This window comes from Chrysemys picta, chromosome 1 (genome assembly GCF_011386835.1).
Source record: "Chrysemys picta bellii isolate R12L10 chromosome 1, ASM1138683v2, whole genome shotgun sequence".
NCBI classification, from domain to species: domain Eukaryota; kingdom Metazoa; phylum Chordata; order Testudines; family Emydidae; genus Chrysemys; species Chrysemys picta.
Genome location: NC_088791.1, coordinates 139,474,470 through 139,546,558, shown reverse-complemented (window position 1 = coordinate 139,546,558; position 72,089 = coordinate 139,474,470). Strand labels below are relative to the sequence as shown.

Below are 72,089 nucleotides of genomic sequence, written 5' to 3'. Positions count from 1 at the left end.
CAACTTTACGAATGTACCTCATCCCTGTCTCTTGCATAACAGAGATCTCATTTTCATCCAGTTGTCCCGTAGGAATAATAAGATGAGGAAAAATACTAAAAGATATGCAGTGAAGAGGGTAAGGCATGCCAAGGGGAGCGACATGCTCCAACCTAAGGAATGAAACAAATTGGGGTAGTGTGGGGTGGGGTGGAGCAGTGTGTGTGTGTGTGTGTGTGTGTGTGTAGGAGCCCCAGATAAAAAATTGTGCCCACCTGAAGAACCATTTCTCCCATGCTTCTCAGGGGCCATGCAGTTGCATACATCCCCTATGCAGGGCTGTGGCATAACAGCCATGTGACAACCCTGTGCGTGCACAACACATACAACTAGCTCAAACAGAAGGAAACAGCTTCTGCCACTGAGAGGCACTTACAGGTCACTGGTGAGAGGTGTGCCGTCATCCCAGACTCAGGGCTCATTGGCTGTCTTACGGGATAGTCCGATCCAGTGGTAAGTAAGTGTCAGGGATTTGGGAACAAAACCAGATCATTCAACCCCAACCCACCCTATAGGGCCATTTTATCAGTGTCTGGCTATCTGGGAAGGGGATGTGTCTGGGGAGTCCTGGCCTGAGCCAATGTGCTGAGCTTCCTGCCCTGCCCTCAATTGTCCTAGAAGAGTTAGAATATTTTTTTCTGCAAGTTAATTGACCCACAGATTTTATAGAAAATTCAGTGACATTTTTGTTGCAATTTGTGATTCTGGTAGACAAGGTGGCAGCTCACGCCAAAGCCCCAAGCCAATTCACTTGTGCATTAGAATTGATGAAAGTAATTGTTAAATGTATAAGAATGTATTGGGTGTTTAAACTTCATGAAAACTCATAAGATGTAACATGCATTGTTTTCACTTATCTGTATTCTGCATAGGTACTGCTGTCGGGTCTGAGAGCAACAAATACTGCTCAGGCTTTCTTGAGAAACAGCGTTAAATTCAGCCAAGAGATGCTGGGTGTTCACCCCACTACACGGCAACTTTTTTAGGAAGGTGAGAACCATGCTCTCCAAACTGATCTTTGATGATAAGATTGAACAGGGATAAATGTCAAAGGCAGGAAATGCTGACTCCATCTTAGTCTGCAAACAATTTGGTTACATGTGGCTACTCTTTCCTGTTACATGAGACTCTCTGACTATCCTCATAATAAGGGGTCAATAGTAGCCAGCAGACTCACATTTCTAATGAAAAGCCCTGCACCTGACCAGAGAACTCAGAGCATGGAAACTTTTAGAAGTTAATGACAAGTTGGCCAAGAAAAGTAGATTCTAATGTTTCTCTTTCAGATCAACTTATGTTTTCAAAGTTAATTAAATTATTGAACTTGTGTGTGCACGTGCATATGAGAATCTGTGTGTGATTACATGTAGACAGAAGAAATCTTCAAGGGTAAAAAAGACACCTTCAAGATACCTTGCTGTTCCCTTTCAAAAAAGAAATATTAGAATTGGAAAAGGTAAAAAGAAGGACAACAGAAATGGCTAAGCTTAACCAACAGCTTTCATACGAGGAGAGATTAAAAAGACTGGGGGTTTTCATCTTGGAAAAGAGATGACTAATGGGGAATATAAGAGAGATATCTAAAATCATGACTGGTGTGGAGGAAGTGAATAAGGAAGTGTTATTTACTCCTTCACATAACACAAGAACCAGGGGTCACCCAATGAAATTAATAGGTAGCAGGGTTTAAAACAAACAAAAGGAAAAGGACTGGGAATGGCTGAGCCATTACAAACATTGAATCTATCTCCCCTTGTAAGTATTCTCACACTTCTTATCAAACTGTCTGTACTGGGCTATCTTGATTATCACTTCAAAAGTTTTTTTTTCTCTTACTTAATTGGCCTCTCAGAGTTGGTAAGACAACTCCCACCTGTTTATGCTCTCTGTATGTGTGTATATATATCTCCTCAATATTTATTCCACTCTGTATGCATCCGAAGAAGTGGGCTGTAGTCCATGAAAGCTTATGCTCTAATAAATTTGTTAGTCTCTAAGGTGCCACAAGTACTCCTGTTCTTTTTGAGAAAACACACAGTCAACCTGTGGAACTTGTTGCTGAAAAAAATATAACGGGTCCTGGAGGATAGGTCCATCAACGGCTATTAGCTACGGTGGTCAGAGATGTAACCCCATGCTCTGGTTGTCCCCAGCCTCTGCATGCCAGAGGCTGTTCTTTTAATTCTCTTTAAAGCACCGAGCATTGGCCGCAGTTGGAAGACATGATATTGATCTAGATGGGCCATTGGTCTGACCTAGTATGGCCATTCTTATTTTAATATCTTTTATTCTTATGTTCTTATCAAAATCTCTTAGGGTATGTCTACACTACGAAATTAGTTCGAATTTATAGAAGCCGGTTTTATTGAAATCGGTTGTATACAGCCGATTGTGTGTGTCCACACAATAAAATGCTCTAGGTGCTCTAGTCGGCGGACCGCGTCCACAGTACAAGGCTAGCGTCGACTTCCGGAGCATTGCACTATGGGTAGCTATCCCACAGCTATCCCACAGTTCCCGCAGTCTCCGCCGCCCCTTGGAATTCTGGGTTGAGATCCCAATGCCCGGATGATGCAAAACAGTGTCGCGGGCGGTTCTGGGTACATGTCGTCAGGCCTCTCCCTCCCCCGTCACAGCAACGGCAGACAATAGATTCGCGCCTTTTTACCTGGGTTACCTGGGTTACCTGTGCAGACAACATGGAGCCCGCTCAGCTCAGCTGAGCTCACCGTCACCATATGTCCTCTGGGTGCCGGCAGACGTGGGACTGCATTGCTAAACAGCAGCAGCTGCTAACTGCCTTTTGGCGGTAGACGGTGTAGCATGAGTGATAGTCGTGGGGCTGGCAGCCGTAGGGCTGCATTGCACCAGCCCCTTGCCAGGCGATGGTATATTATGACTGGTACCCATCGTCGTCGTACTGGTGTGGCTGTCAATCAGGCCACCTGGGCAGACATGCTACTGTTTCGATGATGATGGTTACCAGTCGTAATATACTATTTCCTGCCAATTGCCCAGTATTGTCTGCTAAGCACCCAGAAGAGGCCGAGGGCGATGCTGGGTGCTGGTGGACGTGGGGCTGGCAGACGTGGGGCTGGCAGACGTGGGGCTGCATTGCTACACAGCAGCAGCCCCTTGCCTTTTGGCAGATGATGGTATATTATGATTGGTATCTGTCGTCATCATACTGGAGAGGCTATCACTCATGCTGCACCGTCGGCTGCCACCTTAAGATGTAAAAAATAGATTTGCTCTGTATTCATTTGCTTCCCCCTCCCTCCGTCAAATCAACGGCCTGCTAAGCCCAGGGTTTTCAGTTTAATCTTTGGGGGGACCATTCTGTGTGACAGTTGTTTGTGTTTCTCCCTGTTCTTGTACCTGTACTCCATGTCGTCACTCGGCCCTCCCTCCCTCCCGCCCTCCCTCCTTCTCCTGGTCCATCAGATACTACTTTCGCGCCTTTTTTCAGACCAGGCGCCATAGCTAGCACTGGGATCATGGAGCCTGATCAGATCACCGTGGCAATTATGAGCACTATGAACACCACGCGCATTATCCTGGAGTATATGCAGAGCCAGGACATGCCAAGGCGAAACCCGGACCAGGCGAGGAGGCGATTGCAGTGCGGCGACGAGAGTGATGAGGAAATTGACATGGACATAGACCTCAAGGCACAGGCCCCAGCAATATGTAAATCATGGTGTCACTGGGGCAGGTTCATGCCGTGGAACGCCGATTCTGGGCCCGGGAAACAAGCACAGACTGGTGGGACCGCATCGTGCTGCAGGTATGGGACGATTCCCAGTGGCTGCGAAACTTTCGCATGCGTAAGGCCACTTTCATGGAACTTTGTGACTTGCTTTCCCCTGCCCTGAAACGCCAGGATACCAAGATGAGAGCAGCCCTCACAGTTGAGAAGCGAGTGGCGATAGCCCTGTGGAAGCTTGCAACGCCAGACACCTACCGGTCAGTCGGGAATCAATTTGGAGTGGGCAAATCTACGGTGGGGGCTGCTGTGATCCAATTTGCCAGGGCAATGAAAGACCTGGTGATAGCAAGGGTAGTGACTCTGGGCAACGTGCAGTCAATAGTGGATGGTTTTGCTGAAATGGGATTCCCAAACTGTGGCGGGGCCATAGACGGAACCCATATCCCTATCTTGTCACCGGAGCACCAAGCCACCGACTACGTAAACCGCAAGGGGTACTTTTCAATGCTGCTGCAAGCCCTGGTGGATCACAAGGGACGTTTCACCAACATCAACGTGGGATGGCCGGGAAAGGTACATGATGCTCGTGTCTTCAGGAACTGTGCTCTGTTTCGAAAGCTGGAGGAAGGGACTTTCTTCCCGGACCAGAAAGTGACCGTTGGGGATGTTGAAATGCCTATCGTGATCCTTGGGGACCCAGCCTACCCCTTAATGCCATGGCTCATGAAGCCGTACACAGGCAGCCTGGACAGTAGTCAGGACCTGTTCAACTACAGGCTGAGCAAGTGCCGAATGGTGGTGGAATGTGCATTTGGACGTTTAAAAGTGTGCTGGCGCAGCTTACTGACTCGCTCAGACCTCAGCAAAAAGAATATCCCCATTGTTATTGCTGCTTGCTGTGCGCTCCACAATATCTGTGAGAGTAAGGGGGGAGACATTTATGGAGGGGTGGGAGGTTGAGGCAACTCGCCTGGCTGCTGATTACGCGCAGCCAGACACCAGGGCGGTTAGAGGAGCACAGCAGGGCGCGGTGCGCATCAGAGAAGCTTTGAAAACGAGTTTTGTGACTGGCCAGGCTACTGTGTGAAACTTCTGTTTGTTTCTCCTTGATGAACCCTCCAACCCCCCCCCCCGACCCAGTTCACTCTACTTCCCTGTAAACCAACCACCCCAACCCACCCTCCCCTCCCGCTTGCAGAGGCAATAAAGTCATTGTTTTTTCACATTCATGCATTCTTTATTATTTCCTCACAGAAGTAGGGGGATAATTGCCAAGGTAGCCTGGGATGGGTGGGGGAGGAGGGATGGAAAAGGACACACTGCATTTTAAAACTTTAACTCTTATTGAAGGCCAGCCTTCTGATGCTTGGGCGATCATCTGGGGTGGAGTGGCTGGGTGGATGGAGGCCCCCCCACCGTGTTCTTGGGCGTCTTGGTGAGGAGGCTATGGAACTTGGGGAGGAGGGCTGTTGGTTACACAGGGGCTGTAGCGGCGGTCTCTGCTCCTGCTGCCTTTCCTGCAACTCAACCATACGCTCGAGCATATCAGTTTGATGCTCCAGCAGACGGAGCATTGCCTCTTGCCGTCTGTCTGCAAGCTGACGCCACCTATAGTCTTCAGCCCGCCACTTGCTCTGTTCATCCCGCGATTCAGCCCGCCACCTCTCCTCTCGTTCATATTGGGCTTTTCTCATCTCCGACATTGACTGCCTCCACGCATTCTGCTGTGCTCTATCAGCGTGGGAGGACATCTGCAGCTCCGTGAACATATCGTCCCTCGTCCTACGTTTTCTCTTTCTAATGTTCACGAGCCTCTGCGAAGGAGAAACATTTGCAGCTGGTGGAGGAGAAGGGAGAGGTGGTTAAAAAAGACACATTTTAGAGAACAATGGGTACACTCTTTCATTACAAGGTCGCATATTTCGGCTTGCAGGCAGCCATGGTAGGCCACAGTGTTTTGGCTTTTTTAACCTTCTTAACATGCGGGAAAGGTTGCAAACAGCAGCGCATTTCCCATATCAAGGATGAATTGGGCTGTCCATTTAAAATGGGGTTTCAATGTAAAAGGAGGGGGCTGCGGTTTCCCGGTTAACATGCGGCACAAACACAAGTAAACCACCCCCCCCCACACACACACACGATTCTCTGGGATGATCACTTCACCCCTCCCCCCACCGCGTGGTTAACAGCGGGGAACATTTCTGGTCAGAAGAGCAGGAACGGGCGCCTCTGAATGTCCCCTTAATAAAATCACCCCATTTCAACCAGGAGAGCTTTCTGGAGATGTCCCTGGAGGATTTCCGCTCCATCCCCATACACTTTAACAGACTTTTCCAGTAGATGTACTGGCCGCGATTGCCAGGGCAAATTAATCATTAAACACGCTTGCTTTTTTTTTGTAATGTTTACAAATAGTTACAAAGTTACACTCACCAGAGGTCTCCTGTGTGCCCTGAGGGTCTTGGATGAGTTCGGGGGTTACTGGTTCCAGGTCCAGGGTCACAAACATATCCTGGCTGTTGGGGAAACCGGTTTCTCCGCTTCCTTGCTGCTGTGAGCTACCTACAGTACCTCCATCGTCATCTTCCTCGTTCCCCGAACCGTCTTCCCTGTGTGTTTCTCCAGTGAGAGAGTCATAGCACACGGTTGGGGTAGTGGTGGCTGCACCCCCTAGGATCGCATGCAGCTCCGCGTAGTAGCGGCAAGTTTGCGGCTCTGCCCCGGACCTTCCGTTTGCTTCTCTGGCTTTGTAGTAAGCTTGCCGTAGCTCCTTAATTTTCACGCAGCACTGCTGTGTGTCCCTGTTATGGCCTCGGTCCTTCATGGCCTTGGAGATCTTTTCTAATACTTTTCCATTTCTTTTACTGCTACGGAGTTCAGCTATCACTGCTTCATCTCCCCATATGGCGAGCAGATCTCGTACCTCCCGTTCGGTCCATGCTGGAGCTCTTTTGCGATCCTGGGACTCCATCACGGTTACCTGTGCTGATGAGCTCTGCGTGGTCACCTGTGCTCTCCACGCTGAGCAAACAGGAAATGAAATTCAAACATTCGCGGGTCTTTTCCTGTCTACCTGGTCAGTGCATCTGAGTTGAGAGTGCTGTCCAGAGCGGTCACAATGAAGCACTGTGGGATAGCTCCCGGAGGCCAATAACGTCGATTTCCGTCCACACTACCCCAATTCCGACCCGCAAAGGCCGGTTTTATCGCTAATCCCCTCGTCGGAGGTGGTGTAAAGAAACCGGTTTAAAGGACCCTTTAAGTCAAAAGAAAGGGCTTCGTTGTGTGGACGTGTCCAGGCTTAATTCGGTTTAACGCTGCTAAAGTCGACCTAAACTCGTAGTGTAGACCAGGCCTTAGTTTCTAGGGCCTTTCTGTAGTGTTTTCTCTAATTCCTTAGATTCTGAGATTTCATATAGAAATACACAGCAAATAAGCACACTAGAAAGCCCCATCTGAAGGGACATGCCCTTACAGTAGTATGGAGGAAACTAACCAGCTCTTTGGGGCCTGTTCCATGCAAACAACATACACCTGCAAGGCTTGTTCAGCCTGGAGGAGGAGGAGCTTACAAGGGGGAATTACCACAGGAAGGGGTGATGAATAGGCAGAAGGCTTCTCCACCCAGGGCTGCTGGTAACAGAGGTAGTCCAGCTGAGGAGGAGACAGTTGCAAGACACACTGCTCCTGTAGCCATCCTGACTGACAGTGAGGCAATACGCTCCAGGAAGAGAAGTAGATGGTAAACCCCTGGAAAAGGCATTTTGGGAGACTAAGCCCTTAGAACTGAATACAGGGGAGAAGACAGGGTAAACAATGGGTAGTGGGACCTGGGGTGATCTAGGGTGCCCCACCACTCACCCTGCTAGAGTAATTTATATTTTCTTCCATGGTGCAGAGCTTTCAAGGTGTTACTGATGCTGCTAACCTGTTTACCTCATCTTGCAGGAAGCTGGCTGTGGTTAAATATCAACAGCTCAGAGTAACAGCTCAGTTATTCACGCACAACATCTCACGACTTCAGGCTGCTCTAACTTGCACCAGGCTGTTTCCATACTAGAGAACTGAACTGTTTCCTATTGAATGGGGAGGCTAGGATTGGTTTAAGTGCATCCATTCTAGCCATACTGATTCATCCGTACACAATAGCATGTGGTAAACCCTTTCAAATACAAAGGTTTCTTGATGCCTTGCCATGTTTCCCACACAACTCCTGAAAGATATGGATTTTTGGAGATTTTTGAAATGTCACCACTGAGGACTGGTTGAACCATTCTAGCTCACACAAACGTGCTTCAGACTCAAATGGGTCAAGAGAATAACACAGCATTAAACACTGCAGAAAGCAATTCTACTTCAACTTGTATTTGTCATGCATTGGAAGTGCTTTTGTGAGTGGACACAAGACAATGAACATACTAGGGGGACCACAGGGTTCTTTCCATGGTACATTTCTCCAGTGTAGACAAGAGTGAGGTGAGTAGATCATGAGAAGAAGAACCACCTTGTGTAGCAAGGACATCTTTGTACCGAGCACAGGGTGCTGGAGTTAGAGTATTGGACAAATGCCTCAAAGTGGATCCTGAAAGCCTCAAAGTGGATCCTGAAAGCTCAGCCTTAGGGCTAGGGGCCTTCCCAGATGCGTGTGTCAGAGATACATGATCTTCAATCCTGGAAAAATGGAATTCTTGCTGGTGGACTGGAACTCCGTATGGTTTTTCTTTTTCTGTCACACCATGTATTGTAGGGGCTCATTCAGACATGAGGTCAAGAATTTTGGCATCACTTTTGACCACGGACATCCTTGCATTAAATATGGTACAAAAGTGGGTTTCCCTCCCCCTTACACACAGTTTTGCAATTTTTACAAGTGAACCCTTAATTATCCTATCATGACAGCAACAATCTCTATCCTTATCAGTACAAGAGCTCACAGTAGGACTTCTTCATAGCTCTCAACTTGTTCTTGATGTATCTGTAGTTCTGCTTATTGGTTTGAGAGGTTGGGATCATATTACATCTTGCATTATATTTTTTGCACTGGCTGCCTATTTTGTAAGAGGCTGTCATAAACTAACCCTACTGAGTTTTGAAGCTCTGCTTCTTTTTCAGAGCTCCTCCTTCAGCCCACCCTGAAGGGTATTTGTACTCCAATGAAACAAGACCTTTAGGAATCCCACCATTGTCATGTCTTAGATGTTAAATAACATGGCAATAGACACCAAAGGAGACAGAGAAAGTATATACAACAGATAATTATGATTTTGCTTTGATGGCCCCTGTGGCATGGAACTTAATTAACTTTGATATCCATTTCAGTTCATCCTACTGAACTTCTAAACAACACTTTAAACTGATTTCCCCAGAAATGTGTTTTTAGTGAGACTACTGGTATCTTTGTATTTGAATGCATTTGTCTGTGCTCTTTTTCCGTGTTTGAATGAAGTATAACAAAGGAAGCAACAAGGAAATAACTAAATTAGGCATTTAAAAAAATATTTGAGTTCTTCTCATCTCTAGAGACTTATTATTATCAGTAGCACAGGTAGGAATTATTTGTAAATTATTTGTACCGGACATTGAACAAATTTCTGCCATGTGAACGCCTGTTCTCACTTTCAGGTGACATTGTAAATAAGAAGCGGGCAGCATTATCTCCTGCAAACTTGTTTGTCTGAGCAATTGGCTGTAAGGTGGATAGAAAGCTGGCTAGATCGTCGGGCTCAAAGGGTAGTGATCAATGGCTCCATGTCTAGTTGGCAGCCGGTTTCAAGTGGAGTGCCCCAAGGGTCTGTCCTGGGGCCAGTTTTGTTCAATATCTTTATTAATGATCTGGAGGATGGTGTGGACTGCACTCTCAGCAAGTTTGCAGATGACACTAAACTAGGAGGCATGGTAGATACACTAGAGGGTAGGGATCGGAAACAGAGGGACCTAGACAAATTAGAGGATTGGGCCAAAAAAAACCTGATGAGGTTCATCGAGGACAAGTGCAGAGTTCTGCACTTAGGACGGAAGAATCCCATGCACTGCTACAGACTAGGGACCGAATGGCTAGGTAGCAGTTCTGCAGAAAAGGACCTAGGGGTCACAGTGGACAAGAAGCTGGATATGAGTCAGCAGTATGCGCTTGTTGCCAAGAAGGCTAACGGCATTTTGGGCTGTATAAGTAGGGGCATTGCCAGCAGATCGAGGAACGTGATCGTTCCCCTTTATTCGACATTGGTGAGGCCTCATCTGGAATACTGTGTCCAGTTTTGGGCCCCACACTACAAGAAAGATGTGGAAAAATTGGAAAGAGTCCAGCGGAGGGCAACAAAAATGATTAGGGGGCTGGAGCATATGACTTATGAGGAGAGGCTGAGGGAACTGGGATTATTTAGTCTCCAGAAGAGAAGAATAAGGGGGGATTTGATAGCATCCTTCAACTACCTGAAGGGAGGTTCCAAAGAGGATGGAGCTCAGCTGTTCTCAGTGGTGGCAGATGGCAGAACAAGGAGTAATGGTCTCAAGTTGCAGTGTGGGAGGTCCAGGTTGGATGTTAGGAAACACTATTTCACTAGGAGGGTGGTGAAGCACTGGAATGTGTTACCTAGGGAGGTGGTGGAGTCTCCTTCCTTGGAGGTTTTTAAGGACCAGCTTGACAAAGCCCTGGCTGGGATGATTTAGTTGGTGTTGGTCCTGCTTTGAGCAGGGGGTTGGACTAGATGACCTCTTGAGGTCCCTTCCAACCCTGATATTCTATGATTCTATGATTCTATGATTCTATGTACAAGAAGTAGGACTGAGTGGACTTATAGTCTCCAAAGCTTTTGTTGTTTTATTTTTGACTCCAGTTATGTAACAAAAAATCTGCATTTTTATGTTGCACTTTCACGATAAAGAGATTGCACTTCAGTTCTTGTATGAGGTGAATTGAAAAATACTATTTTTTTTGTTAATCTTTCAAATATTTGAAATAAAAAATATAATATACAGTGAGCACTGCACACTTTGTATTCTGTGTTGTAATTGATATCAATATATTTGAAAATGTAGAAAACATCCACAAATATTTAAATAAATGGTATTCTATTATTGTTTAACAGTGCAATTAAAACTGTGGTTAATTGCTATTAATTTTTTAAATCAAGTTAATTTGATTTAATTGCTTGAGTTAATTGTGATTAACTAACAGCCTTATTTACAATATAAACACAGCCCCTGAAGAGAAAAAGTATGGTGCACACATTTCTCCCATGCATTTATAGGAGGATAAGTGATTGCCCAGGATAAAATTCTCATGGTTTCCAAGTTCCGTTGTGTGATGATATGTCAGGTTTCACCAAAAGAGCTGGCTGCTCACAAATATAGCGCTTTTTATCTTTGCAGTCATCAGAAAAGAGTTCTCCACCTCTGACAACTGTACAGTCCCCATCCACGTATCCTTTCTTTACTGGAAACCTAAAATGGGTGAAGATGGTGGGAGTTATTTCAGCCATTCTAGTTATAGATACATCACAATTTCAGTTTTTTTCTAAGGTGCCAAATCACTCTGGAATCTGAGTGCCAGAGTATATGGCCAAATAGTTTTATTAATAACAGAACAATTGTCGAGAAGCAGAGGGAACATTATTAAAAGATTAATTGGTAAATTTGGTGGTTGTAAATATAAGGGAATAACTACATTGGCTAGGCAGGAGTAGTGACCCAGATACTGTGTAAACTTTCTGTATTACTCTAGAATTACACCTCTGCCATGACACATAACCTCCTGTCTCCACTTTTCAGTCCTGAGTCCCACTTAGGGGAGCGGGGAGCTGATAGGGGGGTGGCTGGTCCACTCTGGCTCCAAGCCCCCACCAGATAGCTCCTAGGGCTGCTCTTTCTGCAAGCAGTGGACAAAGCAGGCGGCTGCCAGACAACCTTATAAGGGAGCATTGCACAACTTTAAAGGAGCATGTTCTCTAACTGATCAGCAATGTAACAATGAAACAACGTTAACTGGGATGACTTTAAGTGAGGAGTTACTGTAGTTTCAATAGCAGGTGAATCCTCAGGAATCAAAGATCCAGTTTTCATGTAAATGGCCAATTGTAAAAATGAATGAAAGGAAGGGAAATCAAGATTACATCCATAAATGAGACAGCAGTGCAATTTATCTATATAAACTGGGGGGAGAGATAGATACACTGGAGGATAGGGATAGGGTGCAGAGTGACCTAGACAAATAGGAGGATTGGGCCAAAAGAAGTCTCATGAGGTTCAACAAGGACAAGTGCAGAGTCCTGCACTTAGAACAGAATAATTCCATGCACCGCTACAGGCTGGGGACTGACTGGCTAAGCAGCAGTTCTGCAGAAAAGGACATGGGGATTACAGTGGATGAGAAGCTGGATATGAGTCAGCAGTGTGACCTTGTTGTCAAGAAGGCAAATGGCATATTGGGCTGCATTATTAGGAGCATTGCCAGCAGATCGAGGGAAGTGATTATTCCACTCTATTTGGCACTAGTGAGGCCACATCTGGAGTACTACATACAGTTTTGGGCCCTCCACTACAGAAAGGATGTGGACAAATTGGAGAGAATCCAGCGGAGGGCAACAAAAAGGTTCAGGGGGCTGGGGAACATGACTTACAAGGAGAGGCTGAGGGAACTGGACTTGTTTAGTCTGCAGAAGAGAAGAGTGAGGGGGAATTTGATAGCAGCCTTCAACTACCTGAAGGGGGGTTCCAATGAGGATGGAGCTCAGCTGTTCTCAGTGGTGGCAGATGACAGAACAAGGAGCAATGGTCTCAAGTTGCAGTGGGGGAGGTCTAGGTTGGATATTAGGAAACACTATTTCACTAGGAGATTGGTGGGTTACCTAGGGTGGTGGAATCTCCATCTTTAGAGGTTTTTAAGGCCCAGCTTGACAAAACCCTGGCTGGGATGATTTAGTTGGTGTTGGTCCTGCTGTGAGAAGCGGGTTGGACTATCTGACATCCTGAGGTCTCTTCTAACCCTAATCTTCTATGATCCTATGATATACTGAACAGTAGTTTTCATTCTTTAGTGCCACCAGACACTGGTTGGAATAAGGGGTTATTTGGTTCATACCAGAGCTCTGACTTACATTATTACAAATATTTTTGAGCTCAGGATTTGGGATCTCCTTTGTCTTTTGGCTTCATGTTGGGCACCATTGAAATGCTGCAAAATAATCCTCATAAAAATAAGAAGTTTGTAGAAATGTCTGTGAATTACCAATCAGTGGAGAGAGCTGTGCCATTTCCCCACATCCAGGGTCTGTAGGTCTTGTCACGTGATAATCCTATCCAGTGAAAAGCTGCCAGTGGGTTTATGAAATCCTGATCAAGAACAAAACCAATTCATACAATTGCATTCGTTTCCCTGCTTCTTTCATGGGCAAATAGATACCAGGGTTATGGTAATGTGATTAACAAATCCTAATATGCTCAGGTAATCTCAGGTTGGAGCAACTCTACAGGTCAAACTGATCATGTTCTTCATTTTCTCCAAGAATGTAAGTTTCATTCTTGTAGAAACTGTGTTAATATTCTCTCTTCCCTTCCCAACCATATTTTAACACCTTTGTCTTCATCAAAACCCTCAGGAGGCTGAAGAAGTTTCCACTGGAAACTGCCAATCATGCTCCATTGATGCACTGCCTCATCACAGAGGATGAATACAGCCCCGAAGCAATTCCCTGTACTTGCTGGCCCGAGGCAGTGAAAGGCTGTATAGGGGATTCCAACTTCAATCTCTACCAGAGAAGTACAGAGCAGTAATTCCTAGAAAGATTACCCTGGTGCTATTGCTTTCCTTAAACTCTGTCTGTTCTTTCAACTACTTAATTTCTTTGGTGTTGATTAATCTCTCTTCACTCTCTTATCAAGAGGACATTAGCTGAGACAGAGAAAAATCCCCAGTGCAATGTCCAGCTCCATCTTATACTACAGTAATAGCTGTACAGCTGCTCCCCAGGTTACGCAAGACCTGACTTACACAAATTCGCACTTATGGAAAAAGGATTTTCGAGTTGCGAAAATTTTTGCCTATACATTTCCGACTTATGTTAAATTTGAGTTACGCAAGCCTTTCCGGAATGGAATGATTGCGTAAGTCAGGGGGCATCTGCACCTTGAATATGAATATGAAAAGTACAGGTGATATTGGGTTACTACCTTGCAGGAGATGTATTTGATTTGAATTTAGAATTCAGTGATTATTCTAATACTGGCAGAAGCGGAGAAAGCTCAAGGTAATTAGCCTTCAAGAAAAATATATAATAAATCAAAATATCAAATGAAGCCAAATCTCATTCTCCTCAATCCTGTTTTCACTGACAAATCTTCTACTGGCAGATTTGAATATGCAGCTCTCCAAAAGAGGAAGATACTCTACCAGCTCTTCTTTGCCTTCTATCAGAAGGAGTCTGGAGCTATGAGAAGAGGAGGCCTTTCGACTCTCCAGCCAAGATTTGTATTCAGTAGAAAAGAAGTAGCATTTCTTTCCACGTTGAAACCAATGTTCTTGGCAAAGAGACTTCCATCCTTAAAAAGAAAATACAGTTTAGGTTTCCTATCACTGTTACACTTGTACAGACATGTGAGTGGTCAGGAAGTGTAAGATGGTGTAACTAATATGCTGAAAAGCCAGGTTGATGGGTTTATTTTATAGTTTCTTATTCTCTCCAGCTGACTGCTTTTCTTGCTGTACTTCTTTCTATGGCCTTTCAGCATGTCACTCAGATCAGTTTAACTTCCCTCACCTTCCCTAAGGCTCACCTCTGAATTTTGCCTAGTGAGGATATGGGGAGATTCTTTAGTAAATAGGGATAAAAAGACCAGTGTTCTAATTAACCCCAAATGTCATGATCTGTGTATTATTGATCAGTGCTGCTACAGGTGTTGTTGACTGAAATAATTTCAAATTGATTCCCCAGGTAAAGCAAATATAAGAAACACTTGTTTTTTTGAAGGAAATTGACCTGTATCATTCCTGTTCAAAACCTATGGTAGGTTTGCATTCTCACCTTGGATAATTTCCATTTCTTTTGTGAGGTTTTCCAGCTGTCCACATGGTGGATCAGACACCTGAAAAACTGAAAGCCAAAATAGCATAACAATATGATGGACCACTTAAAATTAAATTTAATCATAGTGTTACAGATCAATGCACTGTGCTTTTCAGGTACACAAAGGGCCCAATTGTGCCATCAGTTACTCTATATCTAATATATATTTATAATAGTATGTTATTATGTTACTATTAACACATCAGACAATTTTTAAGTAAGTAAATATTAATTTGAAAATAAACATCTTGAAATTAAAAATAAAAATTGTGTCTGGCTAAAAATCCTGACTCTATGAAGATGCTGAGAAAAATGCAATTGAAAATATCCTGGTTTCTAACTTTTTAGTCACAACAGTGATTGTTTGAAATTATTACAGAGCACAAATATGTGCTTCAAAGTTAGGCACACAAGGAGAAAATTAGAAATGTAAGAAGCAAAGTAACTGGAATCTTCCAAGGAAGCCAAGGAATAACTGAATTAGGCTGAGAAAATTCCAGAAGTTTCAAGCCCCGAAGCTTCCTAGGAAGTCTTTTATTGCTGGCTATAGATTGCTTCAGGTGGCAGATGCTGTGGGTTCAGTCCCCAGATTCCACCAGGACGTCTGCTTTGCACTGAGGGCCGGGGACCTATATGGATCTTTGGTTCCTGGGCAAGACAGCTACATTGTTGTGATGCCAGGGACTCTCTTGCTGCAGCTGTCCCTAGAAAATCCTTCAGAGTGAAGAAGAATGTGTAGGAGCCCAGCTGGTTCCCCTGTCCTGCTCCCTAAATCCATAATTATATAACTAAAGAAGTACAGCACACACAATGCAATTCACACTCCATTGATTTAAGAGGTTAGAAAAGACATATGTCAGCTCAGAATTATTTGGCCCTTTAATGTCTTCTTTGCTCATACTTTACCTTTGGCACTCAAGAAACCCACTGCTATCAGCAAAGCCAGGCAGAAGATCCCAAGAATCACTATAATGAGCATCCATTCAGAAGATGGAACAGAAGAACCTGTGAGAGAGAAAAGGGAGAAATGCAGTATTAAGGAGAAAATTTTAAGCCTCACAGTAGGCATAAGCCCTAACTGATTTCTCCTAAATCTTTGTGAGGAGTTTTGCTTTTAATGTTCTCATACAGTTAAAGGACAGTGTTAGGCTTGGTCTACACTACCCCCCTAATTCGAACTAAGGTACGCAACTTCAGCTACGTGAATAACGTAGCTGAAGTCGAAGTACCTTAGTTCGAACTTACCTTGGTCCACACTCGGCAGGCAGGCTCCCCCGTCGACTCCGCGGTACTCCTCTCGCCGAGCTGGAGTACCGCAGTCGACGGCGAGCACTTCCGGGTTCGACTTATCGCGTCCAGACTAGACGCGATAATTCGAACCCAGAAGTTCGATTGCCAGCCGCCGAACTAGCGGGTAAGTGTAGCCAAGGCCTAAGACTATGGACAGTTAAATGGTAGTAGCGGAGTCAGCAGCTTATAGCGCACAGTACCTTTGCCCTGGGGGTTTGTAGTCCTTCGTATCCTCTGCTGCTCAGAAGCATTATGGCATTTCAGTTCTGTGTAGGTCACCACCTCCTCGTTTATTTCTAGTGGATTATAGCATAGAAATAGTGAATTCCATTTATTGCACTGACAAAGTCGGCAGCTCTGATTACAATCTATAGAGGTATAAAACTGTCATTGCAGTATGTGAGGCAGAACTTTTGTGTTAAAAGGTTTTGTCCTACAGTACAATCATCTTCAGTAACCTATCAGTGTACTGGGATCAACAAACATCTGGGAATTCAGCAGATGCAGCTAATTGCTTTTTTCTGATATCTGACTTCTATTTAGAGTCTTAACCAAAAATGTTGTTAACTTCCACTTAAAAGTTGTTCAAGTGATTAATATAATACTTTGCATATACTATATAATCAGAAAAGCACAGTTAAAAAGATAAGCATTAAAAGCTATAGAAATCACCAATTAAGATAACGTATCTACACAATTACCCTTACGACTCATGCATTTGGCTTATTTAAATATTGAAATTTCATTTTATATACTTCAAAAGAGTAGTAGACCAAAAGCTGGGAGACCAAGGGAGTTAGCCACCTGAGTTTGCCAATGGAGGCAGATAGGTTTGTGTGTGTTTCTGTTTGTTTGTTTGTTTTTCATTCTGTTTCCTTAAACTTGCAGGTACTGTACAAGGAAGAACCCATCAGGGCATGTTTCCATCACCACTGCTATCTCTTTGTCTGTCTACACTGGTGGGGGTCCCGACCAAAGAAGCACCCTGACCCTAGAGGTTTCCATGCAGGTTCTGGTCTTGACTTTCTGGGAACGTGTCCAGAATCAATGTGAAGAACTGGTATGCTATTCTGACAACAGGAGATGAGGAGCAGATCCCAGTGGCTGAGGAGGAGGAGCCATTTACCCCAGGTCTGGAAGGCTCACAGCCACCACACATGGGAGCAGGGCCGCCCAGAGGGGGGGGCAAGTGGGGCAATTTGCCCCAAGCCACGGGCCCCGCAGGGGCCCCCACAAGAGTTTTTCGGGGCCTCTGGTCCTTCACTTGCTCCAGGGGCCCCGGAATACTCTTGCAGGGCCCGGGCCCCCGGAGCTTCTTCCACTCTGGGTCTTCGGCGGCAATTTGGCGGTGGGGGGTCCTTCTGCTCCGGGGCCCGCTGCCGAAGTGCCCCGAAGACCCGTGGCGGGGGGGTCCTTCCACCCCAGGACCTGCCGCCTAAGTGACAGGTCTTCAGTGGCAATTCGGCCACTGGGCGGCCATGCATGGGAGGAGGACACATAGGGTGCTGGTGGTCAGAAACTCTCTTCTGGAATGACGGCATCCATCTGCCGACCTGACATGATGTCCTGGGGGGCATGCTGCCTGCCTCATGTCTCTGTTAGAAACATAATGGAAAGTTTGCCAATGCTCATCTGTCCCTCTGAGAGCTACCCTATGCTATCCATCCATGTGGGCACTAATGGTACTGCCAGGTCTGAGTCTGAGCAGATCAGTATTACTACAGGGCTCTGAGATCAAGGGTGAAGGAATCAGGGGTGCAGGTGATGTTCTCCTCTCTGTTGAGAGTAAGGGCCCTGGCAGGGACACAAGCATCCTGGAGATGAAAACATGGCAAGGCAAATGGTGTCGATGGTAGGGGTTTGGTTTCTTTTAACCAGGGGATGTAGTTCTGGGAAGAAGATCTGCTGGACAGAAATGGGGTCCTCCTGACCGAGAATGGGAAGAGCATAGTTGCACACCGACTTGCCCACCTAGTGGGGAGGTCTTTAAACTAGGTTCCAGGGGGTCAGGTGACAAAAGCCCAAAGGTAAGTATAAAAAGGTGTCCTTAGCAGAGAGTTAGATGTTGGTGGGGGAGACATGGAAAATTTCAATAGGGTCAAAGAAGCAACAAGGAAGAAATCAGTGGGGCAATCAGATCAACATTTTAGATACCTATAAACAAATGCAAGGAGTAGGGGGAATAAACAGGAAAAACTGGAAGCATTGTTACATAAGCTACATTGTGATTTAATTGGCATCACAGAGACTTGATGGGATAAGTCTCATGACTGGAATATTAATACTGAGGGGTATAGCTTGTTCAGAAAGGACAGGTAGGAAAAAAGGGGAGGAGGGGTTGCATTATACATAAAGGATATATACAATTGTTTGGAGGTCCATAAGAAGGTGGGAGGCAGACCAACTGAGAGTCTCTGGGTAAAGATAAAAGAGTTAAAATAGAGGTGATGTCATGGTGGGGATATACTATAGACCACCAAATCAGGATGAGACAGTTCTAAAAAAAATAACAGAAATAATCAAAACACAGGACCTGGTAATAAAGGGAGACTTTAACTACCCATTCACCTGTTGGGAAAGTAATACATCAAAACACAAAATATCCAATAAGTTCTTGGAATGTGTCAGGGACAACTTTTTGTTCCAGAAAGTGGAGGAAGTAACCAGGGGACAGCCATTTAGATTTGATTCTGACCAACAGGGAGGAATTGGTAGCGAAGTTAAAAGGCAATTTGGGTGACATTGACCATGAAATGACAGATTTCATTATTCTAAGGAAAGGAAGGAGTGAGAGCAGCAGAATAAGGATAATGGACTTCAAAAAAACAGACTAACAAACTCAGAGAACTGATAGGTGACATCTCATGGGAAGAAAATCTAAGGGAAAAAGAAATTCAGGTGAGCTGGCAGCTCCTCAAGGAGACAATATTAAAGATACAGCTACAAACTATTTTGATGCAAAGAAAAGATAGGAAAAATAGTAGGAGACCAATATGCCTCTATCAGGAGGTCTTTAATGACCTGAAAATGAAAAAGGATTCCTACAAAAAGTGGAAACAGTCAAATTGATAAGGGGGAGTATAAAACAACAGCAAACGTATGTAGGGATAAAATCAGAAAGGCTATGGCACAAAATGAGTTAAATCTGGCAAGGGACATAAAAGGCAATAAGAAGTGGTTCTTTAAATACATTGGGAGCAAAAGAAAGACAGAGGAAAGTGTAGGACCTCTACTTAGCAGGGAAAGAGAGCTAATAACATCAAGGAATCTATTGTGCTTAATGCCTATTTTGCTTAAGTCTTCACTAAAAGGGTTCATGATGACCAGATACTCAACACAATTAATATTGATAGCCAGGGGGAAGGAATGCAAGTCAAAATAGGGATAGAACAGGCTAAAAATATTTAGATGAGCTAGATGTATGCAAGTTGTCAGGGCCTTAAGAAAGTAGCTGAAGCAATCTTGGAGCCATTAGCAATTATCTTTGAGAAGTCCTGGAGGACAGGAGGGGTTCCAGAAGACTGGAGAAAGGCAAACATAGTACCCAGCTTTAAAAAGGGAACAAGGAAGAACCTGGGAATTATTGTCCAGTCAGCCTAATTACAATAACTGAAAAGATACTGGAGCAAATTGTCAATTAATATGTAAACACCTGGAGGATAAGGTTATAAGGAATAGTCAGCATTGATTTGTCAAGAATAAATCATGCCAAACCAACTTAATTTCCTTCTTTGATAGGGTTACAGACCTACTGGATGGGGGGCAGAAGTAGACATGATATACCTTGATTTTAGTAAGGCTTTTAAAATACTTCTACACAACATTCTCATAAGTAAACTAGGGAAATGTGGTCTAGATGAAATTACAATAAATTGAGTGCACAACTGGCTAAAAGACAATACTCAAAGAGTAGTTATCAATGGTTGGCTGTCAAATTGGGAGATTGTATCTAGTGGCATCTTTCAGGGGTCAATGCCTGATCTGGTTCTAGTCAATATTTTCATTAATGGCTTGGATAATGGAGTAGAGAGTATGCTTATAGAATTTGCAGATGGCACCAAGCTGGTATGGGTTGAAAGCAGCTTGGAGGACCCGTTTATAATTCAAAATGACCTCAACCAATTGGAGAATTGTTCTGAAGTGAACAAGATTAAATTCAATAAAGACAAGCGCAAAGTACTTCACTCAGGAAGGAAAAATCAAATACACAACTGCAAATGGGGAATAACTGTCTAGGTAGCAGTACTGATGAAAAGGATTTGGGGGCTACAGTGGACCACAAACTGAATATGAGTTGTCAATATGCTGCAGCTGAAAAAAAGGCTAATCTGATTGTGAGGGAATCAACAGGAGTGTTGGATGTAAGACGCAGGAGGTAATGGACCGCCTCTACTCAGCATTGGTAAGGCCCCAGCTGAAGTACTGTGTTCAGTTCTGGACATCACAATTTAGGAAGCATGTGGACAAATTGGAAAGTGTCCAGAGGACAGCAACAAAAATGATAAAAGGTTTAGAAAACTTGACCAATGGGGAAAGACTGACAAAACTGGGCATGTTTAGTCAGCAGCGAACCAGCTGAGCGGCGAACAGCAGAGGCTAACAGCAGGAGTTTGCCTGGGAGCTGTCCAAGAGGAGGTACGCTAAGTGCTGCATTAGGGGGGCTGTGTTGGTGAGTATCTGAGTGCCTGCTGCTGGGACAGTTGGTCAGTTTGACCGTGTGCTTGATTGCTTGCTTGTTTGTTTGAAAAGTGTGAATTGGGAGTGCTTTGTTCCAGGTGGGCCTTGAGTGGGCCTGACTGGTATATAAGGGCAGTCAGCAGCGAACCAGCTGCGCGGCGAAGAGCAGAGGCTAACAGCAGGAGTTTGCCTGGGAGCTGTCCAAGAGGAGGTACGCTAAGTGCTGCATTAGGGGGGCTGTGTTGGTGAGTATCTGAGTGCCTGCTGCTGGGACAGTTGGTCAGTTTGACCGTGTGCTTGATTGCTTGCTTGTTTGTTTGAAAAGTGTGAATTGGGAGTGCTTTGTTCCAGGTGGGCCTTGAGTGGGCCTGACTGGTATATAAGGGCAGTCAGCAGCGAACCAGCTGAGCGGCTAACAGCAGAGGCTAACAGCAGGAGTTTGCCTGGGAGTTCGCGTGGGGAGAGCGCACTGAGGCTTTCATCTGCAGGTTTCTCCGAGTAGTTCCTGCAACAGTTGAGGAAGCTCCTAAGAGGACGGTGATATGGAAGGTGAGCGATCAGCTGTTGTAACCTGCACAGGTTGTGCCATGTTTGTCTTTCTTCCGCAGGACAGAAGTGACTTTGTCTGTACAAAGTGCAAGCTGGTCTCCATATTGGAGGAGAAGGTTCGAGGGCTGGAGAAACAAGTATCGACTTTGCGTTGCATAAGGGAAAATGAAGATTTCCTGGACAGACGTCAGGAGATGCTTCTATGGCCACAATGTTCTGAAGATTCAGAGCAGGCGCAGCAGGGACAGAAGGATTGTGAGGAGGTTTGGCAGCATGTGACCTCCAGAAGAAGAAAGAGGAGCGTCCATGCACCAGCAATGGAGATACAGGTGAGCAATCGTTTCCATGTTCTCTCTACAGGTGCTAATGCGGAGAGTGGACTAGATGGCCCATCTGAGGGAAGGGAGCAGAAGGAGACTCCACCGATTGGAAGGCAAAAGATGCACTGTCCTAGGGATGGGGGTTCCACGACCACCACTCCCAAGAGGAGGAGGAGGGTGGTGGTGGTCGGGGACTCCCTCCTCAGGGGGACTGAGTCATCTATCTGCCGCCCTGACCGGGAAAACCGAGAGGTCTGCTGCTTGCCAGGAGCTAGGATACATGATGTGACGGAGAGACTGCCGAGACTCATCAAGCCCTCGGATCGCTACCCCTTCCTGCTTCTCCACGTGGGCACCAATGATACTGCCAAGAATGACCTTGAGCGGATCACTGCAGACTACGTGGCTCTGGGAAGAAGGATAAAGGAGTTTGAGGCGCAAGTGGTGTTCTCGTCCATCCTCCCTGTGCAAGGAAAAGGCCGGGGTAGAGACCGTCGAATCGTGGAAGTCAACGAATGGCTACGCAGGTGGTGTCGGAGAGAAGGCTTTGGATTCTTCGACCATGGGATGGTGTTCCAAGAAGAAGGAGTGCTAGGCAGAGACGGGCTCCAACTAACGAAGAGAGGGAAGAGCATCTTCGCCAGCAGGCTGGCTAACCTAGTGAGGAGGGCTTTAAACTAGGTTCACCGGGGGAAGGAGACCAAAGCCCTGAGGTAAGTGGGGAAATGGGATCCTGGGAGGAAGCACAAGCAGGAGAGCGCAAGAGGGGAGGACTCCTGTCTCATGCTGAGAAAGAGGGACGATCATTGAGTTATCTTAAGTGCCTATACACAAATGCAAGAAGCCTGGGAAACAAGCAGGGAGAACTGGAAGTCCTGGCACAGTCAGGGAACTATGATGTGATTGGAATAACAGAAACTTGGTGGGATAACTCACATGACTGGAGTACTGTCATGGATGGATATAAACTGTTCAGGAAGGACAGGCAGGGCAGAAAAGGTGGGGGAGTTGCATTGTATGTAAGAGAGGAGTATGACTGCTCAGAGCTCCGGTATGATACTGCAGAAAAACCTGAGAGTCTCTGGATAAAGTTGAGAAGTGTGAGCAACAAGGGTGATGTCGTGGTTGGAGTCTGCTATAGACCACCAGACCAGGGGGATGAGGTGGACGAGGCTTTCTTCTGGCAACTAGCAGAAGTTGCTAGATCGCAGGCCCTGGTTCTCATGGGAGACTTTAATCACCCTGATATCTGCTGGGAGAGCAATACAGCGGTGCACAGGCAATCCAGGAAATTTTTGGAAAGCGTAGGGGACAATTTCCTGGTGCAAGTGCTGGAGGAACCAACTAGGGGCAAAGCTTTTCTTGACCTGCTGCTCACAAACAGGGAAGAACTAGTAGGGGAAGCAAAAGTGGATGGGAACCTGGGAGGCAGTGACCATGAGATGGTCGAGTTCAGGATCCTGACACAAGGAAGAAAGGAGAGCAGCAGAATATGGACCCTGGACTTCAGAAAAGCAGACTTTGACTCCCTCAGGGAACAGATGGGCAGGATCCCCTGGGAGAATAACATGAAGGGCAAAGGGGTCCAGGAGAGCTGGCTGTATTTTAAAGAATCCTTATTGAGGTTGCAGGAACAAACCATCCCGATGTGTAGAAAGAATAGTAAATATGGCAGGCGACCAGCTTGGCTAAACAGTGAAATCCTTGCTGATCTTAAACGCAAAAAAGAGGCTTATAAGAAGTGGAAAATTGGACAAATGACCAGGGAGGAGTATAAAAATATTGCTCAGGCGTGCAGGAGTGAAATCAGGAAGGCCAAATCACACTTGGAGTTGCAGTTAGCAAGAGATGTTAAGAGTAACAAGAAGGGTTTCTTCAGGTATGTTAGCAACAAGAAGAAAATCAAGGAAAGTGTGGGCCCCTTACTGAATGAGGGAGGCAACCTAGTGACCGAGGATGTGGAAAAAGCTAATGTACTCAATGATTTTTTTGCCTCTGTCTTCACGCACAAGGTCAGCTCCCAGATTGCTGCACTGGGCAGTACAGCATGGGGAGAAGGTGACCAGCCCTCTGTGGAGAAAGAAGTGGTTCGGGACTATTTAGAAAAACTGGACGTGCACAAGTCCATGGGGCCGGATGCGCTGCATCCGAGGGTGCTAAAGGAGTTGGCGGGTGAGATTGCAGAGCCATTAGCCATTATTTTTGAAAACTCATGGCGATCGGGGGAGGTCCCAGATGACTGGAAAAAGGCTAATGTAGTGCCCATCTTTAAAAAAGGGAAGAAGGAGGATCCGGGGAACTACAGGCCAGTCAGCCTCACCTCAGTCCCTGGAAAAATTATGGAGCAGGTCCTCAAGGAATCAATTATGAAACATTTAGAGGAAAGGAAAGTGATCAGGAACAGTCAGCATGGATTCACGAAGGGGAAGTCGTGCCTGACTAACCTAATTGCCTTCTATGATGAGATAACTGGCTCTGTGGATGAGGGGAAAGCAGTGGATGTGTTATTTCTTGACTTTAGCAAAGCTTTTGATACTGTCTCCCACAGTATTCTTGCCACCAAGTTAAAGAAGTATGGGCTGGATGAATGGACTGTAAGGTGGATAGAAAGCTGGCTAGATCGTCGGGCTCAGCGGGTAGTGATCAATGGCTCCATGTCTAGTTGGCAGCCGGTTTCAAGTGGAGTGCCCCAAGGGTCGGTCCTGGGGCCGGTTTTGTTTAATATCTTTATTAATGATCTGGAGGATGGTGTGGACTGCACTCTCAGCAAGTTTGCAGATGACACTAAACTAGGAGGCGTGGTAGATACACTAGAGGGTAGGGATCGGATACAGAGGGACCTAGACAAATTAGAGGATTGGGCAGAAAAAAACCTGATGAGGTTCAACAAGGACAAGTGCAGAGTCCTGCACTTAGGACGGAAGAATCCCATGCACTGCTACAGACTAGGGACCGAATGGCTAGGTAGCAGTTCTGCTGAAAAGGACCTAGGGGTCACAGTGGACGAGAAACTGGATATGAGTCAACAGTGTGCTCTTGTTGCCAAGAAGGCTAACGGCATTTTGGGCTGTATAAGTAGGGGCATTGCCAGCAGATCGAGGAACGTGATCGTTCCCCTTTATTCGACATTGGTGAGGCCTCATCTGGAATACTGTGTCCAGTTTTGGGCCCCACACTACAAGAAGGATGTGGAAAAATTGGAAAGAGTCCAGCGGAGGGCAACAAAAATGATTAGGGGTCTGGAGCATATGACTTATGAGGAGAGGCTGAGAGAACTGGGATTGTTTAGTCTCCAGAAGAGAAGAATGAGGGGGGATTTGATAGCAGCCTTCAACTACCTGAAGGGGGGTTCCAAAGAGGATGGAGCTCGGCTGTTCTCAGTGGTGGCAGATGACAGAACAAGGAGCAATGGTCTCAAGTTGCGGTGGGGGAAGTCCAGGTTGGATATCAGGAAAAACTATTTCACTAGGAGGGTGGTGAAACACTGGAATGCGTTACCTAGGGAGGTGGTGGAGTCTCCTTACTTGGAGGTTTTTAAGGCCCGGCTTGACAAAGCCCTGGCTGGGATGATTTAGCTGGGAATTGGTCCTGCTTTGAGCAGGGGGTTGGACTAGATGACCTCTTGAGGTCCCTTCCAACTCTGATATTCTATGATTCTATGATTCTATGATTGAGAAAAGAAGACTTAGCCGGAACCTCATAACAGACTTCCACTATCTTAAGAGTTGTTATAAATACAAGGGTGATCAATTGTTCTCCATGTCCCCTGAAGATAGGATAAGAAGTAATGGACTTAGTCTGCAGCAAGGGAGACTTAGGTTAGATATTAGGAAAAACTTTCTTACTTTAACGGTAGTTACACTCTGAGAGAGGCTTCCAAGGGAGGTCATGGGGACCCCAGCATTGGAAGCATTTAAAAAAAAGTTGGACAAATGCCTGTCAAGGATGGACTAGGTTTACTTGGTCCTGCCACAGCACAGAGGGCTAAACTTAATGGCTTCTCAAATCCCTTCCAGCCCTACGTTTCTATGATTCTAACACAAATTTAACTCTGATCTACAATACACATTTATAAACTCATTCAACACATTTACTGCTATTTCCTTAATTTAAAGCTTGTGCCTGCTCTCATTGAAGTCAATGGCTGTTTTACAACTGATTTCAGAGACACATGGCACTTGGCATTATGCTCTTCTTGATGGAGTCAATGTTTTCCTTCTTCATCGTCTTTTTAAAAAGGAGCATTTTTAAATGTCATCTTCTCAAAACTAACTGATCAATGTCTTTGATGCTCAGTGGAATTCTTGCACAGGTCAAGAAATCCTCTGCTGGACAGAAATGAGTTTAAGGCTCTGGGATAGTAAATAAATATGGCCAGTTAAGGATGAGTCATGACTTCATGATGTTGACTATGACACTCAGGCAAAGCAGAGAGAAGCTGGTGCTTTATTTGAGTATGAGTATGCTTCAGAAGGGAAAATAGAATTCAGACATCACATCCTTTAATCCTCCCACAGTAAGGCATGATTTAAGAGGCCATGTCTCCTTGTACACGGGGCAATTCAAACAACATTATTTGACAAGGAATGGTTTGCGAAAACGTAATCACAGAACTGTGTTCCAGGTTTCTGGAAATTTGATGGTTTCTACTCCCCACTCCCAAGATACTGTGTATCATTCTTGTGGCATTTCAGTAGCTGAAAGATATTAATAAGTTACTAAAATGACTGTGCCTAACAATGAAGAAAAAGCTAATAATCTAATCAGATAAAGTATCAGAAGGGTAGCCATGTTAGTCTGAATCTGTAAAAAGCGACAAAGAGTCCTGTGGCACCTTATAGACTAACAGACATATTGAAGCATAAGCATGCGTCTGACAAAGTGAGTATTCACCCACAAAAGTTTATTCTCCAATACGTCTGTTAGTCTATAAGGTGCCACGGGACTCTTTGTCGCTTTTTAATTAGATAAAGTCAAGTAAAATGTGTACAGCTCACAGAAGAGATTTAACATGGACAATAAAATATCAGTAATAGCAGATATGATCTCAGATGTTTATAAATATACCACACCTTTGGCCCTGGTGTTCTTTGGTCTTTGTTTCTTCTGCTGCTCAGAAGGAGAGTTAAATTTCAAGTCTACATATGTCACTGCCTGTTCACTCATTTCTGGTACATTCTGGGATAAAAAGGTTGGATTTAGTAGACTGAGATAAACAATGGGATCTGATGAAAACTGATACTTGTACTAAGAAACCACAACAGTAATTATCATAGCAGAATAACTGGGTGTTTTGGAATAACAAAGCCTCTCTCCCATTGCACTTGGAATATGGCACATAGTTCTGAGTTCAGAAATGTCACAAGGGGCAGGCGGTCCTCTTTCCCACTAGCTGATTGAGGGAGGGAGGATTATGATCACTGTTTTCATTTGAATTATTTTTTTTCATTTTTGTTTGTTCCCATTCATATATTTATAACATGATTCTTTCGATTGCTTTTTCTAGTGTAATTTTAAATGTTTCTTGCAGAGGGATTTCCACCACTTGTCTTGGGAAACTATAGTGTTTTAATGCTGTCCCTTTACACCAAGTTCTACAATTTCACAGCACCCTAAACAACCAATTTTCCTCTTTGATGATGATACACTTTCAATATTTCTAGACAGTCATCATTCATCCCCTTTTAACATTGGTTTGCAAATTCATTACATATGTTTAGTTCTTCAGGCTTTCTTTATAAATCAGTCCCTCCAGCCCCTTTAATAAAGCAAATGTCTTATTTTCTGAATTCCTTCCAAAATGCCCACCACTTCCTGCTTCTTCTTCTTCTTTTTTTTTTTTTTTTTAAGATGTGTTTATCTAAATCTTTGGGTCAGGGACCATGATCAAAATGTTCAAAAATGGGTGATAAAAATTAGGCTTCTAAGTCTATATGAGCACCCAGTAGCAACTATAGACTTTAGAGGGGCTGATGGGTGCTCAATGTTTTTGAACATAAATCAGTTTTTAAGTGTATAGATATGGATTTAAGTGGCCAACTTTAGGCACTCATTTTTGAAAATCTTGGCCCATCTCCTCTCTGTGCTATGCAGTTAGCTACACAGTAGGTGTTCAACAAACAAACAATAAAATACTACTAATAATTAATCAAAATGGAAATGCACAGAACTGAATTCTAGCCATGTTCTCATTGGAGCCAATGAGAGAGAGAGACTGTCCAGTAGTAAGATGCACATATCTATGCACAAAATGTTATTAGCTTTTTCGTTAACATAATGAATTACAAGAATATATCCAATCTGCTATCCACTCTCATGGCAAGTCTACACTACAGCGCTACATTGGCACAGGCGCACTGATGCAGCTGAGACGCTGTGCCATGTCTGGTGAAGACAAACTATGCCTACAGGAGAGTGTTCTCCCATAGGTGCAATTACTCCACCTCAGCAAGAAACCTAAGCTTTGTCGGCGGGAGAATGTCTCCCACCAACATAGCACTGGTGTGGACAGCACAAAACATGCATTGCTCAGGCAAGGGTGGGAGGGGGCTTTTTCACATCCCTGAGCGACATAAATTAGATTGACTTAGGCTGTATTGTAGACCTGCCCTCAGTTTCCTATTTCATTACTGCTTTCCATTTCTCCCTACCACTGAATAACTGTGTGTTGGATTATTACAACAGATGTAATAGTTTTAATTTTATTTTTGCATCATTTTGCTAAACTTTCCAAACTGCTTTGGGTTATCTATTGGGTCTTGTTTGTGTTTGTAATGCCCCTCCATTTAGCATAATCTGAGAATGGGATTATGTAAATATACAATATATTAACAGTCTATTCACTGCAGTTTCCAAGGTGTTTATGAAGATGATAAATAACAAAGATCCTGCCACTAAACTCAGCCCATTTCTATTTATCATTAACCTTAGTTCACAGTACTTCAACCAGTTTTTTGTTCAGTGATAACATTCTTATCCAAGACTTTTTGAATTTATTACCCAAGTAAGCTTTCTTGAGAAACTCTGTCAAATTCCTCACTAAAATCAGGATATTATATTTCCTATCTTTTCCAGTTTATGTTAATCTTGTAGATTTGGTGTCTACAGTTATCAAGTGTACATACTGCACAAGAGATGAAAAAAATATAGAAATGTAAACTTCTAATGCTGGTTTGTCTGAGATAATAAGTCCTTTCTTAGTCCCTTAAAATTAATAATGATAAAATAATACTATATTTTATAGTGTCTCTCAAATTTTAATCAGAAGAAACATTTTGTACAGGATGCAGAAATAAGTCCATTTCAGAATAACTAACTTCACTCAATTTTTGAATTTTACAGAAGCAATCACCTATACCTCTTGTAACAAATATGTACCCTACCAATTAAAGCCCCGGAAGAATGTGGAACTCATACCTTTGTAGCTTTTTGATAGGAGGCTGGAGGGCAGAAACTAGAGCTTGAAGTGCTGCAGATTTTTTGTCCTTTATGAAAATCCCTTGGGGATGGAGAGAGAGAGAGTCTGGTATCACCCTGTCACTGCCTTGTAAGGAGATGGACAACAGGAGCTTAGAGGAGAAGAATTATTCACTCTGCAATGCTCCATCTGAAACCGCACAGGAAGTTCTCACTCTGCTGGTTTGAAGTGCGCTGCACCCGCACAAAGCGCTCACAGGATCTTCTCTCTTTGTAGATTTACGCGAGCCCTAAGGTGTTAAATTTAACCTAGTTGAGGTCAGTTAAATATTGAATTTATTAAACAAGGTTGCTTAAGAAACCATTGATCAGCTAGTGTCTCTGCACTTCTTAAATCATGGGGCGAGATTCAGTTACATTGATGTAAACTGGTGTACATTGGTGTAAACCCAATGAAACTCCATTGAAGTTAATACATTCACTCCCTATTTATAGTGATATAAACAAGATCAGAGTCTAGCCCATGGTCTCTGCGTTCCTGACTTGCCTTACGAGGGAGGCAAATGTAGCCTAATGGAGACCTGAGTGCACTTCCTGGCTCTACCCTGGATCTGCTCACTACAGTCAAGTCACTTCACCTCAACGGAACTGGGGTGCAATGAAGTGTTTTGGGTACAAGAAGAACAATCCCCAATCTTTGCCTGAATCATAGTTAAACATATACATAGGTACCGTGGGTTTGGACAGGGAAAGAAATATTCACTTAACAGTGTTCTGCCTGAAATCACACAGGAAATTCTCAAGTTGCTAATTTGAGAAGGGCTGCCACCAGCTAGAATTGTCAGAACTTGAAACACATACTTTTGACAAAAATTCCCTATTTATACTTAATCTCCCTTTTCCAGAGTAGATGCAGACATCAACCAGTGATCTTACGCTAGACTCAGGTGGTCTGCATAGCTTGTATTTTCAAAACACAATCTCTCCCCATACAGCGCTTAGAAAATTTTACAGGAAAAACAAAACAAAACAAAAAAACTAGTCAACACTGAGCTCGGAGTCTCCCTGGGCAGCCATTCTCAAATTAGCAACACATAGTTGGGTCTTAGAACTAGAGTACAATAATATCTGACTTTGAGTAATGAGAAAACAGAGAGTAGTAGGAGTAAACAAATGATCTAATTGGCTGGCAGAGATTTGAAGCTCCTACCCCTTTTCATGTCCCTTCCAGCTAACCTCCATATATCCAAACACACATGTACCCAATGGCAAAATTTGGCCCAAAATGTGGTTGACAGCAGACATGTGGAAAAGGGTAGAAAATTCAGCATCTCCATTTTTACAATCATAAGTTAGGAAAAGACTGTTACAAACATTTGACATTATATATAGTTATACAGCAAAGAATTTGATAACTGCAGTATGATATAAAAATAGCAACACACAGCTCAGCAAAGCCAAGAAGCAGCAATTCTTTCCAAGTTTCTCTTTTGGTCTGGGATGTTTCCAGATATGAATCTCAGAGTTTCTATGTTTTTCCTCATAACAGTGCAAGGGACTTCAGCTCAACTGCCTCCTTCTTACAGGCACATCTACGGGTGATTGTACAAACACTGGAGTGGTTTCAGAAACAAAGAATGCACATTCTTTACTGTAATTGTTCTGTACTAAAGAACTGGGAACGAAAGACATACATTACTGTCAGCCATACCAATGACATGGCAAAATCATAAGTAGCTGTTAATACCAGGTCATTCTGGTGGGCAGGATAATTGTTTTAAAATTATGTTAATTGATGGCTATGAAAGTGGGGAGTACTACATCTGGTGAGAATCATGTATGTGGGGGGAGGAAGAGCTCTTATAGACTCCTTTGAAAAATACATCCTAAGAAATCAGCTTTTTTTCTGGATTTCAGGTTATTACAACAGCCTCAACTCCACCCCACCCTACTCCACTTTGCTGCCTATGGCACTGACTTGGAGGCAAGGACATTATTAAGCAAAGATCCTAACCCATAGTCACACACATTACTGAGTTCAGGCCATTGGAATCTCTTCCTCGCATTTGTTTCATTCCAGCTTTATTACTATTTATGTGCAATATGGGCATCCCTAGAGGACGTATTCAGGATTAGGGATCTGTTATGCATGGGACGAGACCAAGGTCACATAACACAAGAACCAGGGGTCACCCAATGAAATTAATAGGTAGCAAGTTTCAAACAAATAAAAGGAAGTACTTCTTCATAGAACTTGCCAGGGGATGTTATGAAGGCCAAAAAGATAACTGGGTTCAGAAAAGAATTAGATGCATTCCTGGAGGATAGGTCCATCAATTGCTATTAGCCAAGATGGTCAGAGATGCAACCCCATGTTCTGGGTATCCCTACCCTCTGATTGCCAGAAGCTGGGAGTGGACAACAAGGGATGGATCACTCAGTAATTGTCTGTTCTGTTCATTGCCTCAGAAGCACCTGACATTTGTGACTGTCGGAAGACAGATTACTGGGCTAGATGGACCATTGATCTGATCCATTATGGCCATTCTTATCTTTGAATGATAGAATATCAGGGTTGGAAGGGACCTCAGGAGGTCATCTAGTCCAACCCCCTGCTTAAACCAGGACCAATCCCCAGACAGATTTTTGCCCCAAATCCCTAAATGGCCCCCTCAAGGATTGAATTTACAATCCTGGGTTTAGCAGGCCAATGCTCAAACTACTAAGCTATCCCTCCCCCCTTCTTACAACTCAGGGTCTGGCTCCAGGTGTTTAATCAATGTAGAGGATTCTGCTCACTATTTATTTCAGTCTGAAGTCACATACAAGAAACACACAGTAGTTGTCATTAGAAGGCCATAGATTGGTACATTTTGACTGTAAGGATTGCAAAGACTTTAAAAGCTCTGCATTGTTGGCCTGGAGATCTTCCTTTTCCTCAGAGGTTTTCTCCTGAATTTCTTGCAGCTTCTGGGTGAGGTTCAATTTCCTGCTGGTGAGTGAGATTTTCCAGAATTTCCTGCTGCTGGGTGAACTTTTCCTGCCATCTGTTTGCTTAATGGGAAATGAAAAAAAAATTAATTCACAATATTACCACACCAAAAAGTGCCCTTCAAAACTAAACTATGGTTTACAATATAGAGTCACAATTTTAAAAATTCCTTTAAATGTTCCTTAGAGCCAGGGCTGGTACAAGACAGCTGTGAAGCTATGGCCCAGGGACCACTTGGTGCCAACCAGAAGAGGGTGCAGGGTTGAATATAATTTTACAGGGATTCCCTGGGTTAGACATCTTCATATCTATTAACCGAAGGATGACATCTGAGGTCTCTACCAAGAGCAGTAGCCCACTGGTCATTACGATCATTGCAAAATATAAGTAATAGTTAAGAAATTATGTAGCTATACTGAAAATTAGGAGTTAAGGCAGGTCACCAAGAGGTGACATACCTTAGAAATGTTCCCTTCAGGAAGGAAGTAATAGACATCTATCTCCCTGTCTGGTCATTTGTGTATTGCATGCCTCACAATGGATGCCTATTTGCTTATTGAGAGACTGTGAAATCTACAAGAGAAAATCTACAGGAAGACACACAGCAGTGAGGTATCCTGTTCATGAATAAAACCAAAAGATTGTTCTGGTAAATCTTGGAGGGCATGGGGTTGCACTGAATCCTTCACCTAGGAGGCAATTTGGCAGCGTGCTTGTCTCATGAAAGGGGGGGTCACTGCCCCCAAACACTAACTATTCCTCCGAGACTGCTTCCTCCCTCCCAATATCTGTCTCTGTCTCATCCTAGGCCCTTGTGTATATCCAAACTCCCAAAACCTTGATGAGACATACCAAAGAATAGGGATTGACTGACCCCTAGTCCCTACCTTAAAGGGGACAGACCACTCCTGCTAAAGTCCCATTGACTTTCAACATTAATTATGCTCCTAAGTCACTTAGGGACATATTTTTAAATGTGTTTAGGCTCCTTAATCCCATTGATTTCAATCTGGTTCTTAGATACTTTTGAAAATTTCACCCATCAATACTCACTTCCTGATTTAGACAGAAGAGGAAAATCTTACAGCAATTACAGTCCCTAACAATGAAAGATGCCATAAGCACTTGGAGATGATACCTGTGGAGGTGTCCTCTGGTCAGTTAGAAGGAGTTCCTGTCCCATGGCCTGGACCAGAGGGATACTGGAGGATCTCTCTAATTCTTTGCACTTTCTTTTACACCATATTTGGGGTCGGGAAGGAATTTTCCTCCAGGGTAGATTGGCAGAGGCCCTGGAGGTTTTTCGCCTTCCTCCGCAGCATGAGGCAGGGTTCGCTTGCTGGGCAGGGGTCGCTTGCTGGAGGATTCTCTGTGACTTGAAGTCTTTAAATCATGATTTGGGGACTTCAACAGCTGAGTCAAGGGAGAGAATTATTTCAGGAGTGGGTGGGTCAGCTTTTGTGGCCTGCATCATGCGGGAGGTCAGACTAGATGATCATAATGGTCCCTTCTGACCTTAAAGTCTATGAGTCTATGAGTTTACATCACCATCAGTGCAACCATTATCATCACCAGAAAGAGGCTACAAAACCACTGGGTGCAAGTAGTATTGGCATGAACAGAGTTTGCATGCACAAGACTGGAACTGCATCATCAGCATGAACATCATGAGAAACATTGAATTTATCAGTTTCTGCTACTACAGTGCTATAAGCCCCTTTATATATTTTTGACTAGACACTGAAATACTCGAGACAAGAGTGGAAACAGTACCAAGAAAAAGACAAGCTAAATTTGGGCCAATTGGAAGATTCTGGGAAATGCTGACTGTGTGTGACATTGAAATCAAAGCAGGAACCAGATATATCCCCAAACAACTCTAAAAATGGGGAGAGGATTAGAACGAGAGATTATTTGGTGGACGCTGAAGATACATGTGGATGTCATTTTGGGAAAGGATGGTTCTTTGAGACGAAAATTGTAATCTCCTTTATATCTATCAATCTGGTAACTAGATCTGGTCATATATGTTCAGTCAAAAATGTAGTTTTATCCATGGGAAAATGTTGATTTCAAGATTTTTTCTGTTTTCTGAAGCAATATTTTACATTTGTCATTTTGAATTACATATCATTTCAATATGAAATGTCAGCTCTAAACATAACATTTTATATCTAATTGACATTCTATTTTCAAAATTAATTGTTGGATGACAAAATATTTCAATTGGAGAATCCAGCAGAGGGCAACAAAAATGATCAGGGGGCTGGGGCACATGATTTATGAGGAGAGGCTGAGGGAACTGGAATTGTTTAGTCTGCAGAAGAGAAGAGTGAAGGGGGATTTGATAGCAGCCTTCAACTACCTCAAGGGGGTTCCAAAGAGGTTGGAGCTTGGCTGTTCTCAATGATCTCAAGTTGCAGTGGGGGAGGTCTAAGTTGGATATTAGGAAACGCTATTTCTCTAGGAAGGTGGTAAAGCACTGGAATGGGTTACTAGGGAGGTGGTGGAATCTCCATCCGTAGAGGTTTTTAAGGCCCGGCTTGACAAAACCCTGGCTGGGATGATTTAGTTGGTGTTGGTCCTGCTTTGAGCAGGGGATGGGACTAGATGATTTCCTGAGGTCTCTTCCAAACCTAATCTTCTACGATTCTAAGATTTTAGGAAAGGGGCAAAAAAGTTTTCATCTATGTGCTGTAACTTTAGACTGAAATAATTTCATATTAAATCCTCAACACTGTTGCTACACTGATGAATATCAGATTATGAGATTTTGTGTTAATTGGATTACAATTCTTTTTATACTTATTTATCAAAAATGTACACTCACTGTATAACTCAGAAGTGAGTCTTAAGGAAATGTAAAGGAGGATAACATGTTTTAAGTCACATGTTGAAAGACCACCAGAGAGGAGTTTAGCAAGAAAAAAACAGGAGGGAATAAGAATATAGTAATCAGAGAAATGTAGATCTCGAAAGAGCTCAAGAGGTCTTCTAGTCCAGCCACCTGCAAATATACCTAGACCATCCCTGACAGGTGTTTGTCTACCCCATTCATAAAAACCTCCAAAGATGAGGATTCCAAAACCTCTCTAATATCTAAACATAATTTCTCCCGCTGAAGATTAAATTAATTACTTCTTGCCCTACCTACATTGAGAACAGTCAATCACCAGCCTCTTTATAACAGCCCTTACCCATACTGAGAACAGGCAGAGGGGGGAGGGGAGCCTCTCCTTCCTATGGGCAAACAGCCAGATCACACACCCATGCAGCTGCCACAACTGCCAGTCATGGAGGCAGGGACCCACAGCTGCAAACAATAGGGAAAACAGGGCCTGCTATAAAAGGAGAGAGCTCAGAGAAGGAAGGGAGGCAGAAAGGCCTGAGACAGCAGGCTGCCTGCAGAAATGCAGCCCAAAAGGACAGAAGCAGACCATTCAGCCCAATTAGGGGCCGGGGCCAAGAATTTTCCTGACTAGGAGCTAACCAAAGAAAGTCAGTTAGGGGACAATAGAGATCCCATGAAAGACCACAGCAAGGACTGGTGACACCTTCACATCATGAAAAGAACAGGAGTACTTGTGGTACCTTAGAGACTAAAAATTTATTTGAGCATAAGCTTTCGTGGGCTACAGCCCACTTCATCGGATGCATAGAATGGAACATATAGTAAGGAGATATATATACACATACAGAGGACATGAAAAGGTGGGAGTTGTCCTACCAACTCTTATTAATTAAGAGAAAAAACTTTTGTAGTGATAATCAAGATAGCCCATTACAGATAGTTTGACAAGAGGTGTGAGAATACTTAACATGATAATTTGCTGTTTGTAACCCGGCCCTTCCAAATCTAGTTTAAAGACCTGCTCACTATGCGGGTAAATCAGTGTACAAAGACACTTTCCCCCTTCTTGGTTAGGTAGACCCCATCTCTTTCTAGCAAACCTTCATTGTGTAACAGCATCCCATGGCCAAGGAACCCTAAGTTTTTCCATTTACTGTCATAGCCATGGATTCACCTCCAGGATGTGCATGTCCCTGCCTAGCTCCTTACCCTCAATCGGGAGATTGGAGGAAAACACCACCTGTGCCCCGACTCCTTCATCCTTGCTCCAAGAGCCCTTTAGTCACTCTCAGTATCATTAGTGACAATGTGGACAAGCAGCATGGTTTTAGTAGTCAGAAAGATGGATGAGCCTTGGCAACCTTTCCATAAAGCTTGGTCCAGGAAGGCAGAACATATCCCACGACATCATGTCAGATCAGCAGATGGATGCCTCTGTTCACATCAGAAGAGTCCCTGGTCACCACCACTCAGTGCCTCCTCCCCTTGGTTGTAACGGCCATGAGTTTCTCAGTTTTGGGGGCAGGTGGTTTCTCTTCCTCAGCCATTGGAGTCTGCTGCTTACCTCCTGTTGCCAGTACTTCATATTCGATCTTAACCATGATGGATGGGGGGACCTGGCTGGGGGGGATGACTCCATGCATCTGAAGAAGTGGGGTTTTTACCCATGAAAGCTTATGCCCAAATAAATCTGTTAGTCTTTAAGGTGCCACCGGATTCCCCATTGTTTTAGCCCAGAAAATTGGTTTCCCCTCGGAAAGAAATTTTACCACTTTTCTATTGAATCCAAACCTTGGCTGGAGAGTCAAAAGGCCTGCTCTTCTCCTGACTCCAGACTCCTCCTGATAGAAAACAAAGAAGAGCTGGTAGAGTATCTTTGTCTTTGGAAAGCTGCATATTCAAAACAGCGAATAGAAGATTTTTTAGTGAAAAGAGGATAATGGAAAAAGAGATTTGGCTTCATTTGGTGTCTAGCTTTATGATTTTTTTCTAGATGCTAATTATCTTACACCTCCTCATCTCTCCCCAGCATTAGCACCATAACTGAACCCTAAATTAAATTAAAAGGCACCTGATGCAAGGCAAAACCCCAATGTCACCAGTACTTTTCATATTCAAGCTACATCTATTACTGTAGTATAAAAAAACCCTGTAAATCACTCTGGGCATTTTTCTCTGTCTCAGAAGTTATCTAGGGGAGGTATTGTCCTCTAGACAAGAGAGTGAATAGAGATTAACCAACAAAGAATGCTGTCACAGTTTCTACAGCAAACACTTGTGAAGGAAATGAAGAATGTGATCAGGTTGGCTAATGGAGCTGATCAACCATGAGTAGGGCCCTACCAAATTCACAGTCCATTTTGGTCAATTTCACAGTCATAGGATTTTAAAATTCATAAATTTCATGATTTCAGCTATTTAAGTCTGAAATTACATGGTGGTGTAATTGTAGGGGTCCTGACCCAAAAAGGAGGTCTGTGTTTGTATGAGTGGGGGGGGGGGTCACAAGGTTAGTGGGGGTTGCAGTACTGCTACCTTTACTTCTTCACTGCTGCTGGCTGTGGTGCTGCCTTCAGATCTGGTCAGCTGGAGAGCGGTGGCTGGTGGCTGGGATCCCAGCTCTGAAGGCAGAGCCACTGCCAGCAGCAGTGCAGATGTAAGGATGGCATGGTGTGGTATTGCCACTCTTACTTCTGTGCCGCTGCCTGCAGAGCTGGACCCTCACTCAGCAGCTGCCACTGTCCAGCAGCCCAGCTCTGAAGGCAGCAGCACAGAAGTAAGGGTGGCATGATATGATATTGCCACCATTACTTGTGCACTGCTGCTGGCAGAGTGCTGCCTTCAAAGCTGGGCGCCCGGGCAACAGCTGCCATTCTCCGGCCGCCCAGCTCTGAAGGCAGCACAGAAGTAAGGGTGGCAATACTGCAATCCCCCTAAAATAACCTTGTGACCCTCCTGCAACTCCCTTTTAGGTCAGGACTCCCAGTTTGAGAAATGCTGGTATCCCCCATGAAATCTGTATAGTATAGGGTAAAAACACACAAAAGACCTGATTTCACGGGGGGAGACAATATTTCATGGTATGTGAGGTGATTTTCATGGCTGTGAATTTAGTAGGGCCCTAACCATGAAGCTACCTCAGGACATAGGGATCTGTTAACCACATCACTGTACCTGATATCCATACAGTTGTGAAACGAGCAACTACCTGATGTAGGTATACCCATGAGATGAGCAGGGAAAGGAATAAACTGGCTTTGTCTTTGTATAGGATTTCATGAGCCCCCTGGCAACTTCTAACAGCACAGGATTATCAAGTGACAAGACCAACAGGTCGTGGATGCGGGTGAATGCCAAAGCTTCCTCCACTGACTGGTAAGTTCCAGACACAACTAGAAACTTCTCATTTCAATGAAGTGAATTGACAGTGCGATGACAGAGAGAAACTCAAGCTTCAATAAAAAGGAATGCAATACGTCATCATTGAAATATATTTTTAAAAATTCTATCAGGGCTCAAATCAGGAGCTGATGGGGCAAGTCGAGGTTGAAACGCATTGATCAAAAGCTATAGCTGATGAAACACCAAAAGTGGAGGGAATGCAGGTGCTGTAGATAAAGAATGAAGTGCATCGGCAAAACTGAGGGCAGTAGGAATTCAAGAAAAAAATGAGTAGAGAGGAGGTTGTGTCATGGCTGAGGTGCACTGGCAGTTAAGTGAAAAGTTTGCACCACATGTGATGCACTACTCCTGACTCTAGCCAATGCAATTATTCCCTCACATTCATAAATACCAAATTTGCTGATGATTTTTTTTAATAATGGCCCCTCTGCTTTCCCAAACTGTTTTGTTATTATTAAAATTATTTGTTTTTTTGTCATATGATTAAGTTACAGATATTTTTAACTTGAAAAAGATAAGGCAGTAATAGAGATATAACTAGAATGACTTACTTCATTCTAGTTGTATTCTACATTTTATTCTGTCATAGGTTTGCAGTAAAGAAAGGATACATTGATGGGAACTGTGCACATGTCACAAGTGGAGAGCTTTCCTCTGGTCCATGCAAAGATGAAAAGCGCTATCTTTGTGAGCAGCTGGTTCTTTTGCCAAAGCCTGACATATCGGCATGAGATGGATCATGGAAACCATAAAATCTGGGATATCTCAAACACAGTGACAGATATCCCCCAATAAATACTACCACTCTCATCTTTTCCTCTTCAGAGATTGCTTTTATGTTGTAAAAGTGTAACACACTTTGCTGTGACCATATATTGTTCACGAGTCTGTGTCAAAAGACTCTGGGAATGGCCACTCAGAGAAAAAGCAGACAGTTAAATCTGATAAACCACATGTTTTTTGGATACTCACAGGCAATCAGATCCTTTCTACTATCTGAATCTGGTTTCTTTTTCCTTTTCCAGTTCAGTTAGAGTGAACTAAGTAATGTTTTAAAATAAACTATCTTGGTTAAAATAGTTTTCCTTCAATAAATTGGTAAAAAAAGTCTGATTTAGTTGCCACCTTTTATATATATATATATATATATATATATATATATATATATATATATATATATATATATATATATATAATTTTGTGGCATTTCATTCAGTAACAGAAAAAATGCATCATGAAGCAACACAAATAAATGGACAACATTGATCAAACTACAAGTACCTTTTGGGGAAAATAGTTTGAAGGTGTTCTTTAAAAGCGTGGTGGGATGGACTGAGATGGATGTGAGGGACAATCATTATCCCTGCCCATGGGGTCAATACAGCAAAGGAGAATTCACCTGCCCCACCCACTCCCCACCTTTCCCCCACCCCACTTCTCTCTAGTGTTTACTGTTGCACACAAACACATACACATTAAAATGTTGAATTGGTTTTGTAAACAAATATGAGTTAATGTGGAGGTAAAAGTTTAGAATTTTACTTCTCTTCACCTTTTTATTTGTAACTTTTTCTGAGTGTGCTGGTCAGGACTTCTGATGGACACTTCCTATATGGCATAACCTGATCCCTTCAAAAGGCATTCTTGTTTCCACTGTTGGTGTTGGTGGCACTACAAAAAGAGGACAGTCAGATGGTGTGACACTCTGTACCTGGGAAGGAAACTCTACACGCCTATGTTCATCTTTATAAAATGATTATGTGGTATCCAATGCAAAATTTGTCATATTGGGTATCTTCGGAAGGCTCATGATGCACTCAGCGTTGTTGTTACAGTAATGTTATAGGTTATTGTGATGGTTTCGGTCACAGAGACCCCCTTGGCACTGTTACCTGACGTGCTGAATCTACCTCTGAGCCCATCTTCCCTGCCAGTTTGGGACTTCAGAACCCTGTTTTGTTGAGGCAGACATGCTAATCTTCTACAACATAGACCCAGGATCTGACCCATGCCCCCAAAGCTGCAGACTTAACTGAAAACGGCTTAGCAAGTGCTCTTGTCTCTAGCACCCAGACACCCAGCTCCTAATGGGATACAAACCCCAAATAAAGTGGTTTTACTCTGTATCAAGCTTATACAGGGTGAACTCATAAATTGTCCACCCTCTATAACACTGATATAGATATGCACAGCTGTTTGCTCCCCCAGACATTAATTACTTCCTCTAGGTTAATTAATAATCAAAAAGTGATTTTATTAAGTATAAAAAGTAGGATTTAAGTGGTTCCAAGTAATAACAGACAGAACAAAGTAAGTTACCAAGCAAAATAAAAGAAAACATGCAAGTCTATGCCTAACACAGTAGGAAATTGAATACAGATAAATGTCACCCTCAGAGATGTCCCAATAAGCTTCTTTCACAAACTGGACTCCTTCCTAGTCTGGGCCCAATCTTTTTCAGACCAACGTTGCAGCTTATGGCCTGGGTCCAGCAATCATTCACACCCTGTAGTTACAGTCCTTTGTTCTAGTTTATTTCAGGCATCTCTTTGGGGTGGAGAGGCCATCTCTTGAGCCAGCTTAAGACAAAATGGAGAGGCTTCCAGGGCCTTTTATATTTTTTCTCTCAAGGGTGGAAACCCCTTTGTTCTTCTGTGCAAAGTCACAGCAACAAGATGGAGTTTGTAGCCACTTGGGCAAGTCACATGTCCATGAATGATTCAGCTTTTTGCAGGCCAACACCATTGTTTACATGTTAGTTTGAACATTCCCAGGAAAGCTCAGATGTGGATCACGGGCCCAAGCTGAGCTAGGGAGCAGAGCTGCAGCCCCAGAGCCAGAGACACAGCCCAGGGAGAGCAGATCCTCTGTTGGAAGCAGGGCTGCAACCACAGAGCCAGAGGGGCCAGAGAAGCAGCCCAGGGGGCTGGAGGCAGAGCAGCAGCAGCAGTGCTGAGGCAGAGTGGAGCTGGGGCTGGAGCCAGGTGTGGTGAGCAACTGGGGCCAGCCAAGGGGGGACCTGGGCAAAGGGCCCAGTGCAGAAAGACACCCCCAGCCAAGGGTTCTTGCAGGCCAGACTTGGAAGGGGATCTTAACCCGACAGGGGGCTGACACTGGGAAGAAGTGTCCCACCACCCAAAGCCCAGAGGTGTGTGGCCACCACCAGAGCAAGTGTCCAACCCACAGCATCCCTGCAGCACAGCCAGGGCCTGAGAAGGAGCCTTGGGACCTACAAGGAACAGACTGTGAACTGCCTTGACAATCCAGAGACACTGTTTGTGATGTTCCCTGCCACAGAGCGGGGTGACGTGTTTTCCTTTAACCTTTCACATTTCTCCTTATTTGTTTTTTAATTAATTGTTGATGAAATAACTTGCATTTGCTTTAAATTGTATGTAATAGTCAGTGGGTCAGGGAAGTCCCCAGTGCAGAGAGAGTACCAAGGAATGGGGAAACCCTAGCCCCTGTCCTAGGTGACCGCAGCAGGTTTGGGGGTCGAGCCCCCCAGGAATCCTGGGCCCAGCCTTGTTGGGGTTACAAGGACTCTGTCAGACAGGAGAGTGGAAGAGGAGTCCTCAAGGGCAGGGAGGCCTCTGGGTGAAGGAAGTGGGAGTGAGGACTCAGATCCTTTTGCTAGCACACCTCACCAGGGTAGTGCAGAAGCCAGGAAAGTTCCCCACAATAGCGGGACCATTCCCCCGCTTACATTTGTACAAAATTCGGTGCAACTATAGGACCTTGGTTGCAACAATGATCAATATGGTCACAGTTAATGCCAATAATATCAGAGTTATAATTTCATGTATGTAGTTATGAGGCTGAAAATGTATCCTCATGGCTCAAAATAAGCCCAGAGAAAAACTCTCCAAGAACAGAGAGGCAGTTTACATGTCATCAGGGCAGGTATGGTACAAACCCAGCCCAGCCTCACAGGAACAAAGGCCACTGGTCTAGGCACCAACAAAAGAATCTGTTAGACTCACGAGGGAGTCACTCCCCTTCCTTTGGTCAGTTTGGAAATGTGATGAGGTAATGCTCACCTGACTCTGAAGGGGGGTGGGCAAAGCCAAGAGGGAAGAAAGAACATGATAAAAGGGAGAGACATTTGCCATGCTCTTGATCTCTCTTCCAGCTACATCTACAGACACCACACCAAGCGACTGAAGCGCTGATCAAAGGGGAGAGCCTGGCTGTGGTGCGAAGCATCTAAGTTTGTAAAGGCATTGAAAGTGTAAAGATCAGCTTAGAATGCATTTTTATTTTATTTCATTTGCCCAAATCTTGCTTGTTATGCTTTGATTTATAATCACTTAAAATCTATCTTTATAGTTAATACATTTGTTTATTCTACCTGAAGCTGTCTGTTTGGTTTGAAACGTGTCAGAGACTCCCCTTGGGATGAATTTCTTTGTTCAATTGATGAACTCATATAAGCTTGCAGCATCCAGTGGGCATAACTGGACACTGCAAGACAGAGGTTCCTAGGGTTGTGTCTGGGACCAGAGATATTGGCTAGTGTCAGTCAGTTGCACAATCCAAGGGACAGCTAACATGCCAGAGGCTGTGCGTGAATAGCCCAGGAGTGGGGTTCTCACAGCAGAGCAGGATAAGGCTGGCTCCCAGAGTCAAGGATTGGAGTGACCTAGCACATCACTGGTCCAGATAACACCAGAGGGGAATGTCACAGGTAGTTTCTCTTCCCTGGGTATTTAAATACAAGGAAGAAGTAGTGGAGCAGAACCAGAATTGTTTGCTGCTTGAGAGAGACAACATATGTTCACTTTGACATCTTTCCTTATTCAATTTTCTCAACAAAAATTAGCTCAAATGAAACAATGTTGCAGCATGATGAGGCAAACATTTGTTCTCTGTTTAAAACTTCAGGCTTTTTCTTTTGTTAAGATTCAGGAAATGCATATTGGTCTCAGGCCCATTATCTGTGGAGTGGATCCACATGACTCATGGATAGTGAAAGATAGTGGGAGCTCACAGTTCTAATCCTGAGGAAAGGTCTCAATGCCTCAATCTGAGGGTGCCATTATGTGTGGGAAGGTTTGTCTTAATGTAATCTTCTCTTCATGTGAACAACTTGACTGAGTACCAGTTTGCCTTAAACCTCCCGTTTGTGTGGGGAGACAATAAGACCTTCATCTACTCTCAACTCTTAGGCTACGCCTTCACTACCCACCTGAATCGGCGGGTAGAAATCGATCTCTCGGGGATCGAATTATCGTGTCTCGTCGGAACACGACAATTGATTCCCTAATCGACGCTTGTACTCCACCAGCGCACGTAGGAGTAAGCGCCATCGACAGGGGAGCCGCGGAGGTCGATTTGCCGCCGTCCTCACAGTGGGGTAAGTCGGCTCGGATACGTCGAATTCAGCTACGCTATTAGCGTAGCTGAATTTAAGTATCTTAAATCGATCCCCCCCCCCAGTGAAGACATAGCCTGAGTTGGGAATTGGTCCTGCTTTGAGCCAGGGGTTGGACTAGATGACCTCCTGAGGTCCCTTCCAACCCTGATATTCTATGATTTTAAGATTCAACATATTCCTGGGATTCCACTGATCTTTCATTTGTGCTGAGCATGATTCCTAGTCTCACAGATCTTGAACACCAGACAGGACACAGAATTTTCATTAATGAATTGGATGATGAAATAGAGAGTATGTTTATTAGTTTGTGGATGACACCAAGGGGTTGCAAGCATTTTAGAGGACAGGCTTAGAATTCAAATTAACTTTACAAATTGGAGAATTAGTATGAATCAACAAGATGAAATTCAGTGAAGACAGGTACAAAATACTGCACTTAGGAAGAAAAAAAATCAGATGTACAATTATTGAATGGGACTAACTGGCTAGGTGTTAGTACTGCAAAAAAGGATCTTAGGGTTCTAATCAGTCACAAATTGAATATGAGTCAGCAATGTGATGCAGTTGAGAAAAAGCCTACTATCATTCTGGGTGTATTAACAGGGGTGCTATATGTAAGGCATGGGAAGTAATCATCCCACTATACTTGGCACTCAGGAGGCCTCAGCTGGAGTAATGTGTTGAGCTTTGGATGCCACACTTTAAGAACATGTGGACAAATTGGAGAGAGTTCAGAGAAAAGTGATAAAAATGATAAATAGTTTAGAAAACCTGAGCTGGGTATCTTTATTCTTGAGAAAAGCAGACTGAGGGGGGACCTCATAAGATTCTTCAAATATGTTAAGGGCTGTTGGACTTTGATAATTTTTTCTCCATGTCCTTTGAAGATAGGACAAGAAATAATGGGCCTAATCTGCAGTAAGGAAGATTTAGGTTAGATTTTGGGGAAAACTTTCCGAGTACAAGGACAGTTAAGTGCTGGAATAGGCTTCTAAAGGAGATTGTGGAATCCCTGTCATTGGAAATTTTTAAGATCAGCTTAGACAAACACGTGTTAGGGATGGTCCAGGTGTACTTGATCCTGCCTCAGATTTTTCAACTGTATTAAGATGAAAGGCAACAATTGCTAGCGACTCCATATTAAGAAAAGTTGACAGAGAATTCAGCAAAGGGACTCAGATACAGCAGGATGGTGTACTCTCTCCCTGGAGAAAAGACAAGAGATTCATCTACAAGATTGGACAGGATTCTGAATTCATCTGGGAAATTTCCACTGCTGATGATGAACATTGGAAACAACAATATGACATCATATGGAACTACCCAGATTATAAAATATTTTAGGGATTTTGGAAGGGAGTTAAAGAAGAGGAAAGTCCAAGTGATTTCAGAGGTACTACTGGTCCAGTGAATGAGAGAAAGCAGGAGACAGAAAACACTGGAGGCAAACTGTTGGCTGCTCAAGTGGTGTAAATTTAGTTTTGTGGAACACTGGGTCACATTCCAGTGTGAGAGGAGACTGCATGAATAAGACGGCTGCATCTCAGAAGTAGTGGGGGTGATCTTGGTTGGAGACTAGGTGGAGCAGCCAGAAGAGCATTAAATTAATAAAGGAAGCAGAAGATGCTCAGGGTGCATATGCTGTAGAAAGTCAACTAACTAGAACCAAAACCTGCAGAACCCCATTAGAACCACCCATGTTCAAGGATGATTCCCCCTGACAACTACTTTTTTGAGAAATGTCAGTTAGCTAGGTCTTAATTCATTTAGCATATGCTCTATTGGTACTCTGTAGTGCTAGGTTTTTTATCAGAATGTTCTCAGGGGCTGCCTAATACCACACAAAATAGCTGGGGAGTTTGGGAAGGAAGGAGGAGGAAGATTACGTCTCTCTCGAATTTTAACCCTGTGGTTAGCATACCTACATGGGATGTGGGATAACTGAAGTTCAAGTCCCCCCTCCACCTGAGGTGGTGAAGAGATTTAAACTGGGATCTGCCACCTCTCAGGAGCATGCCTTAACCATCAGGCTATGGGACACCAAGCTGTTGCACTCTGAATAAATAATTAAAATCTAATCACCAGGCTATACAGTCATTCTCAAGTTTGTATTCTCGCTCTCTCTGACCCAAATGACTCTTCAAGAGAAAAAGAGAGAGAACACAGTCATGAGAATGGCTCTAGAGTTGGTTAGAGCACTCAGAAATGTGGAAGGCCAGGATCCAGTTCCCCTACTCTAATGACACTTTAGTTCTTTATCCAGAGTACAACAGCTTTAACTCGAGACACTGAGGAAGCTTCACATCAGAAGATCCCATGGCCCAGTGGTTAGAGTACTCCTCTTTGTGACAGATCCCTGTTGACATCCTTTCTCCCCCTCAGGTGGACGGGGGACTTGTAATGGTTATGAGGGAAGTCCCAATCCCCTGTGTCTTCATGCTAAAGTGGCATAAGGAACCAAACTCTGAGGGGGTGGGACATACTGACAAGAGGGTTGTGTGCTATTTTCTATTTGCTAATTTAGGCAGTTCCCTAACTAGCATGGTGTCTTTTGTGCATCACAGTCTCAGGCACCCTCTCTCTCCCCATTCATTCTATGGAGAGCCAAGGTACCTAACTCAGGCCTGGTGGATCACAGTGATGTTTTCAGACACCTAAAAGTTAGGTGTTGAGACACTGAGCACCACAACATCTAATTCCTTTTCAACATTCAGCCCTAAGATATTTGGAAAACTTCAATGCCAACAGACATACAGGGTGAAAATGAACAGAATGATATAGACAGTGGTGTATCAGTAGCAAGCAAGTTCTCTGTAGGTTTCAGAATGATTTGTTAGTCAGAAGACTTGGATCTTAAATTTCATCACATGCAGGAACACAGAAATCTGACCAATTCATGTATGTATTTTCTTTCGATGGAAACAATTGCATAATCTGTTCAAAGGACAAATTGATGCAAAATGGTGAGGACTGTTACTACTTTTCTATTACAATAAAAAGTTGTTTTGAGTGTAAAGTGTATTGCTCTTCCCTGGCCTCTAGACTGATGAAGATAGAAAACAAGGAAGAACTGGGAGAGTCTACTTATTTTTCTTTTTATATGAACTCTTGAATATCCCAAATTATACATAGCAGGTTTGTCAGGATGCTATTTATTATTTATTTGGGTATAGTACATAAATGTTTATGGGGAAAAAATACCAGAATACAAATCAAACTGATATAAATGGTGTTGAAGTTATTCTGGATTAAACCATTCAATAAAGATATGTGATAAAGGTTAAACTGTGTTGGGAAGAGGTAACTGTCCATATAGTAATTGGATATGAACCACAGTTGGGAGAGCATCAAAAGGTAAAGGATTTCTGATTAGTTATTATGCCTTACTGGAAACATATCACCCAATGAGAATTATCAGAGCAGATCTAAATGTAGATATTGGAACTGCAAAGATTGTATATGAAACAGTCCATGGGGGGCAAGACATTGGAACCATAAACTCCAAGGGAGCAATGGTCCTACAGACTTGTCTGGCACTGGATGTAGTGACTGCAAACATGCACTTTCAGAAGATGAAATGCCACCTCATAACTAATGACAGTGGAGGACACAAGTCCAAAACTGATTTATTTTCAACAACCTGATAGATAACCAATAATCAAAAATAAGATAATACCCAGTGAGAGATTTGTGAATCAGCACAGACTTTTTCTTATGGACTTCAGAATGCAGAGACCTTGAAAACATCTGAATTCCTGGGTGCTGGAAAGGCCTAAGTGGTGGAAACTTAAAGATGGGAATGAAAAAAATCTTTAACAAGCAGTAATATGTAGTCTTCCTGATTACACAGAGGAATGGGTGGAGGATAACTGTTACAAATTAAAGTTAATATTACTGAAAATGTTACACAAAGTCCTAGGAGTGATGAAACCAGTGCCAAAAGGATAAGAAAGGAATTGTGATGGTAGAATCCTCAAGTTAAAGAATCAGTTGAGAGGAAAAAGATAACCTTTAAGAAATGGCAGGTCAGTGGCTTGAGCAGTGTGTAGGGAGGCAAAAATAAAGAGGCTAAAAGAAGTGTTGTGATAGTCAAAAATTTGGCCTGTGACAAGCTATATAACTCATGAGGAGAATGTGAGGGAGAAAAGATCACCTACAAATTCACTATGGCAACGAAGAAAATGACGAAGGACAAGTTTGCTTATATTACAAAAAAAGGTGAAGCAATCAATAAACTTTGGAGTGATTATTTTGAAAGAATGATGAATGAGGAGAACCCAAGGGAGGAATTAAGAAAATGTAAGCCAACTGGAGTATGATAGATTGCATACAGGAGGAAGAGGTTGTAGAGTTACTTAGGCAAGTGAAAAAGGAGAGGAAGAACCTGGGCAGTTGAAGTACTGGTGGATGTGTTGAAGTCATTGGGAAAGGAAGGTGTCAAGTATTTTACAAATCTGTTCAGTGATATTCTTAAGAAAAAGAAAATGCCAAAAGAATGGTGTAAAAACTTTGTGTGGCCCATTTTTAAACATAAAGAAGATATTACTTTATGTGCTAATTATCACCCATTTAAGATGACTTCACATGCTATAAAAGTATGGGAGATTATTGAAAAGGGTATGTGTGGAACAGCTGAAATTTGGATGGGTCACTATGGATTTATGCCAGAAAGGAGTATAATTGATGCCATATTTCCTCTATGAAACCTCATGGAGTAGTTCAGAGAAACGAGACAGCAACTGGGCATGGTCTTTGTGGACTTGGAGAATGCATACGATCATGTGCCAACAGAATTAGTTTGTGGAGTTTGTGATAGAGAGGTGTGCCAGAAGACTATGTCTGTCTTATCTAGGATATGGATGTGACTACCATAATCAAAACCAAATGGGGCTACATCAGAGAATTTCTAGTAAAATTTGGACTGTACCAGAGGTCAGTGCTGAGACCTTTTTTGTTTGCCATTGTCTTGGGTATGATTAATGAGAATCTACTAAGGGAGCTGCCTTGGAATGTGTTGTTCACTTTTGGCTTAGTGATACAAGCAGAAGATTGTGAGACCCCACAAACCAACTTTGAACAGTGATGTCACAGGGCAGACTGAGCCCAGCTTCCCTGGCCTGGAGCAGGTGAGCATAATGCATCTAATTAAAGAGGGCTGGGCCACACCTGGGCCTATAAAGAGTTGCAAGTGGGCAGCTGAGGAGGAAGGATTGAGACAGTCTGAAGCCTGGGCAGCACAGGCCACACTGGAATGGAGCTAACTCCTGTGGTGAGTCTCTGGAGCAAAGTGGGAGGGGCTCAAGGAAGCAACCTTGCAGCTGCTGCAAGGTGGGGAGCAGAGCGGGCTGAGGCTAGGAAGCTGCCAGGAGCCGGAGTGCCATAAACCCCTAGGAGGGGTGGGCGGGAGGGCTGAGGTCTGGGGGGTGGGGGTGGTGAGGTATTTACTTAAGATTGTGTTCTGTTTGTTTGATTAACCTTTTGTTATAAAAAAAAAATCCTTGACTGAGACTGACCAGCAGCCAGCAGGGGCGGCCCACCCGGTGACAAGTGGCAGCACAATTTTGAGCAGGCAGAACTTGGAGTAAACATTGGTAAGACTGGGGATTTGATCACTGAGGGAGAGGAGCATCATAAAAGATATCACAGGCAAAAAGCTTAGCGTGAAAGAATTTAAATACCCGAGAGCAATGATTGCTGACAATGGTGCCCTCCTGAGTGATGCTCAACATCTTACCAAAGCTGCATGATGCAAATAGTGAGCTCTGACCCCAGTTCTCTGTGACAAAAGGATTCCAATAAAGTTAAAAGGTGGAGTGTATAAAAATGTAATTAGACCCATTCTAATGTGCAGAACACAGACTTGGCCAGCCACAAGAAAGGAAATCCTGTACATTGGCCAAACCGGACAGTCTCTCCGCAAAAGAATAAATGGACACAAATCGGGCATCAGGAATGGTAACATACATAAGCCAGTAAGTGAACACTTCAATCTCCCTGGTCATTCTATTACAGATTTAAAAGTCACTATCATTGAACAAAAAATCTTCATAAACAGACTTCAAAGAGAAACAGCAGAACTAAAATTCATTTGCAAATTCAACACCATTAATCTGGGCTTGAATAGGGACTGGGAGTGGCTGGCTCATTACAGAAGCAGCTTTTCCTCTCCTGGAATTGACACCTCCTCATCTATTATTGGGAGTGGACTACATCCACCCTGACTGAACTGGCCCTATCAACACTGGTTCTCCACTTGCGAAGTAACTCCCTGCTCTCCTTGTGTCAGTATATAATGCCTGCATCTGTAACTTTCACTTTATGCATCTGAAGAAGTGAGGTTTTTACCCACGAAAGCTTATGCCCAAATAAGTCTGTTAGTCTTTAAGGTTCCACCAGACTCCTTGTTGTTTTTGTAGATACAGACTAACGCGGCTACCCCCTGATACTTGACGCTATAAAAGTAAATGACTCCAAATAGAGGAAGTGAAGAGAAAAAAGAATAAGAGTTATTAACTATTATTCTTATTCTTCCAGGTCCTGAGGAATATTAATGTACCTTCCTAATTTTAACGTTGCATTAATATCATAACCTACAATACACCCTAGCCAGACTGGGGAGAAAATGCAAACACATTACATCACCACCTTCATGGAGTTTGGCTAAATCCTCAGGAAGGCCTGGAATGTGAACCTAATGTTTCCGCTGTTATCCCATCCCTAGTGTGCTAATTTCCTCCTCCATCTGTACTTTCTTCTACCTCTTCTCTTTTTGCCTTCTACCTAATAAGAGTCTGGGTTAGCTTGCCAGGACAGACTTACCCTTGCATCACTGCTGTAACAAACAAACAAAAGATGATAGTCAATAAACAACCAGTTAGCCTGATCCTTGAAACATTTTGCCAGATCTTAATGTGGCTAATACAGTTGTGTGAGTGTGACATTCCTGAAATTTTTTTTCCAGGAACTAAACTGCAAGCGATGATGACAGAGAGACAGATGCTGCATCCCCTTATCTTCACTGTTCTTTCCTTTTTCCCTGTCTGTGAGTTTTTCTTATTTTCTCTTGGGAAGAAGTAGGATCAGACTTCAGCTACAGCAAAATAAAAGCTGCCAACTGTAACTACTCCTCTCTTTCCCAACTAGGGCTTTTAACAACATATAAAGAACAAGCAAGAAAGACATTTTACCTTGAAAAAAATCTCTTTGAGCGAAATTTAAAAAATAAAATAAATTTTATATCTCTTCTAAGTTTCAAATGTTTTCACTCATTTTGTTTTGGCTTTTTCATTAATGTGTTTTAACAAAAAGTTTAAAAGTATTTACGATGGTCCTTTATATTGAATGTAGGCCTGCCCTAATGCCACACAGATCCTAATCCACAATTATTAGCTGTTTAATGTTGTGTGACACTAAAACAAGGGAATTATCAACACCTTACTCCTCCTGGCTTTAGAGCTGCACTATTAACTCACTAGAATGTGCCTAACAGAGCTGGTTGGAAAACAGGATTTCCATCTTTTGGGAAATTCTGATATTTCAGTATTTGTTTTCATCCTGATTTTGTTCTTGTCCAGTACACAACAGAGCCCCAGACCTGAACGGGTCCTCTAGATGAGCCCATAATGCAAATAAATAGTAATACTAATGAGACAACTAGTCTCCATAAATGCCTCAGCACAAGCTTCACATTCCCTTCCCTCACAGCCGTACAGCCATGGAAAGGACAGAGAAGGAGGATGAAAGATGGATTTTTTTTATCTTTTCCTTTTATTTCTTTTGTGTTTGTTTCTTACAGGATTGCCTCTAAAACACTGGATTATTCCTCTTACTGGATTGGATTATCCAGTAATGGAGCAGATGGGCTCTGGCTATGGGAGGACAGCACAGCTCTCTCCATTGATGTGTAAGCCACAGTGTGAACCTGTTCAGTTCCCTGTACATTTATATAAAGCTGGCATGAAACCAATAGTGGGAGGAGATTCCACTGGCCTGAACTCAGTAATATGTGTGACGATGTGGGTTAGGACCTTCATTTAATCATCTCCTTGCCTCCCACTCAGTGCCAGAGGCAGCAAAGGAGTCCGGGGTGTGGGATGGGGTGAGGTCGAGTCTGTTATAATATAACCTGAAATGAAAGAAAAAAAAAAAAAAGGAGATTTCTTAGGCTGTTTTTTTTTTTTCAAAGGAATTTATGGGAGTTACATGTCCAAATCACACTGAACTTCAGCAGTGTTTAGGCACCTAACTCCCTTATTCTCCTTTGAAAATCCTAACCTTAATTATTAAACAGACACATGGAAAACCTACTTAGATGTAATTTCATCTTCATTTTGTGCTTCATTTCTCCGGACTGGATTTCTGACAAGGAAGCTTTGAACATGGACTGATGACCCCTAATCTGTTTGGGTCATTCCAGAGAGACTTTTGCAAGATCGCAGTTTATTCCATCACTGCTATGATCCTGATCTATAAAGACTAAAAATATCATTTGTATGTATATGATCTATTAACCATTTGTAACTCTCTTATTTTTTTATTATTAAATCGTTAGTTTTTAGTTGCTAAAGGATTGGCATCAGCATGATTATTGGGTAAGATCTAAGTGATATATTGACCTGGCTAAGTGGCCGATCTCTTAGGATCGAAAGGACACGGTATATGATGAAATTGTTTTTTTACAACTACTCATCATAAAGTCCAGTATCTGTGTGATGAAGCAAGGGCTGGGGTGCCTAAGGAGATTGCATTTTTAACTTCTGGTTAACCAGTGTGGTGAGACAAAAGTTTACTTTTGTTACCGGCTTCGTATAATAGAATCATAGAAGATCAGGGTTGGAAGAGACCTCAGGAGGTCATCTAGTCCAATCCCTTGCTCAAATCAGGACCAACCCCAACTAAATCATCCCAGATAGGACTTTGTCAATCCGGGCCTTAAAAACCTGTAAGAATGGAGATTCCACCACCTCCCTAGGCAACTCATTACAGTGCTTGACCGCCCTCCTAATGAAATTGTGTTTCCTAATATCCAACCTAGACCTCCCCCACTGCAACTTGAGACCATTGCTCCTTGTTCTGACATCTGCCACCACTGAGAACAGCCAAGCTCCATCCTTTTTGGAACCCCCCACAGGTAGTTGAAGGCTGCTATCAAATCCCCCCTCACATTTCTCTTCTGAAGACTAAACAAGCCCAGTTCCCTCAGCCTCTCCTTGTAAGTCATGTGCCCCAGGCCCCTGATAATTTTTGTTGCCCTCCTCTGGATTCTCTCCAATTTGTCCATATCCTTTCTGTAGTGGGGGGACCAAAACTGGATGCAGTACTCCAGATGTGGCCTCACCAGTGCCGAACAGAGGGAAATAATCACTTCCCTCGATCTGCTGGCAATGCTCCTTCTAATACAGCCCGATATGCCATTAGCCTTCTTGGCAAGAAGGGCACACTACTGCCTCATATGCAGCTTCTCGTCCACTGTAACCCCCAGGTCCTTTTCTGCAGAACTGCTGCTTAGCCAGTCGGTCCCCAGCCTGTAGCAGTGCATGGGATTCTTCCTTCCTAAGTGCAGGACTCTGCACTTGTCCTTGTTGAACCTCATCAGATTTCTTTTGGCCCAATCCTCCAATTTGTCTAGGTCACTCTGGACCCTATCTGTGCCCTCCAGCATATCTACCTGTCCCCCCAGCTTAGTGTCATCTGCAAACTTGCTGAGGGTGCAATTCATCCCATCATCCAGATCATTAATAAAGATGTTGAACAAAACCAGCCCCAGGACCGACCAGTGGGGTACTCCGCTTGATACTGGCTGCCAACTAGACATCGAGCCTTTGATCACTACCCATTGAGCCCGATAATCTAGCCAGTTTTCTATCCACCTTATAGTCCATTCATCCAATCCATACTACTTTAACTTTCTGGCAATAATATTGTGGGAGACCATATCAAAAGCTTTGCTAAAGTCAAGATATATCACATCCACCACTTTCCCCATATCCACAAAGCCAGTGGATATCATCATAGAAGACAATCAGGTTGGTCAGGCATGACTATCAGGTTGTAGAATAATCACCAGTTTTGGATGAGTCTGCCCTATTTCTCAGCAATTTGTCCTGAATTTGGCATCCTCATCTGTGACCCACTGAGGCAACGGTAACACGGGTGTAAATACTGAAATGTAAGAAACTGTAGCCCAAATTAAGTCTTGGTGTAAACTTCACTGATGTTCCTGATCAGATGTGAATTTAGTCTCTGATATCATTGGTCTCTCCATAGAACTAGAGCTGTACAATTTGACTGAGTATCTTGGTGTTAAGGGGAGACACATCGCTGCTCCATAGTTAAAGCCAACTTCCCATCATTAGCCTGATTTTTATCCTCCCACTAATGACCAGTGTTAAATGGATCTAAATGAAATGATACATGGCAAGGTCTGAAAGGGATCACTCACTGCCGGCACAACCCACTGATCAGACAGGGTAGGGCAGGTCCTCTTTTTTCCTGGAACTCCTGTTGACAGCTGCTCTGTCCTTGCAGCTCTTCCGTGATTCGGTCCTGAGGCCAGGTCATCTGTTCTACTCCACACCTTGTGGGATATATGAAAGAAAATTCAATAATGAGGAAGCCTTCAGATGCCTGTAAGGGCTTTGGGGCTTTCTCCTTAGATCAGGCAATTGGGGTCTGGACCCTTTTGTGTTCAGGGCCTTCTCCCAACTTGGTTTCCTCTTGGGGGTAGGCTTGGTTAGGTCAGTGTTGCCAGGCCTCAGGCAACAGGCCCTTCTGCAGCTCTCCTTCCCATGAGCTCAGAGCATAGATCTATTCCCTTCCACTCTCCACCCCAACTGAGCTGGCCTGCTCTCTCTTTGAGCTCCTCCTCCAAACCATATATGCTTTGCAGGTATGATGGGGTGGGGTGTCTGGGACCACAGCAGCTGTTTAACTCCTTCCTTACTGGTGCAGGGTTTGTATACCACATCACACAAGCATATATCATTTTGGAAAAATGTGCAGTTTCCTGGATCCCCTTTGTGACGGGCTTTATTCTCTCCTTCCTTTTATTTTCCCTTTTCAGGCTCTAGTGGTTTGGGGGAGGGGTAGTATTACAAGTCAATCTGAAAGGAGCACAGAGGGATGGGGAGGAGGAGGAGGATATTAGTAATGGATGCATTCCCGTGTGGGCTAGTGGATTCTCCTGGTGGCCCATAGGACATTGTGTTGAAAGCAGATGGCTTGTTTCACATCACACTGGATTCAGATAGTGATGATCCCCAGGGCTCTTCCTTCTCCTGGGGTGGTGAAGTGAGGACTAATCAGACATGGGAATGTGAACTGTATCAGGAGGGGCTGGTACCAGAATGGGGGAGCTGCTCGAGTTCCCGGTTTCCCCTTCCATAGGAGGAGTGTAGCAGGGTTGGCCTCCTCCCACACACTGTCTGATGGTCAATGGCACCTCTGTAGCAGCCTGCCTCAGTTTCCCCTCTGATTCCTCAGTAATTCAAGAAAGTGGCTTTCAAAAACCCAGTAACAGCCCTTTTGAGGCTCTGATTTTATTATCCTAAAATTCCAAATAAACCCAAAAAGTCTTCCACCCAGCCTTAAGCTGGGGACAATCCCTTCACCCTAAGGTACTGTTCCTTCCTCTGTTCTCTGAGCCATTAGAGAAGATGCATGGCCTGGCCTGCCTTCTTGGCCTTTGCTCAAAAAGAGAACAAAACTTCTAGCTGGGACTCTCTATCCAGCCCCATATCCCTTCCTCAGGTACAACTACAGGGGAGTTCTTGCCTGCAGCTCCACTCTGTGGCTGCCCCCTTTGACTGTCCACAGGCAAGTTTTTCTACCCTCCCAGAGGCCTGGCTTTTTCACATGACCATGTCACATGACTTAATTCATTCTCTCCACCTGGGGCAGCAAATCAGCTGAGACTGATCTGCCTTTAGAATGTCCACATACCCTGTGCCAAGGAGCAACAGCAGGAAAGAATTGTTCCAGTTAGGAGCCACCTATCTGCATCCTCCCCTCTAACAGAGGAGCTGTTCCAGAGCTGGCCTCACTCCTCTCTAGAGGGACAGTTTAAAAAAGAGGTGAGCCCACATTACCTGTTCCCTTTTTCCCTGGAAGGGAAAAGCCAGTGTTAGCCAGATCCTAGGGGTAACAAAATGAACTTTACTCCTGTTCTGCCATCAGGGCCCATCTCTGTTGTATGTTTATACAGTGCTTAGCACAATGGGGCTCTGCCTGCTTGTAGTCTTTAGGTGCTATCACGACACAGATGTTAAATAATCCTCCTCCTCAGCATCAGCATCATTTGTGAAGTTTGCATAGCTTTTACTATGTAATAATAACAAAAACACACATACACAGTGTTTTAGCCCAGAGCCTCACAATTCTTTACAAATATGAATTGATTAATCTTCATAACATCACCATAACATAGGAATACATTTTTATCCCCATTTTAAAGATGAGGCACAGAATTAAGTAATTTTCCAAAAGGCCACACAGAGAAAAAGGCAGAGCAGGAAATGGAACCCGTTCCACTGCTCTAACAACTAGATACACTGTCATTAATCTAAAAGTTTCCTTAGTCATTTGAATAGGAACCCTGCCTGACTGATGAATGTTCCAGATGGATGGGGTTTATCCCCATAAACTACTCCCCACTCTGAATGGCCAAGTCCCATGCCCTTCTATAACAAACTCATCAGCAGTTTTCTGTGACCAAAGTAAAGAAAAAAGAACTAAAGGTAAATTACACTGATAGTAAAGATAGGGCAAGATCCTCAGTTGGTGTAAATTAGTGTCATTTCCTTGAAGTCTAGGGACATTGATTATTCCAAGATTTCTCTTTCTGCAAAGGACTTGCTAGAATATGATTCTCATGGTTTCTAAGTTTCTTCTTGTGCTAATTAAATACATTCCGACTAAACACTTTTTCTTACAAACACAACTGTTACGAAATATGGATCTGTAGGAGTGGGCTCTGCCATCTTCCAAAACCACACAGTCACCTTCGCGGTAATTTTCACTGACTTGAAGCCTGAAAGACACAGTTTACACTTAGTTGGTGATAAGTTAAAACCAGAGAGTGTTAACATTGGGATCATTTGGAGCCAGGAGCTGGGAGCTGTTTAACCATGTGAGAGTGAGGTTGATATTTCTGAAAGCGAGGAAATAATAGCACAGGTCAGGGCAGCTACAGAATACACAGTGTTGTGAAGGCTCCCCCCACCCCAGCTCTGCATCTGAAAATCAGTTCTGAACTGCAGACCTTGCTTATACTCCTGCCCCAGGGTACCCCTTGTGCACACATTGCCAAGCCATGGTAAATGGTGCCGTTATTTTCTGATATGGATAAATTGGGACTAGGATGAATGATAACAAAACTCACTGTTCCTTGTGAAAGGTTAGAAATTTCTGATCTTTGGCAGCAGAATTTCCCCTCTTTACTCCCCCCCCCCCACCCCGACATCTATGTACCAAACTGGATAAGAAACACAGAGAGAAATGAACTTTGCGATGTTCTAGAGATTTACAAGTCAGTGGGAAGTGCTGCACCATCCTCTCACATCCAAGTCTTATTTGCTGCATTACGGGATAATCCAATCCACAAGCAACATGACAATGACACTATGAAATCCTGTATGGGAACAAATACTAATTATTTCATTTCAATTCCATCCTCTGCCATTTCATCACCATCTTCCATCCCTCTCTTCATTTGGGAGGAAGGTGAAAAGCAACACAACAGCTTCCTTCATGTGGGAAATAGGTAGGAAGGGATAGGAATTGGGGGATAAGAGGAAAGAGTGTCTGTCCCTAAAAACTCAATAGGTATTAGCAGATCACTAGACCTTTCTCAGCAATACAGCAGCATGTGGAAGATCTGGACTCTGTTGGGGGAAGGTAAAGGTGTGGGAGAAAGGGAGGAAAAGTCAGTTGCATCTCCATGGTTCATGCACTAGAGTTTGTATAAGCAACCAACATTTTAAACACTAATCCTAATTAACTCTGAATGATCTAAGCTGCTCAGATGATGTGCTTTCTAACCCAACACAAATTTTATGGGTGGGCTTATTGCCCTTCAGCCAGGTCACCTGGCCAGTCTCTTTCCTTAACAATTGTCTGTACCCGGAGACAAAGTTCACTCTTCTTGAAAAGCCTCCTGTTCCTCCGCTCCAGCCCCTGATCTGAAGGTAAGTGACATAACCAAGAGCTCTAATCAGTCTTCTCTCCTCGGATTCCTAAATGAAGAGACCACTCCCTTACCTCCCCCTCACACCTAATTTCATTCACATCTTGCCACAGATAAAGTATAAATGCATATAGTATTCTATGAGTCTTCTCCCCTCAAACTCTACTTGAAAATTTTAGGCTCAGATATTCATTTATCTCTTGATTAAGGTTACCTTTTCCCAACAGAATATAATAGTTGTAGGACCATCCTGAGCCAGATTTGATTACCACAATGAGGAACAACACAAAAAGAGCATCCGATCTTATATTGCAGCTGACTCATTTGCATTCTCCTCTCAGAACTGTTTCCTAAACCAAACACCAGCACTCACCCAGTCAGTGCAGTAACTTTGTTACGAATGTTCTAGTATATGAATATATAAGGATGGCAATTTCTGAACCTCTTTTGCCTGGAAACATCCAAGGGAAAAGTTTGAGAGGAGCTCATGGAAAACTGAGAGAGAAAAATTGGGAACAGGATACAGAAAAGAGATAATAGACAAATGTTTGATTATAATTCAGGCAAACACTGGAGATTGTTCTTCTTGTACCCAAACCACTTCATCCCACCCCATGTTCCAGAAAGGGTAAGTGGCTTGACTGTGGTCAGGAAATCCGTGGGAGAACCAGGAAGAGCACTCAGGTCTCCAATGGAATAAATTTGCCTCCCTTGTAAGGCAAGTAGGGAACGTGAACAGAGACCATGGGCTAGACTCTGATCTTATTTACATCAGTATAAATAGGGAGTTACTCTGACTTTACTGACAGACAAATCTTGCATGTGGTTTAAGAAGTGCTTAGACACTAGCTGATCAATTGTTGCTTAGGCAACCTTGTTTAATAAATTCAATATTTAACTGACCTCAAGCAGGTTAAATGTAACACCTTAGGCCTTGCGTAAAACTACAAAGAGAGAAGATCCCGTGAGCGCTTTGTGCGGGCGCAGCGCACTTCAAACTAGCAGAGTGAGAACTTCCTGTGCGGTTTCAGATGGAGCATTGCAGAGTGAATAATTCTTCTCCTCTCAGCTCCTGTTGTCCATCTCCTACAAGGCAGTGACAGGGTGACCCCAGACTGTCTCTCTCCATCCTCAAAGGATTTTCATGAAGCACATTGGTGGCACTTCAAAGTCTAGTTCCTGCACTCCACCTCCTGTGAAAGAGCTACCAAGGTATAATCTCTACATTCTTCATGGGCTTTCATTGGTAAAGTATATAGCTGTTATAAGAGGTATGTAATTTATTGCTTTTGTATAATTCAAAAAATGAGTGATTAGTTCTCCTGAAATGGACATATATCTGAAAACTTTGTTAAATTTTAGTCAGAAGAAAAATATTGTAGAGACAGAATGGAATAGAATACCATTTTATCATTATTTTTAGTAAGAGACTAGGAAAGGATTTATTATCTCAGGCAAACCCAGTGTTAGAATTTGATATATTTGTATTTTATTCAACTCTGGTCTAGTATGTAGACTTTATAACTGTATTCACCAAATCTACAAGATCAACATAAGCTGGAGAAGACAGGAAGTTGAAGTACTGTGAACCAAGGGTAATTATAATTAGAAGTGGACTGAGTGGCAGGATCTTTATCTTTCTAAATATTCTGGAAGCTGGTCTAAATAACCTGATAATGTAATGTAAATTAATGTAATGTAATTCTCAGATGGTACTAAATGGACGGGTGTTGCAAACACAAACAAGATCAGATAGATAACCTGAAGCAATTTGGAAAGTTTAGCAAAATGAGCAGAAAATAAAATTAAAACTATTACGTCTGGTGTAATAATCCAAAACTTTGCTACTCAGTGATAGCGAGAAATGGAAAAGAGATTAAATATGTGCTTGCAATGCAGTAGTTTAGCAAAAATGGTAATAACATTTTGTGGATAGGTAGATGCACTGAGTTATAGGACAGTCTCTTTCTCTATGGCACCGATGAGAGCATACCTAGAATTCTGCACTCTCTTCTGTTCACTTCCATTTTTATACACTATTATTAGTGGCACCTTAGAGACTAACAAATGTATTTGAGCATAAGCTTTTGTGGGCTAAAACCTACTTCATCGGATGCATGCAGTGGAAAATACAGTAGGAAGATATATATATACACAGAGTATCTTTGCTGATACAGAGTAATATGGCTACCACTCTGAAACCTGTCACTATTATTAGTATTTTATTACTTATTTGTTGAACACCTACTATGTACCTTGCTGTATCGAACACAGGGAATGTGGGCCAAGATTTTCAAAAATGGGTGCCTCAACTTAGCCTCTTATATCCATATCTAGTCACCTGAAAAACTGATTTATATTGAAAAATATTGAGCATCTCTCAGCCCCCTCTGAAATCTATAAGATTTCTACTGGCTATTCAGTACTTTTTAAAATCAGGCTGCTTAGACTGAGAAGCCTAATTTTTAGCACCCGTTTTTGAATATTTTGACCATGGACCCTGTCCCAAGGATTTATAACATGACTTATAACAAAATAAAACAAGCAGAAAGTGGTGAGCAGTTTGGAAGGAATTCAGAGACAAGACATGCACTTTATTAATGAGGCTGAAGGGACTGACTTATAAAGAAAGACTTAAGATCTAAAAGTGTGTAAAAAATGTTGTTCAAACCATGACTAAAAGGGGATGCATGATAACTGTCTAGAAATATTGAAAGTGTATCAACATCAAGGAGGGAAATGGGTGATTGGGGTGGTTTGAGGTTGTAGATGTAGGTGTACAGGGAGGGAGTTAAGACAAACAAAATTTTCCCAAAGTAAGGGGTGGAAATCCCTCTGCAAGAAACATTTAATATTAGACTGGATAAAGCATTAGACAGAATCCTACATTAAAGGTATGAAAGTATAAACCTCACTCTGTGATTGATATAACACTCCTACATTGACCATGTGTGTGGGGTGGGGGAGGCCTCTGTTTCACCAGCCGGGGAAGGGAAGCAATCTCCAGGCCCAAGTCCCTTTTCATGAAAGTTATTTCATTTCATAATAAATTCTTTATTATTTACAACAATGCAAACAAACAAAATGGGAACAAAAACAAAATAAAACACCCTCAGCTGAAAACATTGGTCATAATCCCCAGAGGTTTCCCTGCCTTAGCCAGTCAGGAAGAGGGACCCCCTGACCCTGTGACTCCTCTGGATTCAGCTTCCTCTTTCTGACCTGTCATGTGATAGTCATGGATCCCTTTGACCACTCCACAATGTTGTTTTACCCTTGTCACAGATTCCCACAGGATCAATTAAATAACATAAAGTTAGGAAAGACACCTTGACTTCTATGATTTTCTGCACCATGGCAACAGTTGGACCATGTAAATTTAAAGTAACTCCCACTGACTTCCATGGAATTACTCCAGATGTACACAAGACTGTCTCTGAGCAGAATATCACCCCATGATTCTGTCTATACTGAAACTCAATGTATGTTATGCTAAAGGATATTACTCAAAGGGAGGAGCAAGTGGAGGAGGTGCGTCACTCAAGTGGCAGTACTTGGAGCACTGGAGCCTAAAGTTCTCCAAAATCCATATTTAGGCACCTAGGAGTGGTGTTTTCAAAAGTCCCTGAATGATTTAGGAGCAAAAGCCCCATTAAAGTCAATGGCATTACAATGGTATAAAACAAGTGGCGAATCAGACCCAGAGTCTCTAGAAACCTAAACGGGAGAGCAGAGAGGGACACCCTTTGTAATGTTGACATGTGCTGTAAGCATTTCCCCCAGCACAGCCATCCCTGTCAGTAGGAGGAGAGAGTCACCATCCAGTCCTCTCATTACCCTCAAATTGACTCACCGGGGGTTCTTTTGCTACTGGCAGAGCTAACTCTTCCTGATACTATCGAGTTCTCCAGTATTAGGAGCCAGATTGTGTCCAGCCTCCCTCCGCTGCCAGAGCACATGAAATCGTAGCTTTGTCTTTTATACTCTTTCTCCTGAATTTGTCCCGCCAGGATTTTATTTGTTTGTTTGTTTTTCTTTTCTGAATCCGTCTAGTTTGCCATTGTGTATTAAGGTGTCCCGCACCCAGAACTATGTGCCACATTCCAGGTGCAGTGAGAGGGAGGCTTGGCTCTTCCAACCCACATCCCCCTGTTTATTCTGCTGTGAGAGCATTAAAATTGCTGTAGTTCCTTAACCTGAGTATCAGTTTCCATAGATCCCATTGTACATCTCAGTTTACTCAATCCAACCTTTCTATCCCAGAATGCACCAGAAATGAGTGAGCAGGCAGTGACCTATGTAGACCTGAAATTTCAAACTCCTTCCAAGAAGAAGAAGAAAAAGACACCTACGAACAGCAGCGACAAAGGTGTGGTATGTTTGTAAGCATCTGAAAACATATCTGCTATTACTGATATTTTATTTTCCATGTTAAATCTCTTCCTTGAGCTGTACACAATGTATCTGATTGTATCTACTTATATTTTTACCTTTTTCTTCAGTGCCAGGCACAGATATTTTAGTAATTTGTTAATATCTATCGAGCATTGAAATGCCCCTACAATGGTACACAGTATTCTGGGCATGGGAAGCAAAAGTTATTGTATCTCTGGAGCCCTGGAACACAGTTCTGTGATTCATAGAATCATAGAATACCAGGGTTGGAAGGAACCTCAGGAAGTCATCTAGTCCAACCCCCTGCTCAAAGCAGGACCTAATCCCCAACTAAATCATCCCAGCCAGGGTTTTGTCAAGCCTGACCTTAAAAACCGCTAAGGAAGGAGATTCCACCACCTCCCTAAGTAACCCATTCCAGTGCTTCATCACCCTCCTAGTGAAAAAGTTTTTCCTAATATCAAACCTAAACCTCCCCCACTGCAACTTGAGACCATTACTCCTTGTTCTGTCATCTGCTACCACTGAGAACAGTCTAGATCCATCTTCTTTGGAACCCCCTTTCAGGTAGTTGAAAGCAGCTATCAAATACCCCCTCATTCTTCTCTTCTGCACACTAAGTAATCACAGTTCCCTTCAGCCTCTCCTCATAAGTCATGTGCTCCAGTCCCCTAATCATTTTTGCTGCCCTCCGCTGGACTCTTTCCAATTTTTCCACATCCTTCTTGTAGTATGGGGCCCAAAATTGGACACAGTACTCCAGATGAGGCCTCACCAATGCTGAATAGAGAGGAATGATGACGCCCCTCAATCTGCTGGCAACAGCCCAAAATGCCATTAGCCTTCTTGGCAACAAGGGCACATTGTTGACTCATATCCAGCTTCTCATCCACTGTAACCCCTAGGTCCTTTTCTGCAGAACTGCTGCCTAGCAGTTGTGTTTTTGCAAACCATTCCTTGTCAAAGGATGTTGTTGATTTGCCCCATATTGAAGGAGACGTCTCTTTGTCATGCCTTGTTGTGGGAGAATTAAAGGAGGTGACCGCTGAATTCTACTCTCCCTTCTGAAACCTACTCATACCCAAATAAAATACCATTTTCTTTCTGTTTTGCCTGATTGTAATAGTCAACATCATGAAGTTATTGCTGATCCTTATTTACCATTCCAGAGCCTTAAAATCATTTCTGTCTAGCGGAGGATTTCCTGAGCATCCAAGAAGTTAAGCAATTAGTTTTAGAGAAGATGACATTTAAAATGCTTAAAAAAAAAACACAGAAATAAAACATGATCTCCATTTAAAAGAGCATAATACCTAGTGGCCTATTTCCACTGAAGTTAATTGGAGTACAGCTATTGACTTCAATGGGAGCAGAAGCAGGCTTTAAATCAAGGCACTAGACCTGGATATGTTGAATGAGTTTATAAATATGTTTTGTAGATCACAGTTCAATTTTTTTTGAAGTATTTCAAGTGAAATTTTACATTTCAAGTTTTTCATTAGCAGAATGCATGAGTCACAAGGGTAATCGAGTAGATATGTTATCTTACCTGGAGATTTCCATAACTTTTAATGCTTAGCTTTTTAAACTCTAATTTTCACAATTTATTTATTGTATGTACAAAGCGTTGTATTAGTCACTTGAACAACTTTCAGTGTAAGTTAACAGTTTGGGTAGGATTATAAAGAGGAGTCTGATACTGGAAAAAAGGTGATAAAATGCATGTGCTGAATTCACAGATGTTGGTTGATCCCAGTACATTGACAGGCTACTGCAGACCATTGTACTATAGGACAAAACCTTTTCATACAAAAGTCCTGCCATGCCCTATGTACTGCAGTGGTAGTCTCATACCTCCATTGGATTTTAATAAGATCCATCTACCTTGTCAGTGCATTGAATGGAATTCACTATTTTTATGCCATAATTCACTAGAAGGAAACGAAGAGGTTGTGACCTATACAGGACTGAAATGCCATAATGCTTCTGAGCAGGAGAGGAGAGAAAGGACTATGAACTCCCAGAGCAAAGGTACTATATGCTACTTGCTGCTGACTCCATATTTACTGCTCTTTATCTGTCTAACGTTACCTTAAACTGTATGAGAACATTAAAAGCAAAACTCTGCATAATGATTCAAGACTTAAATATCCAACATCAAGACATTCAATGGCTGAGATGCCCACAGGCATTATCCACCTGGCCTCCTTGCACATTCTTCATATTAAGATATAAAGGTAATTCTGAATGTATGTAATATGGGAGAACTGGGACCAGATGGTTCTCAGCCACTATATGAATGTTTGAGGGGAGGAGAGCGATGGGTGCCAGGAGTGCCCTGCCTTCTACCCCTAAACGCAATGGCCAGGCATTTTCTTCCCAGGTGCAGGGATTGCTCCCTCATAGAATGCACTGAGGCTTTGGCCACCCCATGGTGAGGGAGGTACAGCTGTGGCCTTATCTAGCCTTCTCCCTTACTATGTAATTCAGGAGAGCAGCTACACTATCCTATAAGATGCTGCAGTGTGTGCTCTCCCCTTGCACACTTGAGAGTTTGGGGAGGGACTGTTCCCCAGGGGACACAATCCCCACCCAGCAGGAGTTTCCACACTGGCCCAACACAAGGCAGTTCCTAAAAGGCACAGCTGAGCCCTTAATGCTGTTTTAAGGTGTCCTTGATGGTGGAACTTCCAAGAGGGAAGGGGGAGCCCTTTTTGTTCTTCCTAGAACTCTTTGTTCTGAGACTCCTTTTCCTTACCCCACCTTCATGAATGTACATGATACTAGCAGTGAACGAATATAATCATAGAATATCAGGATTGGAAGGGACCTCAGGAGGTCATCTAGTCCAACCCCTGCTCAAAGCAGGACCAATCCCCAGACAGATTTTTAGCTCAGTTCCCTAAGTGGCCCCCTCAAGGATTGAATTCACAATCCTAGGTTTAGCAGGCCAATGCTCAAGCCACTGAGCTATCCCTTCCCCCCAGGTATTGGCCTGCTAAATCCAGGATTGAGAGTTCAATATAATGCTTCCCCTCTTTCACAAATTGCTGATAGATGCAGTTTGGTACACTGCACAGGGCTTCAAACTGACAGCCAGCATCATTGGGTATTCACTCCCTTGGTAAGCCTGGGAAAAACATTTCACCTCTCTCTGTTACAATTTCTCCATCTGTATAAGGATAAAACTTTCCCACCTTTTTTAAGTACTACGGTTGAAAAGCTCCATATAAGTGCTAAGGTGAAAGAAATATACTTTAATGGTGTTCTGCTAGGACTCCAGGACACTGTTCTGTTGTCATCAGGTCCCATGTAATACAGTCTGCCTCCTTACTTTGGCCTCTCTAGAGCTAGATCCTGCTATCCAGGCATCCTGACCTGTGTAATCTGGAGCATGGAAAGAGTTTTCATTCCATAGTTTGAAAGTTCTAATGACCTGTTCTGACTCAGCTGAATAGGGGTGAGGGTAGGAGGAGGTAAATGGATACATGTGTGTGGTCAAGCTGCATTTCATTAACACAGAGAATAGGACTGGAAAGCAGAACAGGCCGCTATTGTGGATAAATCTGACGCAATTTAAGAGAAAATTAGAACATCTATGCTGTTCGGGTTTTTTTAAAAAAACGTAGAGAATTGTATTGTTGCTATAAGATGGCTAAAATATTTTAGTGAAGATCTCATTCTCTATTAAATTCTACAGATGTATAAAGTATTGTTTTAATAAACGCTTCTCAGATTCTATACAACTTAATTGTTATCTTCATTCTTAAATTCCATAGCATTTTACAATAAGAGGAGAGACAGAAAAAAAGCATTGTTGCAATAGTAATAAAAATGTATATCTAGGGCTTATGCCTGGTTTAGGGCTTAAAAACGTTCCTCTCCCTCCTCCCCACATAATTCTGTACTTCTCCCTTTTCTCTCTCTCAGATTCTTCTGCTCCAGCTTCTGCATGGGGGGTCATAGCAGGGATTTTGGGGATCTTCTGTTTGGCTTTGCTGATAGCAGTGGGTATCTTGGCTGCCAATGGTAAGCATGTGCAAAGTAGATATTGAGAGACAGGCTCTGTACTGGTGTACTCCTTGTGTAACTGCTGGAGCGTAAATCTCATGGGGTGTAAGTCAGTGAAGAGCTGCAAATGATTAGCTCTTCTGAAAATCAGGCCACTTATTCAGATGCCTAATTATGGCTTTAGGGGGCAGGGCAGGGGCACCAGCTGGGTTATTTCATATTTTCTCCCCCACACTCCCAAATCCATGGTGATAGCAGCACTTCCACTGGCTTGTCCTCTGTGCTCTGGAACCACTCCCTTTGCAGGGTTTCCAGGGACAACTGCAACTGACGACCCCCTAGAAAAAACAGCTCCAATTAGCTACATGACCCAGAAGGGGCATAGGGGCATTTTTCTGCTTAGAGGTCACTTCAAACCTGTGTTCAACATAGATGTTGGAAATTGGGATGTTTTCAATTGCTCTTTTCTGTGAATCCTTACAAAGTCAAGATTTTTAGCCACACAATTTTTGAGGGTGCTACTAAGTTCAAAATCTTTATTTTTAAGATTACTTTTAACAAGGAAAAAATACCTGTCATGTTACATGTAACATTATAATTTGCTGTTATTACAATATATTAGACATTCTGCCTGATGGCATAACTGCAGGTAGAATTTGGCCCTTTTTGTCCCTATAAGGCATAAACTGTGCTGTGATTTACTTGTAAGTGGTACATCATATTGTTTATATTATTTTGGCTTTAAGTTTTTCAGATCTCCCAAATACCATGTAAACAGCAGGAAAATCTGAACCAGTTTCAAGAAAATATCCCAGGTAAGAATGGAAACCTGCCAAAGGTTTTGAACAGGAAGGATTGCCTTCAAAAGGGCAACATTTTTTCTTGTATGTGCTGTAACTTTAAACTAAAATCATTTCAAATTAAATCCCCAACATTGTTGCTACACTGATGAATAGCAGATTATGACATTTTGGGTTAACTAGATTCCAATTCTTTTTATTCTTATTTACCAAAAATTTGCACTCACTGCAAACGTCAGAAGTGAGTCTTGAGGAAATGTAAAGGAAGCTCAGTTCGTTTAACTTACATGCTGAAAGGCAACCGGAAAGGAGTATAGAAAGAAAAAATAGTTAACATGAGAGAACAATAATAATAATAGAATCAGAAATGTAGAGCTGGAAGGGACTTTGAGATGTCATTTAGTCCAGCCACCTGCACTGAGGCAGGATCAAATAAATGTAGACCATCCCCCCTGACAAGTGTTTGTCCAACCTGCTCTTAAGAACCTCCAAAGACAGGGATTCCACAACCTCCTTTGAAAGCATATTCCAGAGTTATCCTTAGAGTTGGCAAGTATTTCCTAATATCCAACCTAAATCTCCCTTAGTGCAGACTAAATTGATGAGTTCTTGCTCTATCTTCAGTGAACATGAAAATCAGTTGATCACCACCCTTTTATACCTACCTTAAGCCCTTAGCATATCTGAAGATTGTTATCAGGTCCCCACTCAATCTTCCTTTCTCTAGGTTAAACATGCCCAGTCTTTTCAATCTTTTCTAAACCTTTGATCATTTTTCTTGCTCTCCTCTGGACTCTCTTTAATATGTCCACATTCTTTGTAAAGTGTGGCAGCCAGAAATGGACTCAGGACTCCAGTTGAGGGCTGACCAGTGCTAAGCAAAGCAGCACAGTTACTTCCTGTGTCTTATACACAACACTCCTGTTAATACACCCAAGAATGATATTACCCTTTTTCGCAACCAGTTCCTCCCTGTTAGTCAGAATCAAATATAAAATGGCTGCCACCCAGTTGCTGCCCCCACCTTCTGAAATAAAAAGTTATCTCTAATACATTCCAAGCATAGTCTGTGTTTTGCCATATTACTTTTCCAGTGGATGTCTGGGTAGTTAAAGTTCCCCATTACCACCAGGATATTTGTTTTGGATATTTCTATTACTTGTTCTAGAAATGCCTTCTCCATTCCTCTTCCTTAGTTGGTGGTCTATAGTAGACCTCCTCCTGTGAGATTCTTGTGTTTTTTCCGCTTTTATGTTCACACAGAGACTTTCAACTTATCTACCTCTCACCTTCTTCTGTAGCTCAGAACAAGTGTATATACTCTTGATTTATAATGAGACCACCTCCTTCCTTTTTTCCCCCCTGCCTATCTTTCCTAAACAAACTGTTACCCTCTATACCAATATTCTACTCACGAGATTTATCCCACTAAATCTCTGTGATACCAGTTTAGGTATAAAACTAATACATGCTAATACTTTCCATTCTCATGGGTTATTCCCCATACACCTTACATTTATAGACACACAGACTTTAAGGTCAGAAGTGACCATTGTGATCACCTAGTCTGACCTCCTGCACATTGCAGGCCACAGAAGGTCGCCCATCCATTCCTGTATATTTGTATACAGATATCTAAAAATTTGATTCGATTATCCCATTGTTATACATTTTATTGCTCCTATGATGATACTATAGTAACTTTCCAGTCCTCCCCATCCAAATATTTAGCCTTATGTTAAGGTCACCCTTTTTTATACCTACCTGTGGGCTTTTGTCACCTGCCTCCTTTGAACCTAGTTTGCTAGGCTAATCCCTATACAAAGATGCTCTTCCCTTTCTTGGTCAGGTGGACCCCATCTCTTCCCAGGAGACATTCTCTGTGGAACAACATCCCATGGTCAAGGAAGTCAAAGCCTTCCCATTGACATTCACAGACATTCATTTATCTCCAGGATGCATGCATCCCTGCCTGTCCCTTTACCCTCAACAGGGAGGATAGACAAGAACATAACCTGCACCCCTTACTCCTTCACCCTTTCTCCCAGAGCCCTGTAGTCACTGCAGTTCTGCTCAGAGCCATACCTGCCAGTATCATTAGTGTCCATGTGGATGAAGCAGCATGGGGAAGTGGTCAGAAAGATGGATGAGCCTTGGCAACCTTTCTGTAACATCTTGGACATGAGCTCCAGGAAGGCAGAACATTTCCCAGGACATCATGTCAGATCGGCAGATACATGCCTCTGTTCCCATGACACGAGAGTCCTTGGTCACCACCATCCAATGCCTCCTCCTCTTGAATGTGTTGGCCATGAGTTTCTCAGCCTTGAGGGCAGGTGTTTTTTCTTCCTAAGCCATTGGGGTCTGCTGTTCACCTCCTCTTGCCAGTACCTCATACCAGTTCTTGACCATGGTGGATGGGGGACCTGGATGGTGGGCTGAACACTATCTACTGCCTGAGGTGGCCAGCAGCAAGTCTTCTCTCCGCAGACCAGCTGGTTTTTCTTCCTCCTCTGTTGCCACTGTAGTCATCTGCTAAGAAGCTGTAAGATATACTAGTCAACCTCCCACTTTAACATTTTCCAACTCTGGTGCTTCTCAGCATGTAGGTTAAACCATCCTAGATTTCCTGACACTTGCACATCAGTAACTGAGTGATAAATGAAGCCTAAGCCTCACTTGCACATCATCACTGAATTTTGTCCATTGTGCAAGAATTCTGCTCAATCATTACTGACAAAGAAACAGCCAATTAATTACAATAGCAGACGGACTTGATGTATAGAATCCAAAACATTCCCCTGGGGAAAAACAAACAAACATGATTTGTGTATAAAAGGAAAGTGAGACAGGTACAATAACAATTAGTCTATTTGCTATGTCACAAGAGTCCTCATGCCAGCTTCAGAATGCCAGCAACCGTGTCAGTGCTTGTGAGTCTCCAGATGGTTCGTGAAGCACTTGACCTGAAATCAAACTACAACAGAAAATTGATTATTACAATTTTAAATTAATACTTCTAATAAAGGGACATCTAGAGGCCTCAATCAGATATGGGCCTTCATTATATTAGATGTTGTACAAGCACAACATAAGAGACAGTTCCTACATGAGAGAGATTACAAACTTAATACAGGCAAAACACAATATGTGGATGAAACAGTCAAGCAGAGGGAATTGGGGAGGGAAGACAAGGGTAACAGTGATAGAGGAAACATAAATTGTATTTTCTTTTTAAGGATGGAAGTCTCTTTGCCCAGAATATTGGTTTCAACATGGAAAGAAATGCTACCTCTTTTCCACTGAATACAAACCATGGCTGGAGAGTCTAAAGGCCTGCTCTTCTCATGGCTCCAGACTCCTTCAGATAGAAAGCAAACGAGAGCTGGTAGAGTATCTTCCTCTTTCGGAGAATGGCGTAGTCAGAATTCCCAATAAAGATTTGTCCATGAAAAGAAGATTGCAGAAAATTAGATTAGGCTTCGTTTGGCAGTTTAAGATTTTTTTTTTCTTGACGGCTAATTACCTTGCTTCTCCTCTTGTCTCCCCAGCATTAGAGCCATATCTGAATCCTAAATTAAATTAAAATGCCCCTGTTGAAAGGCAAAACCTCAATGTCCCCTGTACTTCTCATATTCAAAGTACAGCTATTCCTGTGGTAAAAAAAAAAAAAAAATTAATTGCTCCAGGCGACTTAGTGGAGGTATTGTCCTCCACACAAAAGAGTCAATAGAGATTAATCCACAGAGAATTCTTTCACCATTTCTAGAAAATCTATAGCAAACATTCTTGGAGATGATGAGGAATGTGATCAGTCTGGCCAGTAGAGTTGCTCAACCATGAGGCTGACCCTGCATATAGGGACCTGTTAACCACATCACTGTACCTGATATCCATAAAGTAATGAAATGAGCAGATATCTGATATGCATAAAACCATGAAATGAGCAGGGAAAGGAATGTAATTGCATGAATTGGCTTGGTCCTTCTACAGGATTTCATAAATCCCCTGGCAACTTCTCACTGGATAGGATTATTACGTGACAAGACCGACAGACTCTGGATGTGGGGGAATGGGACAGCTTTCTCCACTGACCAGTAAGTTCCAGACACAACTAGAAACTTCTAATTTCCAAGAAGTACATTTACAGCGCTATAGGGGAGAGAAACCAAGAATGAAATAGTAAGGAGCAACATGTCATCACTGGAATATATTTTTAGAATACTTTGAAGGCCCAAGTCAGCAGAAGATGTTGCCAGTGAAGTTGAGATGTATTGACCAAACTCCATAGGTGATGAAACACCAAAAGTTGAAGGGAAGGGGGAGCTGCAGGTAAAGAATAAAGTGCATTGGAACACCTGAGTGGACTAGGACTCAAAAATAAATAAATAAATAAATAAAAGATGTAGAAAAGAGGTTTTGTGTCATGACTGAAGTGCACTGGCAGTTAAGTGAAAAGTTTACACAGCATGTGATACAATACTCCTGACTCTATTCAACGCAGTTATTCATTGCATTCATAAATGCCAAATTTAATAATCTGCTTCTCCACAATTGTTTCATTATTATTAAAATTATTTGTTGATGCTATCTACCACGGTGTTCAGAATAGACATTTTTGCCCTTGACAAAATAAAGTAGTGACATAGATATAACTACAACGGCTGGAAATAACATTTTTTCTGTCATAGGTTTGCAGTAAATAAAGGATATGTTGATGGTGACTGTGCAGTTGTCAGAGGCAGAGAACTCTTCTCTGATGACTGCAAAGATACAAAGCGCTACATTTGTCAGCTGCCAGTTCTTGTGCCACAGTCTGATGTATCCGGAGAAGATAGATCATGGAAATCATGAAATCTGGGCATCCCAAACCCAGCAACAAATATCCCCAATAAATACTAACTCTGTCATCTTTTCCTCTTCAAAGGCTGTGTTTAAACTGTAAAGTTATAATATGCTTTGCTGAGATCATATGTTGTTCATGAGTCTGTGTCAAAGGGAGCTGGGATTGGCCTCTCA

At 43.0% G+C, this 72,089-nt stretch overlaps 2 protein-coding genes and 1 long non-coding RNA gene across 3 annotated transcripts; 2 read left to right on the top strand and 1 right to left on the bottom strand.

Moving 5' to 3' along the window:
• Nucleotides 1–14,024: 14,024 nt before the first annotated feature.
• On the bottom strand, nt 14,025–26,810 carry LOC135973636 (NKG2-A/NKG2-B type II integral membrane protein-like). Its single transcript, XM_065557924.1, has 5 exons — nt 26,717–26,810; nt 16,299–16,394; nt 15,715–15,813; nt 14,767–14,835; nt 14,025–14,284 (listed from the first exon to the last, which is right to left on the bottom strand). Exons 1-5 carry the CDS (start codon nt 26,808–26,810, stop codon nt 14,025–14,027), a joined length of 618 nt encoding a protein of 205 aa, XP_065413996.1.
• A 22,082-nt stretch (nt 26,811–48,892) lies between these two features.
• LOC135983852 (uncharacterized) lies at nt 48,893–51,749 on the top strand. Its single transcript, XR_010601677.1, has 3 exons — nt 48,893–48,951; nt 50,644–50,724; nt 51,478–51,749. It is a non-coding gene; the product is annotated as an uncharacterized LOC135983852 (long non-coding RNA).
• A 7,188-nt stretch (nt 51,750–58,937) lies between these two features.
• Nucleotides 58,938–67,714, top strand: LOC135973503 (C-type lectin domain family 12 member A-like). The gene is made up of 6 exons (XM_065557289.1): nt 58,938–59,076; nt 62,128–62,233; nt 64,195–64,290; nt 66,190–66,288; nt 67,017–67,085; nt 67,695–67,714. The coding sequence occupies exons 2-6, from the start codon at nt 62,140–62,142 to the stop codon at nt 67,712–67,714; spliced, it is 378 nt and encodes a 125-aa protein (XP_065413361.1). The 5' UTR covers nt 58,938–59,076; nt 62,128–62,139.
• The last annotated feature ends 4,375 nt before the right edge of the window (nt 67,715–72,089 follow it).

Bases quoted from the DNA above. Each gene is read 5' to 3' on its own strand.
- LOC135973503 (XM_065557289.1), top strand. From the start codon at position 62,140: ATGAGTGAGCAGGCAGTGACCTATGTAGACCTGAAATTTCAAACTCCT. The intron at 62,234-64,194 runs GTGTGGTATGTT...ATAATTCACTAG, and splicing joins TACGAACAGCAGCGACAAAG to AAGGAAACGAAGAGGTTGTG. The intron at 67,086-67,694 runs GTAAGAATGGAA...CTCTATCTTCAG, and splicing joins GTTTCAAGAAAATATCCCAG to TGAACATGAAAATCAGTTGA.
- LOC135973636 (XM_065557924.1), bottom strand. From the start codon at position 26,810: ATGAGTGAACAGGCAGTGACATATGTAGACTTGAAATTTAACTCTCCT. The intron at 16,395-26,716 runs GTGTGGTATATT...ATAATCCACTAG, and splicing joins AAAGAACACCAGGGCCAAAG to AAATAAACGAGGAGGTGGTG. The intron at 14,285-14,766 runs GTGAGAATGCAA...TTTCTTTTTAAG, and splicing joins AGAAATGGAAATTATCCAAG to GATGGAAGTCTCTTTGCCAA.